This window comes from Myotis myotis, unplaced genomic scaffold (assembly GCF_014108235.1).
Source record: "Myotis myotis isolate mMyoMyo1 unplaced genomic scaffold, mMyoMyo1.p scaffold_m19_p_2, whole genome shotgun sequence".
In the NCBI taxonomy this organism is placed as follows: domain Eukaryota; kingdom Metazoa; phylum Chordata; class Mammalia; order Chiroptera; family Vespertilionidae; genus Myotis; species Myotis myotis.
In genome coordinates this window covers 150,377,661-150,449,749 of record NW_023416324.1, presented here as the reverse complement: position 1 = coordinate 150,449,749, position 72,089 = coordinate 150,377,661, and the positions used below count along the sequence as shown (strand labels likewise).

Genomic DNA, 72,089 nt, shown 5'->3' with positions numbered 1-72,089 from the left:
GAAGGTGCTGTTGCTATCTATAAAATAACTGGCAACAGGCTTTTTTTCTTTTTAATTTGGCTTTTACTGGAAGAAAGTATAAAAATGGCAGAATTTATAAACTAGGTTTATAAGGTTTTCTTTTGTAAATGGAAATAAAAGAAACATGGTCACTACTGAATTTACTGTACTATTCTAAACTTAAGATTCATTTCTTAATGCTTGGGATTTTGATGTCTCAAAACCAAACCAATGGAAGTGTTGTATTTGCGTTAGAAAACCTAAAAATACTTAATCTGCACTTTTCGGTATAAGTCTTACTCTGTCTAAATTCATAAACATATTCATAATGTCCAAACCATATTTTATTTATACAATCCTGTTGAAGAATATAATGTGGTTTTTTTTTTTTTTTTTTTTTTATTTTTAAAAAGTCTGTATCTTTCATCTCTGTCGAAGCTGTGTAAACCTTTTAGAGTGCAATTTTCAAAAATTTTGTTTTTCCAAACAAAATCCTCCCAAACAAAACACTATTTTCAGTGGTGGTGAATGATGTTATTGTGTAGTCATGTATTCCCTATATCTAAATACTTATTGATGACACACACACACACACACACACACACACCCTAGAACTCATGTTCAAATGAAGTCTGTTCTTGATTAAAAAAAAGGAATGGCCTTGAACTTTTCAAGAGGAACAGCAAATAGGAGAAGATAATGGAGAGCCAAGATAATGAGCCAAGATGGGCCATTTATAAGGAAAATCCATTGGAAACAGCTTGAGTGAGGCAGAAAGTTGGGGGAGGGGGTGGGAGACACAGGGCTTCAGGGAAATACCAAGGCTAACAGTGTGAGCTAGATTATTGAGTCTCAGATGTGGCATCCATGTGCTGGCTTTGTGGTGGGAATGCTTATCAAAGCAGCAATGGCCTCTGCCAGCACTTCTGTCTGGAATAAAGCTTCCCCCCAGCTCTTGCCCTGATGCTGGACAATTCAGTTCCTCCCCGTATGTCTCTGGTGGCTTTCAAACTGCTATGCCAGCGCTGGAGCTCAGAGGGAGGGAGTGAAAGTAAGTCCTTAAGTGGACCCTTAAGAGGATCTGCCTGGGGCTCCAGACACCCTCTGTCTACCTCAGTTTCAAACCCTGCTGGTTTTTGCAGCAAGAAATTACGAGGACTTCTCTTCCTGGCACTGAAACCCTGGGCTGGAGGACCTGGTGTGGGGCTGGGAGTCCTCGCTCCTCAGGGGGGACCACTGTAGCTGAGATATTCCTTCCAATTTTTATCTGCTACATGTAGGTGTGGGACCAGTCTGTTTTCCTACCAGTCTCTATGTGTCCTCTTCTTTATATCCTTAGTTATATGACTTCCATTCAGCCAGGTTACAGGCAGTTCTGAATGATGGTTGTCCTGTAGTTTAGTTGTAATTTTGATGTGGTTGTGGAAGGAGGTGAGTACCGCATTTACCTACACTGTCATCTTGACCAGAAGTCCCTGAATACTTGTAATGATGGTAATAGACAAGGATAAGTAAACAAACTTATAAAGTATGATAAATAGATAACTGGAAATAAGATGGATAAAATAAGGCCTACTACCACAGCAATACAGTAAGTGTAAATAGTTTAAACTAACAACTGACAGGTTTCTTATATTGGTAAAAAACAAAACCAAATGAAACAAGGAAGGGGCAAAGTTAAAATCCAGCAGATAATTCTATATTCTGTCTTTGAGACAAAGTTTAAAATAAAAATATATAACTCTTTAACTTCTTCTTGTAAACTGTTTATTGCAAGCAAGAGGCAGCTGAGGGAATAAATATCCAGAATTTAAGGAAATTTCATATATTACTTAAAAATAAAATTAACCCAAATAGAAAGAGAAAAGGCTAGGCAAAGTATATGAATGGCCAATTTACTGAGGAAGAAATGGAATTTTGTAGAAAAATGAAAAGGACTTATGGCATAATTATATAATGACTAATGAATCCAAACCAAATGCACCATCAAGAGAACACCCACAATTATGTAATAGTAATTACATTTGGCCACCTTTAATATTTTGCCAACATTTGGTCTTATACAATCCTACATTTACATCAAAAATCTTTTTTTTTTGTTTTTGTTTTGAAGTTATATTTGTTAAGGTAGGAGGATAAAAGATATTTTACTTTGTTATCTTGTTAACTTTAAAATATTTAGATATATTCCATCTACACTCTCACCTTGGCCACGGAAATATTAGAGGACAGCCTGATAAAGGTGGAAGAATAATAAAAGAATATCACAGCTGGCCTTTGTACATACTTGGAAGACTCTACATGTGCAGCAATGGTTAAATGGTATATTAATTTCTGTTGCTGTTGTAACAAAGTAACACAAACTTAGTGGCTTCATAACAGCACAAGTTTACTGTCTTATAGTTCTGGAGGTCAGAAGTCCAAAATAGCTTTAACTGGGCTAAAAAATCAAGGTGTTGGAAAAGCTGTGCTCCTTCTGGAAGCTCGAGCAGGGGTGGGCAAACTTTTTGACTCGAGGGCCGGAACAAAAGCATGGATGGAATGTTTGTGTGAACTAATATAAATTCAAAGTAAACATCATTACATAAAAGGGTACGGTCTTTTTTTTCAATAGTTTTATTCATTTCAAATGGGCCGGATCCGGCCCTCGGGCCGTAGTTTGCCCACGGCTGGTCTAGAGGATTAGTGTCTTCCTGGCCTTTCCCAGTGCCTGGAGGCAGCCTGTATCCCTTAGTTCATGGCCTCTTCCTTTATCTTCAGAGCCAGAGGTGAAGCATCTGTCAGCTCTCTCTCTGACTCTGACTCTCTTCCCTCCCTCTTTCCTTTACGAGGACCCTTGTGATTGTATTGGGCCCACTCAGATGATTCAAAATAATCTCCCCATTTCAAGCTCACTGACGTAGTCCAATTTGCAGTCCCTTTTGCCATATAAAGTAACATTGTCACATGTTCTAAGGGTTAGGATATGGACATCTTTGGTGGGGGATATTATTCTGTCTATCACAAATGAAGTGTGGGAATGGAAAGGCAGGTAGAAAGCAGAGCACTTAGGAAAAGGTTTTCACCTTTAAAAAATATCATTTTTTGCTACCGTTTAAACTTTTTGCCAGGGGGATAGTACTTTTATAACAGCTATTTACAAATATATTTTGATCCCTCAGTCATTTTTAAATTTATTTTTTTTGGAAGGCAAATTTTACATTATGCATCTCTTTGCCTTGTAGAAGTATTATTTTGATAGCCTTTTAAAATCATTTGTTTAAATAATCCCATTTAATAGAGATAAAAATTGGTATATGTAGAGCATAATTGTGTTGCCTAATATTTGTACTTGAATAAAGGGAAATCTTTTGGAAGTATAACAGTGGAATAAATGACTGAAAATAAGGCAAAACAAAATAAAACAAAAAAATAAAGCAAAAAAAGCAAACAAACAAAACTTGGGAAGTATTTCATCATGTCTCTTCCAAAAAACTAGATCCAATCTGGGCCTTGAGTCTTATTAATATTGATATCCCAGGGGCCAAGGAGTTAAGTTGTTATTAGCTTCCAAATGGACCTAAGACAAATATTGAGTTAAATACCTGATGAAATATTCCTAGGAGAACTTAACTCTATTGGCCAGTAGTAATAGTTTATTTTTCCCTCTTTTCCTGATCCTCTTGTATCAGCAAACCAAATTTTAGCAGTCATAAAACACATCACTTTAAACAGAAATTATCTAATACATGTCCAACAGACAAAGATAAAAGCAGCCTACTTGCACATAGCTGCCCACATCCCTGCTCCTAAAAGTATCTCCCAAGAAATTCTAACGGTCGGGATGTCCTCCCTTTGGGTGGAGGTGCCCTTATAGTGAGTTACTTTTGTTTGTTTGAGGATTTCTTTCTTATTTATTTATTTATTTATTTATTTATATCTTTATTTTTGAAAGTATTACATATGTTCCTTTTTTCCCCCATTGACCTCTCCCCCCCCAGTCCCGCCCCCCACCTCTGGCTTTCACCACCCTATTGTCTGTGTCTATGGGTTATGCTAGTGATCCCACTTCTAGGAACAAATACCAAGAAATCAGAGACACTCATCAGAAAGGATATATGCACCCCTATGTTCATAGCAGTGCAATTTACAATAGCTGAGATTTGGAAACAGCCTAAGTGCCCATTAACAGACGAGTGGATTAAGGAACGGTGGCATATCTATACAATGGAAATACTACCTGGCTGTAAGAAAGAAGTAACTCTTACCATTTGCAACAGTATGGGTGGACCTGGAGAGCATTATGCTAAGCGAGATAAGACAGTCAGAGAAAGATAAGTATCACGTGATCTCACTCATTTGTGGAATCTAATGAACAACATAAACTGATGAACAAAAACAGACCAGAGACACAGAAGCATTGAACAGATTGATAGTGCTTTACGGTTGAAGATAGAGGCACGGCTGCTCATATTCCCACTGCCGTTGGTTCTGGGGTTCTCCTGCTGAAGAACTGGGGTTTACCGATTAACTTGTGGTGCAAGCTCATTCCTGGTTCATTCTCCCCACTGTTGCTGCATCGCCAGCAGGAACTCAGTCATAACTGTTTTTTCCTTCTGTAGGAAAAATTTGTTAGAAGCAGGGCACCACTTCTTATAGGTTTGGTTGCTTTATCATGTTCAGCCAAGTAAAATATAGAAACACTAAATCAAGAAAAAGAGATCTTATCTACTTCCTTTTCTCGATACGGAGCATTGATCATGTAAACATTTTCAAAAGTCTTATAACCCTTTTTCTTTTCCAAAGGTGAAATAATCATAACAGTATTCTTTAAAAAATTCCCCTAGACATACTTTCAAATTATATGAAACCACTCCGAAATCATTAGTAGCATATTAAAAAAATAAGCAGAATTAAAGCATATAAGAAAGAAAGATCGCTAATAGGAAAATAGTTACAAAAACATACTTTAGGTAGATATTAATGCAGCATGAACTACCTTAAGGAAGAATATATTAATGTAAGACTTCTAACTTTTAAAGTTCTTAAATTTAATGTATAGAATATGTGAGCTTTTATGTGGCATTAACATAATCAGTGTTATAAGTGACCAAAATAAACAAGGATTTCAATAGAACAGATGGAAGAAAGTTGTTACAAAAGGGAGCAGCTACCAAATGCAAGGGTTCTTCAGCTTCTAGTATCTGTTTATCTTTTTGCTGCTTCCCACAAATTAAGTGACATAGTGATTTATTTTAAAACCATCCTTTGAAATAATAACTTTATTTTTTTCCCTAACTCAGTACAGTGGAGATTACTGAAATGATCAGGTTATAAAGTATTTTAAAGGAGAAACCAAAAAGATTTGTTGATGGATTGTGAGTGAAAAGGAAAAGTGAAGAATCAAAGGATGGAACTTCTATATCAGATAGACATTTAGAACAACTCTCCCAGACAAGTAGAAAAGCTAAAATAAATAAATAAACAGACAAAAAAATAAATAAATCTATATAATAAAAGCCTAAGTGACCTTTAAGGCAGAACAACCAGAACAACCGATCGCTATGATGCGCACTGACCACCAGGGGACACATGCTCAACACAGGAGTTGCCCCCTGGTGGTCAGTGCGCTCCCACAAGGGGAGTTCTGCTTAGCCAGAAGCTCAGCTCACGGTTGATGAGAGCAGCGAGCCAACCGGTAAGGAACAGCGAGCAGGCAGGTGGTAAGAAGCGAGGGGTCCCAGACTGGGAGAGGGATGTCTGCTTGCAGGCTTAGGCCCACTCCCTGCAGGAGTCTGAGGGGTGCTGGACTGCAAGAAGGTGCAGGCCGGGCTGAGGGGATACCCCCCGACCCCCCAGTGCACAACTTTCGTGCACCAGACCTTTAGTAAATAAATAAAATATGCTGGAAGGTATCAGGAAATTCTCAAAATAATGAAGAATTACCTGGTCTCAAATTATTTCTATTATTTGGAAAAACAAAACACAATGCCTAGGACAGGAGAAAACCAGACTTCACAAGCCACTTTAAATATTGGAATCAGAAACTATTTATTTATTTATTTATTTATTTATTTATTCATTCTTTATTGTTGAAAGTATTACATATGTCTCCCGTTGGAATTAGAGACCTTAAAGTATTCTCTTTATGTTAAAGAAGACAAAAGACAAAGGGAAATATTTTGATGGAACAATAGAAATTATAAAAATGACATCAGATTTGAAAAAAGAATCAAATAGATATTCTAAAAGAAACGCAAGATATACAGTAACCAAAAATAGGTGGCAGAACTGAAATTTTAACCCAGGAAATTCAACTTTAGGGGCCATAGTCTTAACAGCTACTTTCAAAACTAGGAAAAAATTATGACATTCTTAAACTTCCAAATTTAACTAGAGTTCAACCAACTTAAACAACTGTCTAGTTATTTATTAAAAACATACATCATCTTATAAAAGACACCATGGTCAAATACATAATTTGGGAACAAAATTTTTAAGCGATTGATATAATAAAATCATAATAAAATGTCCACTGAATATTGAATGAAATTGCAGACAGATAATTTCTATGATTGACATAATTTTTATGTTTCATATTCTTTTACTAGAAAGTTGCACAAAAACCATTTTATTAATTTAATACTGTCTGAAACACTTAAGGTGATTCTATTTGGCTATTTCTTTTTAAAATTTCCTTCTTGACTCTAGTAATTAGGGCATTTTGGAGATCAGATGATACCGGTCTTTTTTCAGAATACTTTGCCTGAATGTTAGTTTCTAGCCAAGGTACATGACTTGGCTTTTTATTCTTTTCAATTCATTTCTGTAATTTTTTGGACTTCCCCTTTCCAGTTGTCACTCAGAGATGAAAACAATATAACTGCCTCTAAAGTTTTTTTTTTTCTGTCTCTGAGAGAGAGAGAGAGAGAGAGAGAGAGAGAGAGAGAGAGAGAGAGAGAAAGAATTGCCATTTATTACTGAAGTTGCCAAATCACCACCAAAGACTCATGGGTTTGAGGGGTGTCTATAAGTAATGAAGAGGCCCAAACATAAGTTTGGAGGGAGAGGAAATGGAGAAATGGATGGTGGGACTCCCAGTTGCTCTTTCCTTTCTTCTTCTTCTTCTTCTTTTTTTTTTTTATCCTCACCCAAGGTCATGTTTATAGAGAGGAAGAGAGAGAGAGAGAGAGAGAGAGAGAGAGAGAGAGAGAGAGAGAACTCAACCAACGGAGCCACTCTGGCCAGGCTGTCATTCCGCTTTCTAATGCCACAGGAAGAAGGTTCTTTTCTGGCCAGCACACTTCCCCCTCTCCATGTCCAGTTTCTCTTTGGGGGTAAGGTGGGGTAGGAGGATGTTGGAAGAGGATGTAGTGTGGGTGGGCCCCAGGAGGGGGATGGGTGCTGGAGTGGAAGCAAGGGTTTCCAGGTTCTCATGCATCTTAATGCAGAGCTCCTCCAAAGTAAAATTTACAACAAGATTTCTACTTATTAATTTGGTCTTGGGAATGAAAGGTAATTGGTTGACTGGGATACCACTGTACTCGAGACCAGAATTAGAGTGGCCCATTTTCCGGTGTTTATCCACATTGTGAGGTACCACCCGACACCCTTCAAGAAGGACTTTGTTCCAGGGTGGATAGTATTGCAGGCAGTTCAGAAAGACTTCTATGGATTGCCTCACCCAAGATCATGCCCCTTTCCTGAGCTATATGTAATAAGTGATAGATTCAGGAGTATTGAGATATGGCCATTTCAGCTCAACAGAGGACATCTCTAAAGGGTAGTTCAAACTCCAGATCTCCCCAGGGGTTAGCTGAGCCTGTTATGGGCCTACCTTATAGTTTGACTTCTCCCTCTGCCCACTCTAGTTTATGTTTCTTTAGTTCTATAAGAAACAATTTAAGATTACTCCTTAATAACCACCCTTCACACTAAACTCCATTTCAGGGTTTGCTTCACAGGGTACACAGCTTATGACAATCTTCTTCAAATTTATCTGAATCAAGGCATCGAATCTATCTTCCATTCATTAATCTATCCATCTATCCACCCACCCATCTATCTCTTTACTATTTTTATTAAACCATCCTGGCATTTAAGAAGACTCATTCTTCTTCTTATTCAATAATATTTCTTCAAGTTATAATATAATATCCACACTACTGGTATTTATCAGGTAGCCAGTTGTTTAACTAGTTTCCAAAAGATATAAATAAATGTGCAAAGTTTAGCATGTTAGCATACTTTGTGATCAAATTCTCAAAGTGCAGCTGTAAACATTAGCTTTGGCTTCACCAAATTATCTGCAGGGGGCAGCAGAGAATGCTCTTAAGGCAAATACAATTAGAGAAATGCAGTTTCTTTTTCTTCTTCTTTCTGTCTTTCTCTTCAAAACAAACAATGAAGTTGTAAGAGTGCTCAACTAGAAGAAAAAGTGAGTGAATAGATGAACAGATTTAGGAGGGGTGAAGAGTGTGGAACATGCATCGGAGAAAAGACAGTTAAAAAAATACTTGGTAAAGTAATTAGCCACGTAACTAAGAAACAAACTTTGGAGTGAGATTTCTTGGGCTTGAGTCCTGTCTCCACCACTTATTAGCTATATGATTGGACAATTTATTTAACCTCTCTAGCTTCAGTTTCTTCAGGTTTAAAAATTTTAAAATATATTTTTATTGATTTCAGAGAGGAAGGGAGAAAGAAAGATGGAAACATTAATGATGAGAGAGAATCGTTAATCGACTGCCTCCTGCACACCCTCCTCCTGGGGACTGAGCCCACAACCCAGGCTTGTGCCCTTACTGGGAGTCGAACTGTGACCTGCTTCTTCAGAGGTCGATGCTCAACCAGTGAGGCACACTGGTCAGGTAGTTTCTTCAACTTTAAAATGGTGACAACAGTTATGTTTATTTCATAGATTTGTTGAGAGGATTAAATGAGGCCATATTTATAAAGTGCTTAGAACAGGGCCTGGGTGTTAAGCTAAGGGATTGATTATTTAATATCGATATGACCACTGAGGTCTAAAATTGATATTAGGTAAAATATAAACTGTGGTTAATAATTTCTTTTCTCCGGTTTTGCTTTTAATTTGTTATGCACACATTTTTATTTTTAAGCATCTATTTCTAATTTGTTCTTTTTATACAATCTGTGAATTAGTACTGAAAAATATGATTAACCTTCATCTGATATATATTTTGTCTAACTTTCAAAGGAGAATTATGGAGGTGATTTGGCATCAACTGTATATTGAAAGTGGAAAATTTCAAGGTAAATATCAAAGATACAGTAGAATACAAAAATAGATATATACATTTTTGTGAGGCTTGTTTAGGTTACTCGTTAGTACAATTAGTGATTGTGTAGGAGATCCAGGATTTCAGATATGTCTTCGGAGCGTGGGTCTATGAAGACTGTAGAGAAGTGAATTGGAGAACAGGAAACTAGGACCTGGCCAGGAGAGCGGCCGTTTTATGCAGTCATTAAATTATATGCCTCTTGGGCAAATCATTAGTTTCATATCTCTAATCGTTGTGCTACGAGGGCAGGGAGGAAAGCAAACTAGAGTGGAGTGTTGTAAAGTGTGAGCTCCTTGAAATTCTTCACATTGTTAGGCATTGTTCTTTCACTTCTTTGAAAATGTTACATTAGTACTTGGGCAGCATAAGGACAGGGTAGATTGAGGGACTTGGGACAAGTTTGCAGTAGTGTGTGTGAATATGCATGTGTGTGCATGCTATGAGAGGCTGTCAGGCCACACACCTAAGAGAGTTCACAGAAAGTAAAAATGACAAGGCAAGTAAGTATTGCCCCATATTTTTGCAAAGGCATTAACCCAGAAAATTTAGCTAAGGTATCAGAGGCAGGCGAGTATTTGGGTTCTAGGCAGTCAAGACTCAAATTCAGGAGTTAAAAGAGCAGGCAATGAAGAACAAGAAGTCAGGAATAAAAGGCTATTAGTGTCTGAGCAGTAAGGATTCAAGATCCATGTAAAGCTTCTACATAAAGGGGAGGTATACCAATGGCAAGATAGCAATGTCTTCTTCTTCTTTTTTTTTTTTTTTTACAATTTTTAAATATTTTATTTTTTGTTTTATTGTTTAAAGTATTACAAATAGTAGTACATATGTCTCATTTTTTCCCCCATTGACTTCTCCCCGGATTCCCCTACCCCCCCCCCCCCCCCCCCCGGCACATGCCCTCAGCCCCCACCTCCCATTGTCTTGTGTCCATTGGTTATGCTTATATGCATACATACAAGTCCTTCGGTTGATCTCTTTTGTGGAATATAAAGAACATTATAAACTGATGAACAAAAATAGATACAGAGGCAAAGAATCATCGAACAGACTGTCAAACTACAGCGTGAAGGCAGGGGAGCGTGGGGGGGGGGCAGTTTAGAGATCAACCGAAGGACTTGTATACATGCATATAAGCAATGTCTTCTAACTGGTTTAAGGTTGCGGCTAAGTCTGAATCTGACATTGGAGACAGATATACATCTGACTGAGAAAAATTTACTTCAAAAGCTTTAAGCCAACTTGTGAGTAAGTCAAATGTGCAAATTTGGGGGCATTATGTTTTAAAGCAGCTCTAAATTACTAAAGCTGACCAAGCCCTTTTGTTTTGGCCACCACAACATTAACCAGCAATAACACTGTTTCTTTAGTCTTTTCTGTGTCCTCACTCGTAATTGGTAGTATTAGAGAGGAGTTAGAAGATTGGTGGAGCAAAAATTTTCGATTTCTGGTTTGAGCTGCATCTTTCTTTTGATCTTGTCTTGCTCTTCTGCTCTTCATTTTGGGTTCCGGTGCCCAAGGGGCACATCTAAGGAGAACCTGGGCCCTTCAGAGTATTCATAGACGTGCATTAACTAGAAAAGCACTTTTTTCTCTTATTATATTGACTCTCATGGTATATCTTTGGTGGATGGTTATGCTAACCAACACTTGGTCCCTTTATTGTTCTTCCAAACACCTGCTGTCCTTAAGAGGTGAAGGTGGGGGTTGAGAATTAGGGTGAAGGGGATAAAGGGTTGGGGGAGGAAGTCTCATCCTGCCAAATCTACTTCTAGAATTCTATAGTTTTTGACACCATTCATTTGATTCTTAAACTGCTGATGGTAGATTGTGGTCTGACCTGAGATAAGTGCATGGGAGAATGTCTATAAAAGTTGTTGCCTGAAATTTCAAACCAGAGGAGCTGAGTGGGAAAAACACAAGGCTAGCAAACGAGCAACGTGAGTTTTACTCCTCGCTGTGTCACCAAGTCATTCTGAGACATTAAGCAGGCTACATGGCCCTTTTGTGCTTTGGTTTTGGCTGACATTGCACAGGCATTAAAATAAATGGTCACCAAGAAGTTCTGATGGCATAAGAAAACACTCATGTAAGTATAATATAAATGGAAAAACAAAACAAAACAGGCTACTGATTTGATTAAGAAACTTGCCCAGTATCATCTGACTAATAATTGCCCAGCAGAGACTCAATGTTTGGTCTATATGATATCAAAACTCATGGTTGTAACTACTATGAACTTTAACACCAGTGTGATGGAAACCAGAATGCTATATTTGAACTGACATTTCATCACTGATTTTCTGACAGATGGTACAATTTTAGACATCAGGAAGTTGTTTTTGCTATAGTCCACATTGTCACATAGCCCATATCTTTAAGTATTCCATGCCCTCAAGCACCTGGTCTCACTGTGTATTATTGGTTCACTGAAAGGAAAGCTGGAGAAGAGGAAGGGGGAGAATATATATAGTTTACTGTTTGGCAAGAGGAAAGATGAAACTGCTAACTTACAGGAAAAATATTGCATGTTGTTTCGTCTTTTTCCTGTTTGCAATGTTTTCTTCCCCTTCCTGGAGAGTTTTGCCTTAGAGTAGGAAATTCTTGGCACATAGAGAATTTCTTTCTTCCAAACAATCCAAATGCACATGAACTAGCACTTTAAGGCAGAGGTTTTTTGTTGTTGGTTTTGTTTTTTTTGTAATTCTCAATTACAGCTCTGTGACAACTAAAGATGAGTGCTTATTTGTAATTTGGTTCAAATGACCAGGCTAGTTCTTCAAAAATGAAAAAGAATGGAAATAAGTATGAAATTGTGATAGAGTAATGTCCTCCTCCCCAATCTGTGACCTAAATTCTGAAACTTGTAAGTAGGTTAATTTATATGTGAAAAGGGAATTTGCAGATATGCTTAAATTAAGGATTTTGAGGTGGTGAGATTATCCTGGATTATCTGGGTGGTCCAATATAATCACAAGGGTTTTTATAGGAGGGAAGTAGGAGGGTTACAGTAAGAGAATGTGACATTGGAACAGGGGTTGGGAATAATGCAGGTACAAGCCAAGAAATGCTCGTGGCCTCTAGAAGCTGAGAAAGTCAGTGAATAGATTCTCTCACCTTGTCCAGAAAGAACATGGCCCTGCCGGCACTTTGATTTTAGCCCCACAAGGTCCATTGTGAACTAGACTCATTTGTGTTATTTTAAGTCACTCGGTTTGTGGTAAATTGTTACAGTAGTGATAGGAAAGTAATATACTTACGATGCATCTAGAGTTGGAAATATTGCAGACAGCAATTTTATGCAAAATTTTTCAAGGGAAATATTTTATTACAAACTTCATTACTGAGACTGTCCACCCCTTCAATTTGGAGAGAGCTTCTGAAAGTTATCATGATTGGGAAGTTTAATGGGATGGGCCCAAAATAGATAAATACTCTGTTTTGCTTTTTAATCCACGTTTAGACAAGTCCGTTTATCTTGGGCACGGTCAATGCCTTACTGTAAAGTTTATCTCTGTACAGCAGAAGTGAGAGGAGAACCAATGAGCTGAAAGATAACTCAATGAATCTGCTTCCTCCGTCTTTGCTTCAGTGCTTCATACAGGAAATCTATTGCTGTGTCAAGTTCCAGAGAAGAGTTTCATCTGTTCCAAGTTACTAATCAGTCAAAAACACATAGAGTTGAAGGAAGGGGCCAGGAGGGAAGGCGTGTCGGCTGCTGATGGACTAAGAGGATTCAGCACGGAGAAGTCAGCCAGAGAGAGCCTCACCATGCCCACAGCTCCTTTTTCACCTATGTGGAGGAGAAGGGCTGAGTGAAGGGCGGAAAAGAAGAGAACAGAAATGCCCTGCTCTTGGAGAACTTCTGACCTGCAGTTACTACTGATGTTGACTGTCTTCTTAGTGGCTGGTAAGTCTGAATTGTCTTTGGAAGAGTGACAAGAGAATGACTGGTGAAAAACCTGGTCTCAGATTTTCCGCAGCTTTCTTTGCTTTTCTTATGGTGCAGTACAAGATAAATACACTCACAGATATGGGGCATAGGGTTGCTCCCAGATTTATTTCACTTTATTATCCTTATTTTCTTCATTGTTGTACTTATTTTACTTTGTATCCTACTACAGTGTACTCATTTCTATGATTTACCTCATTGCCCGTTTTCTTATTTTCCCCTCCCTTTTTTTTTGAATGAATACATTAAATACTTTCTAGTAGCAATCCAAGTCATCTGGGTCCTCTTTATCTTCTCTTTTTTTTTAAAAAAAAATTAAAATAATAATTTAAACCCATTTAAACCCATATTGTTAATGTAAATTAGGAAATTTTATTGCTTTCTAGCACTTTCTATGACCAGGTGCTTTTTAAGACATAATATACTCAGAGTTTGATGGTGCATCTGCAATGTATGTCTGTGCTTAGCATTAAGATGTGCAGGCTGTAAAAGACACTTTCTGTGCTAGAGGACATGCTCTTCAATGTGTAGGTTGCTGTAGGGGTTGTAGAGGACTTGGGACTATTGTGGGGGTGTCCTGGTTTCACTATAGCGGGTTGGTAGAAGTTGATGTGGGAGGGAGCTTTTAGGTTTCGCTTTTAGTAAAGGGAGTAGTGGCAAGGAAACAGTGTAGTTAATTTAAAATTTTGTAATTTGATAATTGAAAGAAGAAAAGGTTTTTTTATTTTTTTCTCATATGAGTGACTTCAAAGTATTGCCCATCTTCCAGCAAAAACCTCTGTTTTCCACATGATAATCTTACTGGTGAACACACACAAAAAAACCATACTGTACTACTGTACCTTCCTGTGCAGAATTTTCACATACTTTTTCTCCTTTGATCTGCAAAGGAACTCAGCGAAACAGGTATGAAAAGCATTTCTCCATTTTACAAAGATAGAAACTGAAGCTTAGAGAGGTGAAATGATTTGTCCAACACTAATAGTATGTGGCAGAGTCACACCATATACTATTAGTGGGTGCAACTATAAGCATCACTAAACATTTGACTAGGCAATTTTCCTCAATATTTAGCCATATACTTTTCACACCACTATAGCACCACTGGAAAAAAAAAGTTAAGCCAATATTGGTTGTAAATTTAGTGGGATATTTACTTATAAAAAAATTCAGTGATCTGAATCTTTCAATAATTGAGATCTTGTTGGAGTAAGCCAGTACAAAAACCTGTGCAGAACCCAACTTGTCAGAGAAGCCATTTGCATGATGACAGATGATTACTACATTTAGTATAGTGAACACATTATAGGATACATAAATGCCAAATCACTATGTGGTACACCTGAAACTTGTATGATATTGTATGTCAACTATACATGAAGTAATAAACATTTCATTCCCCTTAAAAGATTAAAACATAATTGATAATTTTGAATTTTAATAGTAAAGGTTTGAGTTTTAAAACTATTTCTAAGCACAACTAGGGATACTACATATATCAAATACTTGAAGTCTGTGCTTCAATAATTATAAACTTATCAAAATGTTTAGAATCAAGATATGGAAAGCAAGTTCTGTGCAGTGATTTGGCATAATAGATTCACCATGAAATAATTCAGAATAATGAGAAGCAAACCCCCTGGAGCATGAATTTGCCTTTATTTCTGGTACTACTTTAATAGCTTTGTGTGTTCTAACAAAACTCACATAAGGGTCACAATCAGTTAATCATTTCCAGGAAGAAACAATATTGTTCACTCATGAACATTGCACAAACAGATTTGAAGGTATTTTTAGGTAGAGTTTATATGCCTTCTCTGTTCAAAAAACCTAGAAATACTGCCAAACATAAATAACTCACTTTAATATACAACATAAATTCAGCTAATGACTTCAATGTAAAACATAGCACTTAAAAAATCTATTTACTTTCATCTTTACTAATTTGCTTATAAATTCAAGCAACATGGCAGTGGGTAGACAAAGTTTATTCAGAAAATACCTGAGGGGAAAGATTAAAACATCGTAAATGGTCCAAACCTGCAACTTTGTCTGGTCTCCTTTCTTTGTATTCCCTTCACCCCACACCACTTCTTCCTCCTTATTTTAGCAAGTTATCTTCTAGTTTTTTTCTTGTGTTCAAATTATATTTTGCTATTCCAATTAATACAATTCGACCTTTTATAAAAGTCACCGATGCTGAGATTATGTGTGAATTACTGAAAAGAAATTTTCCCCTTTTCTTACTTGGGCTAAGTTTGACCATTTATTATTATGTTCCACTAGGGGGCAGGCAGTAACAAGAAAAAGAGTTATGATCAAGACAGGACTGATAGCTTCAGCAGGTTTGCAAAAATGGAACAAGCGATTAAAAGCAATTGTGAAATCATATACTACTTAAAAAAAAAGCAATTGTGAAAAAGAAAGGTTTTTTTCTCTCATTAATTTCAGTTCTATCTTCCTTTCTTGGCTTGTGATAGTTGCAAATTTACATATTTTTAGGTGTTTTCTCTAAACATCCATGCTTAAACAATTAATAAATTAATCAAAAGCCATTGTTAAGAAAACTGAGTGTGTATGGAGGGTGTGTGTTATCTGTGAATAGTGCCTAAAAGTTATTAGCAGACTAAATTAGAGAAATCAAGCTAAGATGACATTTTAAGAGAACTTTTTAAAAAAATCTTTATTGTTGAGAGTATTACAGATGTCCCCTTTCCCCACCCCGCCCCTCATTACCTCCCTCCTCCTGCTTCCCGCCCTGGTCTAGGCCTCCACCACCCTATTTTCTGTGTCCATAGGTAATGCATAGATGCATATACCTTCTTTGGTTAATCTCTTCCTGTCCTCCTTTTCTGCCTTCTGTGTTTATTTTTATTATTTCTTAAATTTTATTGATTTCTAGAAAGAGACAGACAAAAGGAGAGGGAGAAATATTAATTTGTTGTTTCATTTATTTATGCATTCATTGGTTGATTCTTGTATGTGCCCTGATTGGGGCTCAAACCCACAGCCTTGGCATAATGGGATGCTGTTCTAACCAACTGAGCTACCTGGGCAGGGCAAGAAATTGTCCATGAATCTAGTAAAACATGAGAGCGATTACAGTGGGATGGAGTTGTCAAAGACTTTGTGGAGGAGATGAGTCTTGAGTTGGACCTTGAATGGGTCGATGTGGAAAGGTAGAGATAGAAATAAGGAGGAGCAGATGTGCAGTATGAAAAAAAAAGCAAGTTGTTTTGGGAAGAGAAAGAACTCTTGCCTGATGGAATGGAGATTGTGTGTGAAATGATCAGAGACAATAAGGCTGAATTTCAGGAGTCTTTGATAACTAAACAGAGGAACTTGGATACTATGCAGTAAGTATTGAGGAGCCATCTGTTGTTTTGTGAACAGGAAAATAATATAATAAAGCGATAGTTTTAGAGAATAATGTGGCAGCAGTGTCCCCTTCAGTGGGAGTGGCTTTTGGTAAAAGACTAATTTTGCAGAAGGAGTCAAGAGCTCCTATTCTTGGGTTTTAATTTTAGAAAGTCCTGTGTTTCTGCTGTGAGACATTGGTGGCTGAGAAGAGAAGTTTCTTTGCAGAAGAAGATGTTAAATTCAATGCAGGGAGAGAGGAGAACTAGGAGGAAAATTCATGTATGTACCTGGAAATATAACACAATCTAGGATTTGTGAATCATTCATGGAGTAGAGGATCTCACAAAGGGAGTCTTCATAGAGATAAAAGTGGTAGGATAGGCACTATATTTTTTTGTATATGGGTCCTAGGAGCAATAATTATTTCTTTCCTCTCAACATCAGAGAGCAAGATCTGAGAAGAGAAGGCAAGACAATTTTTAACCTTAAATAAGAAGAGGAAAACTTTTTTTTTTTTAAATCCTTACTTGAGAATATTTTTCCATTGATTTTTAGAGAGAGTGGAAGAAAGAGGGAAAGACAGAGAGAAATATGGATGTGAGAGAAGCACATTGATTGGTTGCCTCCTGCATACCTGATCAGGATGATCAGGGCCTGGCCTGGAATAGAACCCAGGACCCTTCAGTCCACAGGCCAGCGCTCTATCCACTGAGCAAAACCAGCTAGGGCAGAAAACTCTTGAAATTGAGGAGTTAGATGAGAAGATAAATATAGAGATTCTAATAAGTTGAGAATAGAAATAAGGAGATGAGACAGTTCCACAGTCTCACAGTAGATAAGTGCCTCCAAATAACTCATGAGTATTTCAGTTAATGTTGCTAGTCAATAAAATAACTCAGTTGTCATTTGGTTTTATGTTTTATATAAAAAATCAGATTGCACAGTGACTAAAATTCAGTAATCATTGATATACTTTTCCTCCTTGTTTTCAGTGACACACATTTGGTAACTTCTGATTAGGATTAGGGAGATCTGTGGTTATGAAATAGCTTTGTATGTTCTAACAAAACTCACCTAAGGGTCACAATCAGTTAACTGTTTTCAGGAAGAAACAACATTGTTCATGCATGAACATTGAGCAAACAATTTAGAAGTTTTGTTTTTTTTTTTGTTTTTTTTTTGCTAGAGTTCATATGCCTTGTCTGTTCAAAAAGCCTTGAAACAATCTGAACAACACAATCCTATGTGTGTTCATGGAAAGCAGTCTAGAAAAGTACTAGACACTAAGCTGAAAGGGTTTAGAAGCAAATAATTTTCTTTAAAAATAGCTGCTCCTTTGAGTTGTTGCTGCTGTTGCAGGCTCTCTACGAATCAAACTCTGAGATAGAGTTTTGAGTAGAGAATGTTTATTAGGGAGGACAGTTGGAAGAAACACCTGGAAGGGCAAGTTTGCAGAGGGAGAAGTCCATTTTCAATCTCAATCCTTGACACCTTATCTGATCCCCACCCATGGGAAACTGTTGAGTTAGAATGGTCTTAGAGAGGCCCTCCATTTCATCAACGTGGCTGGGCCTTTATATCTTCATCTCAGTCAGTCATTAAATGTGGGGTACCCTGAGAAGGGTCTGACTTGGGCAGAATAATTGAGTTGATCTCTGAAGATGCTGATAACTGAAGGCTGTCTGCTGATAGTGCTGCCAGCAGTAACAGCAAAGAGTCATTCCTTCAAGATTCTGAGTGCATACACTATGTCCACCAGAGCTGCTATTTCCATGTTCTTCATTGCTTCCTGAGTTTCTGAGTTTGTCTGGTATTATTTCTCTTCAGCCTAAGTAATTTCTTTTATCATTATTAGTAGTGTAGGCTTGCTTGTGAGGAATTCTTTTAGTTTCCTTTTGTCTAAATAGGCCTCATTCTTGAAGCATATTTTTGCTGGATATAGAATTCTGGCTTGACTTTTATTTTTCAACATCTTAAAAATGTTCTTTCACCATTTCTGATAAGAAGTCAGCAGACATTCAAATTATTGTTTCCCTGGCTATAATCTGTCATTTTTCTCTGGCTGCTTTCTACATTTTCTCTTTATTGTTGTTTTTAATACATGTTATATATCTATATATGGTTATTTTCATATTTATCCTGCTTGGAGATTACTGAGATATTTGAATCTGTATATTTATGCTTTTCGGCACATTTTGCAAAATTTTCAATTGCTATTGTTTCAAATAAATTTTCTGCCAACTATGTCTCTTTTGTTCTTCTAGAACTCAAATTGCACATATGTTCAAAGAACTTTTGCTATTTCATCACTGGTCTCTGTGGCTCCTATGTTTTTTAATCTCCCTTTTCCCTCTTTTATTCAGATTGGATAATTTTTATTGATATATTTCAAGTTTGCCAACGATTTTCTGTCTCATCTCCATTCATCTGCTAGGCCCATTCAGGAAATATTTTATTTTAGATATTGTATTTTCAATTTTAGAATTTCCATTTATTTTTTTAACTAGTTTATTTTTTCCTGTTGTGATTTTTCTGTGTTTTCATTCATTGTGAGTATATTTTCCTTTACATCACTGAGCATAGTTTACTAACTGATTTAAAGTCCTTGTTTGATTAATCCCAACATCTGGATCACCTTAAGTTTGGTTTCCCTTTAATGTTTTTATCTCCCAAGAAAGAATGAGCCACATTTCCCTAGTTCTCTGTATATTGAGCAATTTTATTTGGATATTGAATATTGCATCTTAGAAACTCTGGATTTTGTCATATTGCTTTGTTGACCCCACCCCCTCTTCCAGAAAACATTTAACTTGGTTGGACTCAAATGGCTAAGTCTTCCTCTTGGACAGTGCTTTTACCTTTAGCTAGTTGGCTTCAGGTGTTTCCTGCCATGTGTGGCTTAGAGTCAGCAACAGAGATGTTGGTAGAGTTTGGAACTCTTTTACACAGAATTTGGAACTCTTTCTTTCTCTCTCTGCTTCTCTCAATTTCCAGAGACCAAGGTTGCTCCAAAATTTGTTCTTTTATTCTTCAGAAAACTGTGGGTTTTCTATTAGAGCTTTAAAAAGTTCAATGTGGTTCAAATTGCAGCCTTTTTTGAGACTAAAAGTGGTAAAAATGGGAAAAAATGGGAACCCACACCCTCAACCCTGAACCACTTCCTTCTTCCAATAATTGACATTCTTCAAGAATCTTCTTGCTTTTTCCACTCTCCAGTAGCTTTAGATAGTTGTTTTTATATTTTTCCAGAACTTATACTTACACGTGAGAGCTTATTTTGCTATAAAAGAAGTGCAACTTTCTTCAAATTCATGTATTTTTAAAATCATTGTGCTTTTAAAAAAATATTTTTATTGATTTCAGAGAGGAAGGGAGAAGGAGAGAGATAGAAACATAAATGATGAGAGGGAATCATTGATTGGCTGCCTTCTGCACATCCCTGACTGGGGATTGAGCTCACAACACAGGCATGGGCCCTTGATCTGGAATCAAACCTCTGACCCTTCAGTCTGTAGGCTGACACTCTATTCACTGAGCCAAAGCAGCTAGGGCTAATATCATTGTGCTTTTGTCAACTGATATTGATTTGGCTGGTTATACTGTTTTTGGACATTGAGATCGAATGTGTTATATTATTAAATGCCCTTTTGCTTTTAAATTTCATTCATATATTGAATATCTTGATATTTTTCACTTCCTCAACAAAATCTCACTCCTCTTTCCCCCAATTTCTAGATTCTTATATATGTTTTTGTTGGCTTTAAAAGTATGTCATGAGATATAGTTGTGTCATCTTTAACAAATTGCTTACTCTCTTTAGACAGTAATATCCTCATTTGTGAAATGAAGGAAATGTGTGAAACTATTGAGAAGTATAGAGCTTTCATAAAAGAAGAAGTTTAGAAACCTTCAAATTAATCCTTTCATTTTATACATAGACAAATAAAGCCTGAGAGTGTTCAAGGAATTATTAAAGATATTACCAAACTTTTATTGGATGAGCTGAGCTTGAAACTGCTTCATAGAACCAAAAAATAGCAAGGAAAAGACACGTGGCAAGTACATGTGGGAAAATCTATGACTTTTAGATCTGATGCAACTAAAATGGCAGAAGGCATTGGAATAGAAAAAAAGAGACAAATGTACTACTCTTTGTAATATTTTAAACAATGAAAAAAATAATAATAATAAAAAGAAAGGACAGCTACAGAGTTGAGATTCCTGTTTAGGAAAATCAAGTCAAAGTTAAAATTTGGGTCAGTTGTTCTGTTAGTCAATGAGTAAGGGAGTGTCTGTCATGTGTCAGACACTGCTTCATGCTAGGATACTTGAACAAGACAGACACAGGTCCTGCTCTCATGGAGCGTAGAATCTTCTAGGAAAGATACAAAATCAATCATTGCAAATAATTAAATTATACATACTGTGCAAAGAGAAGTAGAGGGTGACACAGAAATACATAACTGGTATATCTAATCTGCTCTGAGGACTAAAGAAGACTTACCCGTGGAAGTGCTGTTTAAGATGAAGATGAACAGAAACAGACAGCAAGAAGAGTTGGGGAGATGAACATTCCAGACAGGTTAAACAGTCTGTGTGAAGGACAGAAAGAGTTAAATTGTGATTAAAGTGGTAAAACAAGGAGAAATCAACTGTGTAGAGGCCCAGGTGAAGTTCTGGGGGTGGGTAGAATAATGGAATACAGAATAATGAGAAAGAAGAGCAGGTGAGATTTTGGGGAAATACTACACTGAGATGCCTGAGGAAACAGGCAGGCTTGCAGAGGAGGCAAACAGGGAAAAGGATAGGGTAGTGGTGGTCATGAAGGAAGGGGTTTTAGGAGAGGAAAGTGGTTAATAGCATCTGAATGTGCCAAGGAATCCAGGAGCACAAGCACTGAAGAAAGACAAAGTGTGACGCTATCCCTTCAAAGTTGTGGTTTGAATTGGAAGGGTGTGGGAGCCACAAGATTGCTGGTATCAAGGAGAGAGTGGGTGGGGAGGAAATCGAGGCTGTGGGCACAGACCATTCATTCTAGAAGCCTGGAAGCAAAGAATGGATTAAGGGTAGCTAGAAGGAGAAAGCAACATCTAATCCCCACCCCCCTCACCCTCAAATCAACATAGGAGAAACCTGAATGTGTTGTGTTCAAAGAGTATCATTTGAAAACATTCAGCGATTCGGTAGAAGTGTTTTTCCAAACTGGGTGTGTACATATGTAGCTTTAAATTGCTTAGTGATTTCTTTTTGTCCTTTCCATTTTGTTAATTTACCATGAAATACTATCTTTTCCCAAAGCTTTATCTACTACATAATATAAGAATATCTAAATATATGATGCATTTTGTAGTACTGACAAATATTTGAAAAAATATCCAAGTAGTACAACTTGGTAGATTCAAAATAATGAAATATAGTTATTTTTATTCTCCAGAAAAATAATTCTGTCTTATTCTTTATTAACTCCCTCCCCAAAGGTTGTTTTAAACCAGTAATTTAAAGCAGGTTGACAGACAGAGTTGCCTGTAGAGCAGCCGTGGGCAAACTACGGCCCGCGGGCCGGATCTGGCCCGTTTGAAATGAATAAAACTAAAAAAAAAGACCGTACCCTTTTATGTAATGATGTTTACTTTGAATTTATATTAGTTCACACAAACACTCCATCCATGCTTTTGTTCTGGCCCTCCGGTCCAGTTTAAGAACCCATTGTGGTCCTTGAGTCAAAAAGTTTGCCCACCCCTGCTGTAGAGCCTAAAATATTATACTGTGGTGCCTGCTCAAGACTATTTAATTGGACTTTTCAGAGTATAGATTCTGGGCATCTTTGCAGATGATTCTAATGGAGCCAGGATTAAGAACACTGTCCTACGTCTTTCTTTATCACCCAAACTGTCACTGTTGTTCCTTATACTCAGCACATGGCTGCTCACCTTCTGGTTTATCCATCATCCAGTGTAGGCATCTTTACCTCCCGCAGACAACACGATTTCTTAGGGCAGAGATCTTGCCTACCATTCCCAAAGCTACCTGATGCTGAGTAGGTATACTTAGAAAATGTTTGTCAACCTAAACTTCTTCAAAATGTCTGTTGCGTCTCTAACCACTGTTTCCCTTCCTGCGCCTCTCTCAGAGACCGAGTATCAGTCTTTCCAAAAGCTAACATCCATTTTGCCCCCAGCACCTCTAGGATCCTGCTTTACCATTTAGCCTCCTTCATTTTTGTAATGCAGCGCACCCTTTCAATCTCCTGTGTTCTCTATTCTCAAATAACCCTCTCAGTCTTCATAGTTCCAGCTTTATCCCCTCTCTTTCCGGTTTGACATGAAAGGAAAAAAAAAACACACATCGAATCATTCTCCAATACTTTCTAGGTTAAAATTCCTGAAAGAAAAAGCCCACATTTGCTGACAATTGCTTTTGCTTGGGCCCTCGCAGCCTGGTTCTGCGCCTCTCTCTGTACTGACTCCACTCTTTCACGGCTCCGAAAGGTCTCTGACCACCTTCTTGTTAGCAAATCATAAAGCCTCCTAGTCCTTATTTTAAGACTTTATTTACATAATAATTCCTGTCCTAAAATTTCCTCTTTCCTGGTGTAAGGAACTGCATTTACTTTCTATGTTTTTCATCGTTTTTTGCTAACTTCATTTCCTCCAAAAGATTCCTAATTTTAAATGTTTTCAAGACTGGCTTTGTTTCCTCCCCCCTCTAATTTCCACATCAGAGAGCGCAATTTGGCAGCCCCTGGGCTAGATCTGGCTTGCAGACACTTTTAGTTGGCTCATGTAATATTTTTAAAAATTTGAACTAGTTTCTAATTTTTTTTAAATTGGGAGATTTTACCCCAAAGCCTTGATTTAGTGTCTAGGATTGCTGTGAGGATTGGGTTAAATGATGTATATAAAACACTTAGCACTGTGTTTTAATTTTATAAACATTCAAAAAATGGTACCTTAATTATCATTTTGTGGTTTTCAAAGCACTTGCATAGATATTATTTCATAATATTTAATTAGCCCCTACAGATGGACTTTTTGGTTGTTTACATTTTTTGGAATGAAAAACTATGCTGGAATTAATATCCTGTACATATATCTTCGCATGTTTGATATGCATATATATTCACCATATATTCATTTAACACCTTGACCCTTGTTACCACTAATATATGTTTGTACAAAAAAAAAAAAACCTGTCTCCAACAATTAGTTTTGGGCTATGTGATAGTAATTCCCCAAAGAAACCCTTCAAAAAACAACAAAAGAAAACCCCACCAGAAAACAAAAAAGCAAAACATCTAGCTCAACAATATGGCTTTTATTAGCTCTGTGCCCTAACCAACTGATACAGACTCTGTGATTATTCTCAGGGGAAAAAATGAGGCCCAGCAATATGGTTTTTACCAGCCCCGTGTTCTAACCAGCTGATACAGACTCTGTGATTCTATTGCTTCGGAAGAGATCAAATTTGTTACTTATCATAATTCTTTCGATTTCAAAATTTTATCCATTGATCATTATTGAATGCTTGTGTTTTAGAACTTATTACTTTTCTTAAACGTTTCTCCTTTTCAAAAACTAGCTGGGTGTTTTATTTCTCCTATGTTGTATCTGAAGAGTATAATTATAGAAACTAGCTAAGTCACACTTCAACATATATATAAAATATTTTGTCAGCCTTCCATATCTTTGGCCAATATTTTCAATTAGGTTGTCCCTCTCTTTTTTTAAAAAAATAATTTATAGGTTTTCTGTATATTTTTTGGAGTAAAGAAGCTTTTTGTTTATCATAACTGTTGTGAATATTCCACAGTTTTGCTTGTCAACATTATGTTATGCATGTCTTTGCCTACAAAAATTTGAAATTCTTTGTAGAGTTAAATTTCTCAATATTTTTCTTTATAATTTCTATGTTTTGTGCCAGGATTGCAAAAGTTTCTTCACTTAAGATGACAACTGTTCCAGTTTTCCTAGGGCTTTCCTGCTCCTATGTCTCAAGAAACCTCTCAGTCCCAGACAAACCGGAATTCTATCACCTTATCTAGTGTTTAACATAAAAAACTACCTATATTTCTTCCAGCACTTGTTCACTTATTTACTTATATTGAAATCTTTGATTTATTTGTTATATCTTTATGTGAGAAATGACACAGAAATTTGGTTTTATTTTATCTTATTTTTCCAAATGGTTAGCTAGTTCCCCCTAATATCTCCTATCAATGATATAATCATCCTTCCTTCCCCTTACAAACTTGAATGACCACTTTAATCAGATACTAAATTTCTACATGTGTAGATGAAGTAACTGAGGTTCAGAAAGTAATCTATGCAAGATTATAGAGGTAATAAATGGAAAAGCCAAAAGGTCAATTTTCTTACTCTAAAAATATTGGTGTTTTTTTTCTATTTTTGTCTCTGCTGAAATGGGGTTTCCAACCATTACTTTGTTTACTGAACAAAGGTGTTGTATTCTACTAGATGAATGTCTTTCAAAATGTAAATCACTTTCATAAATTAAAGTGTTACAACATGAAATCTATGCTGTGATACCAGGATCAATTGCTGACACTGTTTAAAAAATAGGTGTTAATTGTACTTTTTGTGTTTCTTGGTATTTATTATTTTAAGTTTTTTATATTAACATAAATAACATATTGCAGAGTATATGATATTCATACATTTCAAAGAATGATTATACAGTGAATATCCGTGTAAATTAAAAAATAAACTATTGACAGTTCTTCTCCAATTATACCCTCACCCTTTGGTCTAAAGGTAGCCATTATCTGATGAGACAATCATTTTCTTTGGGGGATAATTAATTCCTGTTTTTATTTACATTTTACCATGTATGTAATAATATTTTTTTTGACTTTTTTTGTATTGTACATAGATGAAATCATAGTGTCTATATTACTTTATAACGGCTTTTATTTACTCAGTATTATGTTTGAGATTTGCCCATGTTTAAGTTTGTAGTTGTAGTTCATTAATATAAATAATTTTTATCCTAGAATTTCAGATGTTTGCAAAACAGTGTTTTTCCCTGGGAAAATTCTGGCTCAGAAAGAACAAACATGATTTAAAATTCTCTAATATATGTGATAGATCTTTTACTCAAGTGCCATATGAATGAAAAGCACTAGTTGGGAGGCTGATCATCATCTAAGGCAGAAAACAAAACACTTCCTTTACTTCCAATATTTATCATTAAATTAATGCAGTAATCTTCAAGTAGGTTTTGTAGAGAAAAAGATCATGTGTCTCATTCAAATTGAAATTCCTATTTGCTATTTAAAAAATAACAGAATTTGAGAAAAATTGGTGATGCTTTCAGTTATTCATTCCTACAGGATACTGCTTTTTACTTATATAAGAGAAATAAAATGATAAATTAGGCCCACTTTCCCAAAAGTTACAAAGTTCATGGATATTCTGGCTATCATAGATTTCTACTAATTCCCACATCACTATGTGAAAACCACTACAGTAGAGGTAGAAATATAGTTAGCCTATCTAAATTACAATTCATCTTATTTTCAGGAACTCTGAAAAAAGTAGACAATTTATTTCCACAACTTTAACTGGGAAATAATACTTTTATGTTACCCTACACCTACAATATGCTGTTTTAGAAAATGTAGTACAAATACTCACTAATAAAATGCTAAGGCTGATATTTTTAGCTTTCTGGAGCCAGAAATTTAAAGTTCTCTGCAATGTATTGGCTTTTACCACACTGGTGACTAGAAAAAGTCATGTGCTCAGTGTAACTAAATAAAAGTTGTTTTGGCAATGTAGTTTGAATTTCTAGGTCTTTGTGTGATTAAGATCTCAGCCACAAAGTTCTATTCATTTTTAAGTAAAACCTTGAATCTTTAGGAGAGGTGTACTGCCTCATTTTTACGGTTTTAAAACCTCAGTTTGTAATGTTTTGAATACCTTTCACAAGTTATTCCTTAATTGTTAAATGAGAATGATAGTCTGTGTTTTGTAAAGGGCAGAACTGGACTGTGTAAATTCGTTTGATTACCTAAAATGATTCTGTAAAGAAGCAGCAGAACAAGAAGTAAAACTCATATCCCTCATATTTTCCTGCTATTACTTAATCCATAATGGTCCAGATCTGTATTTTTTATTATAATTCACATAGTTTTAAAGTTTGAAAGCTTGTAACACCAAATGAAGAGTGAAATAATTCTATCGTGTGGTTTTCCTTATGTAAAATATCAAGATATTTCCACAGATTTCAATGTGTTGAAATGTATTTTAATGTAGTCTGTGTTGTTTTTTAAAGTAATATGTTCATTAAAAATTAAATAACAATAAAGATGACAGATAAGGATGTGAAGACTGTAATAAGCAATACAGTAAGAATGACTTCTAATTAGTTCAATACTAGCACAGAGGCCTCAAGTCCTGGAGAGAACCACATTAAAAAAAGTGTTCTACATTATTGTCTTTCACAGCTATATGGTCACCTTATTAGAGCATAATCAAATACTTCATGCTACAGTTTTGTTCTAATTTAATGGTTACTTTACCTTAGAATTCTAACTCTTGACTGCTTTATTTTCTCTCCCCCAAACATGAACGAAAGGGCAGAAAACCTTTAATATTTTTCTTTCCCATTTCTATGCATTAGAAATAATAAATAAATCTAAGCAGGTATATTAACTTTTAAAGTATGGCATAATCTATGTTCTAGTTTGGTTAAACACAGTTACTGAATCAGGAGCTATTGGGAATGGTGAAATAGCAGAAATGCCTATCTCTAACTATTTTAGCCAGAAAAGCACAGCAGAGCACAGGATTTTACAACAGATAAAAACTGTTTAACATCACAAGAAAAGCATGTGCTGTTTCCGAGAGCCTTTTCCCTTCTTAATGGAGGGAGCCTGGGGAGTATGGGTTTGCACAGTCATCCCAGACCATGTCTGCTGCGTGGGTGGCATATGCTTGCTCAGGCATATGACAGTGATGACTTGGGAAAGGAAACTTCTGGTGCTCGGAGTGAGTAAGAGGTTTCATTAGTGGTAAAATCACAAACCATCCTTACTTCTGATGATGATTTTGACTTGGATGGGAAAGGGTTTTTTCCGGAGTTAAGTGTTCCTGGGTTTGTATTTTGTTTTGTGTTTATCTGTGTGGATGCAGGTTCACCAGCTCTTTCAATTTCTGTTAATTTGGATAGAGTGTTTATCCTGGTGTACTTCTTAGGATCCATACCTTGGTCTCTACTCACTGCAGTGAGACCTACTTGCGTGAGAATAATTGGGCAATTTGTCCTTGGCCAAATTGTTTCATCACTGAGTCTACATTTCTTTATCTGTAAAATAAAGATGATAATACCTGTAGGATGGAGAGACTGAAATAAAAAAAACATGAAATTACCAAAAATCTGTTCCTAGTTTAAGTGCTCAAAAATTATTATTTTAAAAGAACTTTTTATTAAAGAAAATGGGCAACCAGAGACCTGGAGAGTATTATGCTTAACAAAATAAACCAGTCAGAGAAGGACAAGTATCACATGATCTCACTCATATGTGGAAACTAATTAGCAAAATAAACTGATGAACGAAATAGATCCAGAGACATAGAAGCATAGAACAGACTGATAACTCTCAGAGGTGGAGGTGGGGGTGAGGTGGGGGTGGTAGAGGGGTTCGGGGTGAGAAGAGATTAATCAAAGAATTTATATGCATCTATTCATACACCCAATGGGTGCAGGCAATAGTGCGGTGAAGGCCTGTGGGGGCGGTGGAGGGGTTAAGGGGTGGAGGGGGGGAAGGAGGAGTTCAATGCAGGAATAAAAAGGGGACAGCTGTAATACTTTCAGCAATAAAGATAAATTAAAAAATAAAATAAATCTATAAACAAAAAAGAAAATGGCAACCAAGAGCAACCACTATATTCAAAATTTATCCATAAATACACTGTGCATTAAAATTTACCCTAAAATGTTTCCCATTGCTTGTCAGAAATACTCACTGTAGATGCCCTAGAAGTATGTTGCTTCATTGTGAACATTTTCTAGGAGTTTTCACAGTTAAAGCCTGCCATACGCAGTCTGAACTCAAATCCCACACCCAAGTTTTCTCAATTTATGGCAATAATGAACTGTCTGTAGTTCTTGTAAATCTCATGTGACCTTATGCTTTCTTGTAAATGCCATTCTTTCTGTGTGCAATTTTCTTTTTCCTTCTCTCTTCCTGGAAAACTACTCATTTAAGATCCAGCTCCAATATTATTTAGTATTGTAGAAGGTCTTACCTAATCTCTCACTCTTGCTCTCTTAGATGAAACCTCTCTTCTTTTTAACTTCTGAACATCATACATACTTCTATCATTACACTGAAAACTTTACATTATAATTTTTTATATGGCAGCTTCCTTGCCTGGACCTTAATCTCTTGGGGAAGAAAGGTATTGTTTACTAGGGTGTTTTTATGTCTAGCAAGCACGTTGCCAGTAGTTGCTGCTCAAAATATGTTAATAGCAATTCTCACTTAGAGTTTGCCTTATAAAATTTGAAGTTGATAGATACTTGTTCACATAATGTGACTTCAATAATATTTAGGAAAATCATTTTTTGTTCCATACCAGCATATAATCAACTACTAAACTTTTTCTTACTAGTCAATGGTTCCTAAAGAGTCTGTATAGATAGTAAAACCCTTCTTCCACAGAAATAGACTAAATGCATATAAGCCTGGGAGAAGAAATACTCTGATTTGAATATCAAGACAGGAAGTAGTGAGAAGCATTCTGGGCCTAAAGTAGGAGTATAACAAACAGGCAGGAAGATCTGGTCACAAGTTCATACTGGGGTACATTTTTTGAGACTTTTGTTTGTCTTTCATAATTTGTGTTTTCATTGGCAACTGCAATCCAAAGATGGCTTCAAGAATGTGAAAAAAATGTGGTTTTAATTAGGAGTTAAATGCTAATATATATATTTCTCTCTTCACCCTATTTCAGAGTGCATAAGTGCATCAAGCAACTCAACACAGCAACTGGGTAAGAACAATTGCAGTTTGGGTAATGCTAGTTTTTTAATGATAATTCTAATAGAAGAGTACTTGATGCTTGTATAGATTTTACATTTTAGAATTTTGAATTGTTGTATATGCATTAATAGACTGCATTGTCTAACTTAATAGTGCTTTTTAAATTTTTTTATTGATTAAGTTATAACATATGTGTCCTATGCCTACGATACCCCCCATCTCCCCCGACTCATGCCCTCACCCCCTGTTGTCTGTGTCCATTGGTTAGGCCTATATGCTTTTATATAAGTCCTTTAGTTGATAAAATAATAGTGCTTTTTTTTGTCCTGGCTGGGTAGTTCACTTGGTTGGAGCATCATCCTGTACACCAAAAGATTGAGGGTTTGATTCCTGTCAGATCACAGTCTAGGGTGCGGTTCGATCTCGTCGGGTGTGTACGGTAGGCAATCAATTGATGTGTCTCTCTCACATTGATGTTTCTCTTTTTCTCCCTTCCTTTCTCTCTAGTAAAGTATAAAAATACATATTCTCCAGTAAGGATTAAAAGAATACTGCTTATGTTTAAGATTGTTGGTAAATTTTTCATTCTGAAATTATTTCTGTGCTTATTTAGTACTCTTTCAAGAATGTGATCACTAAACAAAACAATTTCCAAAGTATTTTTCATTCAAGTTTTTTTTACTTTCATAAAGGTACTGTATACTTTATTTATTTCTTTTTCTTTATTGTTGAAAGTATTACATAGGCCCTCCTTTTTCCGCTATTAACCTTTTCCAGCCTGCTCCCATTGTTCCTCCCTCCTCAGCACCCCCCCCCCCTCAGGCCCTCAGGACTCCATTGTCTGTGTCCAAGGGTTATTCATATATGCATACAAGTTCTTCCCATTCACCCTCCCCTGCCTTCCCTCTGAGGTTCAACAATCTGTTCATGCTTCTATAACTCTGGGTCTATTTTTGATCATCAGTTTATTTGGTTCATTAGATTCCACAAATGAGTGAAATCACGTGATACTTATCTTTCTCTGACTGCTTATTTTGCTTAGCATAATACTCTCCAGATTCATCCATGCTGTTGCAAATGGTAAGAGTTCTTACTTTTTTACAGCAGTGGAATATTCCATTGTGTAGATGTACAAGTTTTTTAATCCACTCATCTGTTGATGGGCACTTAGGCTGTTTCCAAATCTTAGCTATTATAAATTGTGTTGCTATGAACATAGGGGTGCGTATATCCTTTATGATTGGTGTTTCTGATTTCTTGGGATATATTCCTAGAAGTGAGATTACTGAGTCAAATGGGTGTTCCATTTTTAACATTTTGAGGAAACTCCATACTGTCTTCCACAGTGGCTGCACCAGTCTGCATTCCCACCAGCAGTGTACCAGTGTTCCCTTTTCTCCACAACCTTTCCAACACTTGTCAGTTGGTTGATTTGTTGATGATAGTCATTCTGACAGGTGTGAGATGGTACCTCATTATCATGTTGATTTGCATCTCTCGGATGATTATTGACTTTGAGCATGTTTTCATATGTTGCTTTGCCTTCTGTATGTCCACTTTGATGAAGTATCTATTTAGGTCCTTTGCCCATTTTTTGATTGGATTGTTTGTCTTCTTTTTGTTAAGTTGTATGAGTTCCCTATATATTTTGGAGATTAACCTTTTATCAAATGTATTGTTGACAAATATGTTCTCCCAGGTAGTGGGGTCTCTTTTTATTTTGATGATGGTTCTTTTGCTGTGCAGAAGCTTTTTATTTTCATATAGTCCCATTTGTTTATTTTCTCCTTAATTTCCATTGTCCTAGGAGATGTATCAGTAAATATATTGCTATGAGAGATGTCTGAGATATTGGTGCCTATGGTTTCTTCCAGGGCTTTTATGGTTTCACGTCTTATGTTTATGTCTTTTATCCATTTTTGAGTTTATTCTTGTGTATGGTGTAAGTTGGTGGTCTAGTTTCATTTTCTTGCATGTACCTGTCTAATTTTCCCAACACCATTTATTGACTCCATAAAAAACTACTACATTTAATAAATGAATTCAGAAATGTAGCAGGATACAAAATTAACACCCCCAAATACATAGCGTTATTATACACCAATAGTGAACTCTCAGAAAGAGAAACTAAAAAAAATACCATTTACCATTGCAACAAAAAATTAAGATACTTAAGAATAAACTTAACCAAAGAGGTAAAAGACCTGTACTGTATAAACGATAACATGTTGAAAAAAGAGATAGAAGAAAACATAAACAAATGGAAGAATATACCATGTTCATGGATTGGTAGAATCAACATCATTAAAATGTCCATACTACCCAAAGCAATCTATAGATTCAATGCAAGCCCTATTAAAATACCAATGGCATATTTCATAGACCTAGAATAAACACTCCAAAAATTTATATGGAACCAAAAAAGACCCTGAATAGCTGCAGCAATCTTGAGAATGAAGTTGTAGGAATCACAATATTAGATATCAAGTCATACTACAAAACCACTGTACTCAAACAGCCTGGTACTGGCATAAGAACAGACATATAGATCAATGGAACAGATCAGAGAACCCAGAAATTGACCCAACCTACTATGCTCAATTAAAATATTTGACAAAGGAGGCAAGATCATTCAGTTTTTAACACATAAGTTATTACTATAAGAAACTTAAAAAATAGGTCTTAGTAGATGTTAGTAATTTGTTTTTTGTACCTTCTATCCAGCCCTAAGGATCTCCCAAACTTTTATTTGCTATTATAGTTAACTTTTTTCTTATATTTTGAACTGTTACTTTTGTGATATGTTATATTAAGCATTTCATGGAAAAATGACTCCAATGATTTCAAAATACATCATTGGATTTAAATATCCTTTTAAATTATACTCAATTTTTCACTATCTAGAAAAATTACAGAATAAAATATATTTACAGTCAACTACAGAATAAAATAAATAAAATAACTACATAACCTATAAATCTTGGGGGTGGGGATAATGCATGAGTGTAGTGGGTTGAATGGTGGCCCCCAAAAGATATGTCCATCTGAAACTTGTGAATGTCCTTATATTTGTTAAAAGAATCTTTTGAAGAAGTAATTAGGTTAAGGCTCTTGAGATGTGATCATCCTGAATTACAGTGGGCCCTAAATTTAATGGTCAGTGTCCTTAGAAGAGAAGACACAGGTAAGAAGGTCATGTGAAATGGAGGTAGAAACTGAAATAATATCTCTACAAGCTGAGGAGCATGAAAGATTTTTCTCAGTGACCAAAACCTGAAAGAAGCAAGGAAGGATTCCTTGATGTCAGATTTCTGGCTTCCAGAAATATGAGAGAATACATTTCTGTTGTTTTAAGTGATCAAATTTGCATATATATATATATATATATATATATATATATATATATCTCCAATCTAATAAAAGAGAAACATGGTAATTGGCGTACGACCGCTACTTTTCCCATTGACAAATCAGGGAGATATGCAAATTAATTGCCAGCCAAGATGGCCGCCGGCAGCCAGGCAGCTTGAAACTAACATGAGGCTTGCTTGCTTCAGTGACGGAGGACTCCAACGTTCCCCACCTGCTGCTGCAGGCCTCTGAGCTGGCAGTTTGAAACATAGTTACAAAAATAGAAGCTAAACAAAACCCCAGAAACCAGCTATCAGCTAGCCGGGATCTCAGACCTGGAGTTGATACAGAGTTTTGATTGTAGAACCTAAACAAACCAGATACCTGCTTTCAGGAGAGGAGGCCTAAGAGCTAGAGACTCAGAACTAAAGCTGGCTCAGAAAAAAAGAAAAAAAGAAAAAAAGGAGCAGTTGGGAGCTTCAGTCCCAGCCTGAAAACATCCCTCAGCCCCTCACCCAGACTGGCCAGGCACCCCAGTGGGGACCCCCACCCTGAAGGGTGTGTGACCAGCTGCAAACAGCCATAATCTCCTCACCCAGGGTGGCCAGGCACCCCAGTGAGGACCCCCACCCTGATCCTGGAAACCCTTCAGGGCAAACCAGCCAGCCCCCACCCATGCACCAGGCCTCTATTCTATATAGTAAAAGGGTAATATGACTCCCAGCACCGGGATCAGCAGAGCCGCGAGGTCTCCCGGCACTGGGATCAGCATGACAGGGGGCAGCGCCCAAACCCCCTGATCGCCCTGTGGCTCTGTGTGTGACAGGGGGCAGGGCCACAACCTCCCTATCGGCCCTGCTCTGTTCCTGATGGGGGGAACTCCCCAAACTCCTGATTGACCTGCAGCTCTGTGTGTGACAGGGTGCAGCGCCCCTACCCCCCAACCCCACGGGCCCTGCTCTGTGTGTGACGGGGTAGCGCCATAACCTCCCCATCAGCCCTGCCCTGAGTGTGCAAGTGGCGGCGCTCCAACCCCCTGATTGGCCCTGCTCTGTGGGTGATAGAGGGTGGCGCCCCAACCACCTGATCCGCCGTACTCTGTGTGTGACAGGGGGGAGCTCCCCAATCCCCTGATGGGCCCTGCTCTGTGCATGACAGGGGGTGGTGCTGCAACCTCCCCATCAACCCTGCCTTGAGTGTGAAGGGGGCGGTGCCCCAACCCCCCAATCGGCCCTACCTTGATCATGACTGAGGGTGGCATTGCAACCTACCAATCCGCCCTGCTCTGTGCATGACAGGAAGCAGCGCCCCAATTCCCTAATTGGCCCTGCTCTGAGCCCGACCAGGGGCTGCACCTAGGGATTAGGGCTGACCTCTGCCACCTGGGAGCAGGCCTAAGCCAGGAGTCGTTATCTCCCGAGGGGTCCCAGACTGCGAGAGGGCACAGGCCGGGCTGAGGGATCCCTCCTCCCCCCCGATTGAACAAATTTTTGTGCACGGGACCTCTAGTATATATATATATATATACATATATATGTATATGTATATGTGTGTGTATATATATATATATATATGTATATATATATATATATATATATACGTATACACACACACACACACACACACACACACACACACATATATCCTATCTAATAAAAGAGAAACATGGTAATTAGTGTCACTCCGCTACCCTCCCATTGGCTAATCATGACGATATGCAAATTAACTGCCAGCCAAGATGGCAGTTAACCGCCAGCAAAGATGGCGGCTAATTTGCATACTGCAGGCAGGATGGGACAGTGCCATTCTGCCTGCCCCACCGCCATCCAGGCCTGCTATCTGTGACCTGGATGGCGGGTGACCCCTGTGCGACCTGACCCAGGGCTGGCGGGCATGACCCTGGAGGTCCGCCAGCTGTCACGCCCCCAACTGGCCCTCCTGCCGGGAGATCCAGGATGGCGTGGTGACTGCTGTCTGTCAGCCATCAGTCACGCCTCCCGCAGCAGTCGCCAGTCCAGCCCGGATCTCCCGTGGGAGATCCAGCACTGGTGGGGCGACTGCTGCCCGTCAGCCATCAGTCACGCCCCCAACCGACTCTTCCACAGGGAGATCCGAGGTGGCGGTCACAGCAGTCACCCCGCCAGCCTGGATGTCCTGCAGCAGTAGCCTTGCCAGCCTGGATCTCCCGGGGAGATCCGGCATTGGCGGGGCGACTGCTGCCCGTCAGCCATCAGTCATGCCCCCAACTGGCCCTCCTGCCAGGAGATCCGGGCTGGCGGGGAGACTGCGACCACTAGCAGTCTCCCCGCCAGCCCAGATCTCCCGCAACAGTCGCCCCACCAGACCGGATCTCTTGCAGCAGTCACCCCTCCAGCCCGGATCTCCCACGGGAGATCCGGCACTGGTGGGGTGACTGCTGCCTGTCAGCCATCAGTCACGCCCCCAACAGGCCCTTCCGCTGGGAGATCAGTCTCCCTGCCAGCCCGGATCTCCCGCAACAGTCGCCCCTCCAGCCTGGATCTCCCGTGGGAGATCCCGCATTGGCGGGATGACTTCTGCCTGTCAGCCATCAGTCACACCTCCCGATGGGAGATCCGGGCTGGCGGGTCTACTGCGACCGCCAGCAGTCTCCCCACCAGCCCGGATCTCCCGCAGGAGATCCGGCCCTGCTGGGGCGACCACTGCCTATCAGTCACCAGTAACGCCCCTAACCAGCCCTTAATGTGGTATACAGGGAGATATTAGAATAAGTTTAATCACTTTATCAGTCATTATTTGCATCAGTGTTGTTTTTACATCATGAGTTTTTTGTTATATCATTTTATTATTGTTTATTTATTAATAAAATTATGTATTATTTTCATATACATTGTACTCATTTCCTTTTATCTCTCACACTTTTGTTATAGAGTAAGGGCAAATAGCAACATTAAAATATTTCCTCTAATTAATTCCCTTTCAATGTGCATGAATTTCGTGCACCAGGCCACTAGTGTATATATATATATACACACACACACATACATACTAGAGGCCTGGTGCATGAATTTCGTGCACCGGGGGGTGAGGCTCTCTCAGCCCAGCCTGCCCCTCTCACAGTCCGGGAGCCCTCAGTGGATGTCCTACTGATAGCCACAGTCTGGCAGCAGAGGCTCGGAGCAGGCGTCCCGTGTGTGTGTGTGTGTGTGTCTTCTGGGGGCCTGCCCCCAGCCACACCATGGAGGCTTGGAGCAGGAGCCCCTCTGTGTTGATCTCTCAGGCTCCTGGCCTCCACTGCATGTTGTACTCTCCCTTGAGCTATGGCCAGGATGGGGGTGCTGCTTGCAAGCCTGGCTTTCCTGCTCCCGGTAGCCATGATCGCCATGGCGATCGGGGAGCAGGCCCAGCTGGGGGCTGCCCACAGTCTGGGCTTTCCCACTCCCAGGTCTCCATGGCAACTGGGAGCAGGCCTAGCTTGGAGCTGCCTGCAGGCGGGGCTTTCCCACTCCCAGATCCCCATGGCGACCGGGGAGCAGGCCCAGCTGGGGGCTGCCCGCAGGCCAGGCTTGCTTTCCTGCTCCCAGATCACCATGGTGACCGGGGAGCAGGTAAAGTTTGGGGCTGCCCACAGGCCAGGCTTGCTTTCCTGCTCCTGGATCCTCATGGCAACCGGGGAGAAGGCGCAGCTGGGGGCTGCCTGCAGGCCGGGCTTGGTTTCCTGCTCCTGGATCACCATGGCAACTGGGGAGCAGGCAAAGTTTGGGGCTGCCCGCAGGCTGGGCTTGCTTTCCTGCTCCCCAATCAGGCGCAGCTTGGGGCTGCCTACAGGCCGCACTTTTCTACTTACCAATGGCCGGATCACCACAGCAACCCAGGGCCCAGCGGCACTTTCCTGCTCTCCAATAGTCATAGGGTCCCAGCTGGGGGCGGGGCTTAGCAGTGTGGGGCTTAGGCAGCACGGGGGTCCAGGCTGGGGGCTCAGGTGGCATACAGGGGTCCCGGCTGGGGGCAGGGCTTATGCCCCGCTGCCCAGAGCTGCACATGGGGCCCGGATGGAAGCTCGCGCTGTCCCACCCTGCCTGTAGTATAGGATAGAGGCCTGGTGCACGGGTGGGGGCCGGCTGGTTTGCCCTGAAGGGTGTCCTGGATCAGGGTGGGGGTCCCGCTTGGGTGCCTGGCCAGCCTGGATGATGGGCTGATGGCTGTTTGCAGCTGGTCACACCCCCTTCAGGGTCGGGGTCCCCACTGGGGTGCCTGGCCAGTCTGGGTGAGGGCCTGAGAGCCGTTTTCAGGCTGGAGGGCAACTTAAGTTCTCAGCCTCTCCTGTTTTTATTTTATTTTTTATTCTGGGATTTATTTACCTTCTATAGCTGTCACTGGAGCTGAGAGCTGGCTCCAGCTCTGAGGGCTGAAAGCAGATTTCTGGGTCTGTTTGGCTTCTATAATTGAAACTCTGTTGCCATCACTGCAGCTCTAAGCTCTGAGGCCGAAGCTGGCTGAAAGCAGGTCTCTGGAGCTTGTTTAGCTTCTATAATTGCAACATAGTTGCTTAGAGTGTGGCTCAGAGGCTGGCAGCCGCAGGCGAGAACATTGGCTTCCTCCGTCACTGGAGCAAGCAAGCCTCCTATTTGCTTCAGCTGCGTGGCTGCTGGACGCCATCTTGGTTGGAAGTTAATTTGCATATCCTGCTGATTAGCCAATGGGAAGGGTGTCGGGGTTATGGTCAATTGCATGTTTCTCTTTTATTAGATAGGATATATATATATATATATATATATACTTATATATATATATCTTAAGGCAGCGAAATAAATGAATATTAGGAGTAATTAAGTTACTTTTCTACTATAAGTATGTTTTATTATTATTTTTAAAAATTTACCTTTATTATTGAAAGTATTACAGGTGTCACCTTTACTTTTTTTCCCCATCGACCCTTTCCATCCTGTACTCACCCCTCCCAGGCCTTCACCACACTATTGTCTGTGACCATGAGCTATGTATATCCTATATAATAAAGAGGTAATATGAAAATTAACCCTCGTGCACTCACAAGATGGCTGCCTACGACCAGGCCAGCAGGGGGGTTAGTGAGGGACGACCAAACGACTGAACAAGCAGGCTGCATAGGGCAACCAGGCCTGCAGGGGGGTTAGTGAGGGACGACCAAATGACTGAGCAGAAGGCTGCGTGGAGTGACCAGGCCAGTGGGGGGGGAGCCATGAGGGGAAACCAGGCTGGCAGGGGGGCAGTTAGGGGTGACCAGGCCAGTAGGGGGAGCAGTTAGGGGCAACCAGGCTAGCAGGGGGGCAGGTAGGGGAGACCAGGTCTGCAGAGGGGTGCAGTTGGGGCGGACCAGGCTGGCAGGGGGCCAGTTGGGGGCAATTAGGCTGGTGGGGGGGGGCAGTGAGGAGTGACTGGGCTGGCGGGGGGGGGGGTAAGTTGGGGGCAATCAGGCCAGCAGGGGAGGCAGTTAGGGGTGACCAGACCGGCACCCAGAGGGAGTTAGGGGCGATCAGGCTGGCGAGGTGGGGGGTCGTCAGTTAGGCACGACCAGGCAGGTAGGCAGGTGAGTGATTAGGAGCCAGGGGTCCAGGATTGTGAGAGGGATGTCTGACTGCCGGTTTAGGCCCGATCCCGAGGATGCACAAATTTTGTGCAATGGGCCTCTAGTATGCATATAAGTTCCCTGGTTAATCTCCCCCCCACAACCCTCTATAAATATGTTTTAAAAAATACAATTCACATTTGTTTTAGTCTATATATAGGTACATGGTGAAAGAGTTCATTAGACTTCTGATATTAATAATATAAATTATAATATTTCTAAATTTAAAAGAAAATTTAGTTTCATATGAAGAAATGAAAGAAACAATACAGGAGCACTGATCTGAAACTTTGAATGTTTGTTGTACTCTTTGGTACTGTATTCAAAGCTTCAAACAAGACTGAACAAGAAGAACACTTTCTATTTTCAATGAAATCATGAAACTTGATATGAAATTGGTATCTATAGCCACTAGATGCCAACGGAGACAACAAAAATAAAGGACTCATATATTAACAACTAATTAAGTTTAAAAAGCATATCCACTATTATAAAAATGATCAGAGGAATATTTGTGAAAATAAGCATGATTTTTTTTTCTCTTCTAAAAACAATCATTTTTGAACACTTAAGAGTACATTTTAACTTGTGAATTTTATCTCTGTTATGAGAAGTTGCAAGGATAATTATTGATTTTCCTTCTCAGGGTATTCTTTGGAAGATGGTGGATTTTGCTTGATTGTCAGAGGATTTGGTATCTGGGTTGAGAGGCAGATTTCTCCATGGGTCTCCACTCACTGGAAAACCTTTATTAAGCAGAAGGTTTTGCCCACATTCCATCCCCCTGGGAGATCATTGAAACTCAAAATGTTTGAAGACTTACTTCAAGTCAATCATGAAGACACCACTTAATGCAAGACCAGGCTCTTGTAACAGACTCCTATTAGTTTCCAGACACATATTAGGCACATCTGCTAATGTGCCCAAATTTCCAACATTCCAAGACAAGTTTGCTAAAATGAGAATCCATTACAGTGCCAACAACCTACCAGTTTAGAGCAACGGTTCTCAACCTGTGGGTCGCAACCCCTTTGGGGGTCGAACGACCCTTTCACAGGAGTCACCTAAGACCATCAGAAAGCACATATATAATTATATATTGTTTTTGTGATTAATCACTATGCTTTAATTATGTTCAATTTGTAACAATGAAAATACATCCTGCATATCAGATATTTACATTATGATTCATAACAGTAGCAAAATTACAGTTACGAAGTAGCAACGAAAATAATTTTATGGTTGGGAGTCACCACAACATGAGGAACTGTATTAAAGGGTCACAGCATTAGGAAGGTTGAGAACCACTGGTTTATAGGATGAAGGATATTTGCTTTGTCACTAAAATAACAATTTCTATGGGGCATATGAAGTAAAATCCAAAGGATAGAAGAAAAACATTTAAATATCCCTTTTAAGGCATTAATTAAGGCAGAGTTTTTGAACGTTCTATTGACAAGAGCCTATGCCTTTAAAATAGACAGAAGTTCTCAGGGCTGTAGAGTCCAAATGCCACAAGAGAAAACCCTCATCTACTACAGTAACCTTTGTCTATCAGGGCTGCCATCTCTTGCTCGCCAGACAGCTACCCTAGCTGGGCATGGAGCAGGGCACATTGTAGTTTTCTCTTCATGGGAACCCTACTAGGTGCTCTCCATCCTGGGCACACTTCACGTAGGGTACGGGAAGGATGGCAGGAGGGGAGGGGGGAAGTTGCTAGTTATGGCAAAAACAGAATGGGAAATTTATTTAATTTGACGAAGAATTTGTTAGTAGAGATTTACAGTGGTGCCTTGACTTACAAGTTTAATTCGTTCCGTGACGGAGTTCGTAACTCAAATTACTCGTATGTCAAATCAATGTTCACTATTACAATGAATTGAAATGCCATTATTCCATTCTGGACACCCAAAAAACATGCAATTGTTTTGTTAAATGTTTTTAAATAAGAAAAATATATTTAAAAATAACGAATATTGTATAAAAACACAATACTGAACAATAGAATGTAGTGCAATAAACTTGTTTTATTAAGTTTAATGTACAGCATTTACCTTGGAGATCAAACGACTTAAAGATGCTGATGGAGTTGGAGGAGAAAGGCTGAACTGAATAGCTGAATAACTGAATCTTATTTGCTGATTTTTGCCCTTTTCACCACGCTTTCACCACTTTCATCTACAGGAGTTTCGATAAAAACCTGTCCATTGATATCTGTTTCATCCTCCCTTTCAGAATATTTCTGACATGAGTTAGGCAAGTGTCATTAAATAGCTCCATCGCACGCCCAGTTGCAATTTTTTCTGGGTGTTTCTTTTGAATAAAGTCTGAAAGTTTCTTCCACATTCCCAACATTTCCTTTATCTCACCATGTCTGACAATGGAGTGAATGCCAGTCATCTTTTTAAAATTTTTGAACCAGCCCCGACTGGCTTTAAACGGCTCGCCCGATGCCTCATCCATTAAAGTTCCTGGGGTCTGCTGCAGCAAATCAGCGTAAATAGCTCGTGCCTTCTCGCAGATTATAGCCTTCGTCACCGTATCTCCTGCGAGCTGCTTCTCCGTTAACCACACCATTAGCAGCTTCTCCATATTTTCATGGATAGATGTCCGCTGTTTAGAAATTATTTTAACGCCCTTGGCTGGAGTTGTAGCCTGTATCGACTCCTGCTTCAGTATGGTGCAGATCATAGAAGTGCTACACTTGTACTGCTTCGCCAAGTCGATTACATGCACACTTTGGTCATGTTTTTCGATAATTTCTTTCTTTAATTCAACGCACATCATCTGCTTCTTCTTCTCAGCACTGTCCTTCGCACTTACTTTCTTCAGATCCATGATTGAAAAAACGAAGTTTTGCAAAATAACTGCAAGCACAAATGCGAGCACAACACTGATGCTTCAACTAAGAGCTAACCGCTTAAAGTGAATGAATGAGACACGTGATGCTGGGCTGGTGTTGTGGCATTCACTGTGACTTTCGCTGTGCCAACTAGCGGTGGTGTTTCTGAAGCTGGCTCGTAACCCGAATTTTAGCTCACAACTCAAAGCAAAAAATCGGCCGAGAGACCACTCGTATCTCGAAAAACTCATTAGTTGGGACACTCGTAAGTCAAGGCAACACTGTAGTTTATTTTTAAAAGGCAAAGTAAGCAGAAGAAAATAGAATGTTCAATAGGTGTTTATTGTTTTAAATTGTGGTAAATGCAAGAAATTAGAACAAACAAAACACCATACTTTAAATCAAAAGTCAGCAAACTATGTCCCATAGGCAAAATCCATTCAGCCACAAAGTGTGGCGAAAAGGGGGACACTTGCAATTATGCCAACATTAAAGATTTTTAATTAAAAAAATAAGAATTTAGCTCATCTAGTATCATTCAGTGTTTAAGTATTGACACATGAACCAGGAAGTCACTGTTTCAATTCCTGGTCAGGGCACTGCCTGAGTTGCAGGCTGGACGCCCAGTAAGGGGCATGCAGGAGGCAGCTGATCAATGTTTCTCTCTCTTTAATGTTTCTATCTCTCTATCCCTCTCTCTTCCTCTTTCGCTCTCTAAAAAAAATTAATAAAAACATCCTATCTAATAAAAGAGAAACATGGTAATTGGTGTACAGCTGCTACCCTTCCCATTAGCTAATCAGCGAGATATGCAAATTAACTGCCAGCCAAGATGGCAGCCGGCAGCCAGGCAGCTTGAAACTAACATGAGGCTTGCTTGCTTCAGTGACGGAGGACTCCAACGTTCCCCGCCTGCCGCTGCAGGCCTCTGAGCTGGCAGTTTGAAACATAGTTACAAAAATAGAAGCTAAACAAAATCCCAGAAACCAGCTTTCAGCTAGCCAGGATCTCAGACCTGGAGTTGATACAGAGTTTTGATTATAGAACCTAAACAAACCAGATACCTGCTTTCAGGAGAGGAGGCCTAAGAGCTGGAGCCTCAGAGCTAAAGCTGGCTCAGAATAAAAAAAAAAAAAAAGAAAAAAAGGAGCAGTTGGGAGCTTCAGTCCCAGCCTGAAAACAGCCCTCAGCCCCTCACCCAGACTGGCCAGGCACCCCAGTGGGGACCCCCACCCTGATCTGGGACACCCTTCAGAGCAAACCAGCCAGCCCCCACCCATGCACCAGGCCTCTATTCTATATAGTAAAAGGGTAATATGCCTCCCCGTACCGGGATCAGCAGAGACACGAGGTCTCCTGGCACCGGGATCAACATGACAAGGGGCCCAAACCCCCTGATTGCCCTGTGGCTCTGTGTGTGACAGGGGGCCACAACCTCCCTATCGGACCTGCTCTGTTCCTGACAGGGGAAGGCGCCCCAACCCCCTGATTAGCCCTGCTCTGTGCCTGATAGGAGGGAGCTCCCCAACCTCCTGATCCTCCCTGCTGCTCTGTGTGTCACAGGGTGCGGTGCCCCAACCCACCACCCCATGGGCCCTGCTCTGTGTGTGACCGGGTAGAGCCATAACCTCCCCATTGGCCCTGCCCTGAGTGTGTGATAGGGGGCAGTGCGCCAACTCCCCTATCGGCCCTACTCTGTGAGTGACAGGGGGGAGCTCCCCAACCCCCTGATGGGCCCTGCTCTGTGCGTGACAGGGGGTGGCGCCACAACCACCCCATCGACTCTGCCTTGAGTGTGACAGGGAGCGGTGCCCCAACCCCCCAATCGGCCCTACCCTGAGTGTGACTGAGGGTGGCATCGCAACCTCCCAATCTGCCCTGCTCTGTGCATGACAGGGGGCAGTGCCCCAACTCCCCAATAGGCCCTGCTATGAGCCCGACCAGGGGCTGCACCTAGGGATTAGGCCTGCCCTCTGCCACCCAGGAGCAGGCCTAAGCCAGGAGGTCGTTATCTCCCGAGGGGTTCCAGACTGCGAGAGGGCACAGGCTGGGCTGAGGGACCTCCCTCTTCCCACCAAGTGCACAAATTTTTGTGCACCGGGCCTCTAGTATATATATATAAAAGAAATTTATCACCAACAAAACAATGTAAATGAAACTTTATGTAACAAGGCCACACCTATTTGTTTAAGTGTTATATGTGGCTGCTTTCATGAGGCAACAGTAGAGATGAATACTTACAACAGAGACCATAAGGACTGCAAAGGCTCAAATGCTTACTTTATGACCCTCTATGGAAATGTTGCAGATCCTGATTTTTCTCTTCCAGGACTCTTACCCCACCTTCCTTATACCCCTTATTCCTAATAAAACTTTAAAATTTCCTCTTGATGCTTCCAAATGGCAACTCTAACTATACCATCATCAAAAGTACCCACATCCTAATTTTCTTCCGTTACAAACACACAGCCTCGGTTGGTGGTGAATTCGAAAATGGAAGATCCCAGAACCCTTGCAAGCTGGGTGTGGTGGGATGGGAGAGGTCTGGGAGGCTAAGCTATATTGTGTGCTATGGATTTTAGAGCTTTAGCATCTAGACTATCTAAGTCATAGCTTGATCTGGGTAAGCCCTCTGAGGTCAGCTCTGACCTCTTATCTGTTTCTGGAACAGATTCTTGAGCCTAATATAAACTAAATATAATAGAATCTCAATAATAGCCTGCCTTCATCCCAAGCCAATTACAGTTGCCTAGAAAAAGCCAAATTATTTCAGAGGCCTGTTGCTGCTAATTTCTAAGCTCTTTACCGAATTTCTTTGTTTATTTTAAAATGTGGTAGAACTGGGTACAAAATTAGAATGGGGAGCAAGAGTATATTTTTATAAGCAAAGGACTGGTAAATGCTTATTGAGTGGTTAAACGCACAGGAAGAACTTTTTTTTAGGCCCTTAAATAATAAGAAATACTTTAAAAAATCTTTGCTACAAAACACAAGGTTTACAGAATCAAATTTGAACTAGATTAGGACTACTTTGATTGTTGGATATTGTAAAACACAAAGGAAAATATGCATAGGGATCTTGGAACTATGGAATTAGAAATTTTATCTGGGGAGTTTTACCAAACATTCAAGGAAGAACTAAAACCTATCCTCCTCAGACTACTACAAAAAATCCAAGAGGAAGGAACACTTCCAAGCTCATTCTATGAAGCCAGCATCACCCTAATACCAAAACCAGGTAAAGACAACACAATGAAAGAGAATTACAGGCCAATATCCCTCATGAACATAGATGCCAAAATCCTCAACAAAATCTTAGCAATTCGGATCCAGCAGTACATCAGAAAGATCATACACCACGACCAAGTAGGATTTATCCCAGGGATGCAAGGATGGTATAATATCTGCAAATCAATAAACATGATACATCACATAAACAAATTGAAAGAAAAAAACCACATAGTCATATAAATTGATGCAGAAAAAGCATTTGACAAAATTCAACACCCATTTTTGATAAAAACTCTCAGCAAGGTGGGAATTGAAGGATCATACCTCAACATAATAAAAGCCATATATGACAAACCCACAGCCAACATCATACTCAATGGACAAAAACTAACACCATTTCCCCTAAGAACAGGAACAAGACAGGGATGCCCACTCTCACCACTCCTGTTCGACATAGTACTGGAAGTATTAGCCATTGCAATTAGACAAGAAGAAGAAATAAAAGGCATCCAAATTGGAAAAGAAGAAGTAAAACTGTCCTTATTTGCAGATGACATGATATTATACTTAAAAAACCCTAAAGACTCCATCAATAAACTATTAGACTTAATAAAAGAATTCGGCAATGTAGCAGGATACAAAATTAATGCCAAGAAATCTATGGCATTTCTATACACCAATAGTGAATGTGCAGAAAGAGAGACTAAAAAAGCAATCCCATTTACCATCGCACCAAAAAAATGAAGCTACCTAGGAATAAACTTAACTAAAGAGGTAAAAGACCTCTTCTCAGAAAACTACAGGACGTTGAAAAAAGAGATAGAGGAAGACATAAAGAGATGGAAGAACATACCATGTTCTTGGATTGGTAGAATCAACATTATTAAAATGTCCATACTGCCCAAAGCAAACTATAAATTCAACGCACTTCCCATTAAAATACCAATGGCATATTTCACAGACCTAGAACATACTCTCCCAAAATTCATCTGGAATAAAAAAAGACCCCGAATAGCTGCAGCGATCCTGAGAAAGAACAAAGTAGGTGGGATCTCATTACCAGATATCAAGCTGTATTACAAAGCCACTGTTCTCAGAACTGCCTGGTACTGGCACAAGAACAGACATATAGATCAATGGAATAGAATAGAGAGCCCAGAAATCAGCCCCAACCAATACGCTCAATTAATATTTGACAAAGGAGGCAAGAACATACAATGGAGTCAAGATAGTCTCTTCAATAAATGGTGTTGGGAAAATTGGACAGATACATGCAAGAAAATGAAACTGGACCACCAACTTACACCATACACAAAAATAAACTCAAAATGGATAAAGTACTTAAATATACGACGGGAAACCATACAAATACTAGAAGAATCCAAAGGCAACAAAATCTCAGACATATGCCGAAGCAATTTCTTCACCGATACAGCTCCTAGGGCATTGGAAACTAAAGAGAAAATGAACAAATGGGACTACATCAAAATAAAAAGCTTCTGCACAGCAAAAGAAACCATCAACAAAACAACGAGAAAACCCACTGTGTGGGAAAACATATTTGCCAATGTCATATCTGATAAGGGCCTAATCTCCAAAATTTATAGGGAACTCAAACAACTTAACAAAAGGAAGATAAACAATCCAATAAAAAAATGGGCAAAGGATCTAAATAGACACCTTTCAAAAGAGGACATTCAGAAAGCCAAGAGACATATGAAAACATGCTCAAAGTCACTAATCATCTGAGAGATGCAAATCAAAACAACAATGAGGTACCATCTCACACCTGTCAGACTGGCTATCGTCAACAAATCAACAAACAACAAGTGCTGGAGAGGATGTGGAGAAAAAGGAACACTTGTGCACTGCTGGTGGGAATGCAGACTGATGCAGCCACTATGGAAGATAGTATGGAGTTTCCTCAAAAAACTGAAAATGGAACTCCCATTTGACCCTGTGATCCCACTTCTAGGAATATATCCCAGGAAACCAGAAACATCAATCAGAAAGGATATATGCACCCCTATGTTCATAGCAGCACAATTCACCATAGCTAAGATCTGGAAACCGCCTAAGTGCCCATCTGTAGATGAATGGATTAGAAAACTGTGGTACATCTACACGATGGAATACTATGCTGCTATAAAAAAGAAGGAACTCTTACCATTTGCAACAGCATGGATGTAACTGGAGAGCATTATGCTAAGTGAAATAAGCCAGTCAATGAAGGAAAAATACTACATGATGTCACTCATTTCAGGATAATAAAGACCATTATAAACTTATGAACAAAAATAGATACAGAGGCAGAGCTGCCTCGAACAGACTGTCAAACTTCAGCAGGAAGGCCGGGGAGGGTGGGAGGGCAGGAGGGGGGTGGGTAAGAGTTCAACCAAAGGACTTGTATGCATGCATATAAGCATAACCAATGGACATAAGACACTGGGGGGTAGGGGAGGCCAGGGGATTGTCAAGGGTGGGGGGGAAAAAGGAGACATATGTAATACTTTTTGTAATACTTTAAGCAATAAAAAAATAAAAAAATAAATAAATAAATTACAGTTTACAATTAAAAAAAAAAAAGAAATTTTATCTAGGTAAAGACTGTCATCTCTCTCTCTCTCTCCCTCTCTCTCTCTCTCTCTTTCCTACTTGTCCCTCCTCTGCTTCTATTTTCCTCTTGCCAAAGTAGACATATTAGTCACGGTTTCTCAGAGAAACAGAACAACAGGATTGTATGTGTGTTTATGTGTGTGTGCATGTGGAGGGAGAGAGAAAGATTTATTTTAAGGAATTGACTCATTTGATGATAGAAGCTTGGCAAGTCCAAAATCTGCAGGGTGGGCCAGAAGCCTAGAGGCCCAGGAAAGAGTTTCAGTTCAAGTCTGAAGGCAGTCTGCTGGCCGAACTCCCTTTCCCAGGTCAGTCTTTTTTTAAGTCCTTCAACTGGTTGGATGAGGCCTACACACATTATGGAGACTAATTTGCTTTACTCAATGTTTACTGAGTAAAGTGTTAATCTCATCTAAAAGTGTCTTCACAGAAACATCTAGAATAATGTTTGACTCAATATCTGTGAACCATGGCCTAGCCAGGTTGACATTAAATTAACCATCAGAGTAGAAAAAATGGGGAGTGAAGAATGAACCATTCTTCTTAGTTCTGGCCCAAAATTCTTGAGGAGGCACTCTAATTTGTTCAGGTAGGTGAGGTGCCCACCACTGGGCCAAACAATTTTAATCAGGAGTGGTGTTTGGAGAAAGGATTGCTCATTTGAGGTGCCCCTGATTGGCATCTATTGTGCTAGGGAAGGGGTGGAGGCAGGTTTACCTCATACAAAAAATAGTAGTCAAGTACAAAAGAAGGTGTTTCATAAGTGGAAAATCATTGATTAATAGCTTGTGAATGTAACTTTAAGATGCTAACATATTTTTTTTTTCATTTAATGATGGAACAACTCATTTGTTTTGCAATGCTTTTTAAAAAAGATTATGTATTTATTTTTAAAATCCCCACCTGAGGATATGTTCCCATTGATTTTAGAGAGGAGGAAGAGGGAGGGAGAAACATCAACCAGTTGCTCCCTGTATGTGCCTGGATGGGGAAACTAACCCAGAATCTAGGAATGTGTCCTGAACAGGAGTCAAACCCACAACATTTGGTGTATGGGATGATACTCCAACCAACAGCCACCCAGCCAAGGCTGTTTTGCAAGGCTTTTAATGTAAGTTAGTTATAGTTAACTTATATTCTATCATGTTGCACATAAATTTTAGTGGAGAAACAATGGCTTCCTTCATTTAAGTACCTAAAATTTATTTCATTTACCTTTCTCTGAATATTTTTCTAGCTTTGTCTGGAAACCTGAACTCTTCACAATCTCCTACAGAAGGTAATATATGTTTTTCTTGTGTGTGTGTTTGTATTTTTCCCCCTAGAGACCTGTTCTAAAGGGATGGAGTATTGAACTTTCTTATAAACATAGTTGATGGTCTGATCTGAGGGCCAGCCTTGTGCCTAGCTGAAGAATATGCTGATCTGAATGCTGTGGGGTGAGGGATCCTGAATGAACCTGCCCCTTCATCCCCAAAGCAGTTGAATTCCATTTGAAAATCATGGAGCTTGCTCTATCAGGCACTGTTCTAGGCTCTTCAGAGAACACAAAGATGAGCAAGATGAGTAAGACTGTGAGAGAGCCCCCAGGGAGCTCAGTTTTATGGGGCTCACAGAAATGGGCACAGCTGTCATATCAAGTGTGCCAGGAGTCTAGAGGAGGGAGCTGTTAGCACCAAGCTCAGAGAAGGCTTCACAGGGGATGTATCATGGGAACTGGGTCTTAAAGGAAGAGGATTATTATAATAAAAAATTAAAAATATTTATACATTCTGAAGAGAAAGACCAGAGTAAGGAGTATTATAATAGACAAAGAACATCCTGTTGGGCATGCCAGACCACAGGAACATATTAGGATAGACACAGAAATGCAATTGTGCTTGGTGTTTTCTTTCTGAAGTGCGGGAGCAATGTAGGGAGTGATTGATTGGAAAGTGAGTCATTTTGAAAAAGAGGGATTTCAAGCTACACAAAGACACTTAAATGTTTTCTTCAGGCTGTGAGAGATGCCTGGAGGGTCTCAGGGTTGAGTGTATCACATCTGTGTTATAGAATGATGTACCTAGTTGCAATGTAAGGTATGAACTGAAGACAGGAGATTTTTGAGACAGAGATAGAGTTAGGAGGCTTTTGCGGTATCTGGATGAATGGTGTTAGGGACTTAAACTAGGGGATGGTAGCTGGGTGAGACTGGGAGATATTTATGGACAAAGTATTCAGAAAAGAAGATATATGACTGCTGGTTCTGGAATAAAGACTCTCTCTCCTCAATGAGGTAGGAGGTGAAATCACCCTAGCTGATCACAGGAGTGAATGGAGAACAGTAGTGTCAGACAGGTGCCAAACCCACTGAGTGTGAGGGAGTGACTGGCTATTGTAAATTATCACTACAGGCATTGAAAAGGAAAAGGAGGGAGGAGAAAGCATAAAATGATAGCAACATAAAATGATAGCAATTCCATTAGAACTATCATTATAAAGGAGGAGGCTGATTGACTGAAAGTTATATAATGGAGGAAAGTGAAAGAACATAGAATATTCTCCGTGCTTAGATTCCTTACCATTGGAGTTAATGCTTTGGATACTTGACCCTGTTAAAATTCACATGTTTATATGATTACCTAGTACTTCCTTTGAAAAAATAGAGTCATATCTTGAGGCTAAATATTAGGAAAAAACATTAAGCCTTATAGTGTTTAAAAACTAAAGTTCAAACTTCCGAGAAATTAAGAGAGCCTTCAAACTTGCCTTCTCACCAGTCTCTTTTATTTTTAGTTTTATCTTCAGCATTTTTCCCTTGTGCACATGTAGCTTATTCACATCTAACTCTAGTGGTTCCCAACAAGCCAAGTGTTAGGTAATAAACATTATACATTGTGTCGTTTCAGATAACCAGATTTGGAACTGAAAGAAACGTCTTCTTAAATTCCATATTTAACTGCCTCTCAGATCTGCTTTAAAGTCCCCCCTCTTCCTCATCTAGTTAAATGATCTTTATTTGGTTGTGAAATTCAAAGGCTTGAGTACTTCACAGAAAAGGCAGGTGACACCAACAGAGGAGAGAGATAAATGCAGAGTTTAGCACAAGCAAGCTTCATTCACATAAAAAATTTGCCCTGCCACACAGCTCTTGTTAAAGTGATGAAATTTCAAACATTTCTGTTATAGGTGAGCTGTAACAGGTACACCAAATCACCTCTCAGCAAACCCCTACCAGTCATGGACACATTATGTCAATTTATGGGAAAAATGTGAGTTCCTTGTTAGAAAATACTTGTAGGTTTCAGCACTTAATTTTTACTTTAAAAAATGAACAAAAGGAGTCAATTTCTATATTTAATCCTCATAATTAGAGTGATTATATGGCAACAAAATCTGTGAAAAAAGCTTATAGTTGATCTCTTTGGGAGTGTGTGCAATTAGAAGGAAGGATGGAAGAAAGGAAAGAAGGAAGGAAAGAAGGAAGGCAAGAGGGAAGGAAGGAAGGAAAGAATGAAGGAAGGAAGGGAGGGAGGGTGGAAGGAAGGAAGGAAGGAAGAAAGGAAGGAAGGAAGGAAGGAAGAAAGGGTCTTTTGAATTTGCTGACTTTCTGATTCTTAAAAAAAAACTTCAAATTTCTAACTTGCTCAACTTGAATGTCATCTTAGTTATTTTTTTATAACACTTTTCATATTTATTTTTGGCTGAAGTGTCACCTTTGGGGATAGGCATTTATATTTAATATTACTGATTTATTCTCTCTCATCAAAACTTAGAAGGACACAACCACATCACTAATTATTCCATTTTCTACCCCAAGGAGCATGAGGTATAAAATAAATATGATAGTCTTTGACCAAATGATTCATTGTCTTTGTTTTTTAGTTGAGAATTACATTTTCTTGTTTTTTTATAGATATTGAAACTCCTAAATTAATTTCAAAATACTTAAAAATTTTCTCACACTACATGTAATACAAACTGTTTACCTAATAACATAATATAGAAGAAAATCAGTTAATCTTTTAATAAGGTTTAACATGTTATATACATCTTGTGAATGTTTAATCTTTAAGTCTCATATTTTTAGAATAAGACCACCAGCAAAGTAATGTGCTAGTACAACTTTATGTAATACTAGAGGCCCAGTGCACAGAATTCGTGCACTGGGGGGGCGGTGTCCCTCAGCCCAGCCTGCACCCTCTCCAATCTGGGACATCCCTCTCACAATCCAGGACTGCTGGCTCCCAACCACTCACCTGCCTGCCTACCTGATTACCCCTAACCACTTCTACCTGCCAGACTAATCACCCCTAACCACTCCCCTGCCAGCCTGATCGATGCCTAACTGTTCCCCTGCTGGCCTGATTGCCCCCAACTGCCCTCCCCTGCCGGCCCGATTGCTACCAATGGCCCTCCTCTGCAGGCCTGGTCACCCCCAATGGCCCTCCCCTGCCAGCCCGGATGCCCCCAACTTCCCTCCCCATGCAAGCCTGGTCCCCCACAATGGCTCTCCCTGCAGGCCTGGTCTCCCCAACTGCCCTCCCCTGCCAGCCATCTTGTGTGTTGGAGTGATGGTCAATTTGCATACTGGTCATGACTAATAAGCTTATCTGGGTTAATTAGCATATCCCTCTCTTATATAGGACTAGAGGCCCGGTGCACAAAAATTTGTGCACTGGCGGGCGGGGGGGGGGAGTGTCCCTCAGCCCCACTTGTGCCCTCTCACAGTCTGGGACCACTTGGGAGATAACGACCTGCTGGCTTAGGCCTGCTTCCGGGTGGCAGAGGGCAGGCTCAATCCCTAGGTGCAGCCCCTGGTCAGGCTCAGAGCAGGGCTGATTGGGGAGTTGGGGTGCTACCCCCTGTCATGCACAGAGCACGGCGGATCGGGAGGTTGCAATGCCACCCTCAGTCACGCTCAGGATAGGGCCGATTGGGAGGTTGCGGCGCCACCCCCTGTCACGCACAGAGCAGGGCCCATCAGGAGGATTGGGGCTTCGTACCCTGCCATGCACAAAGCTAGGCCAATTAGTTGGTTGGGGAGCTCTCCCCTGTCACGCACAGAGCAGGGCTGATCAGGGGGTTGGGGCACTGCCACTGTCACACTCAGGGCAGGGCCGATGGGGAGGTTGCGGCTCCACATCATCACATGCAGAGCAGGGCCAATCAGGGGGTTGGGGAGCTCCCCCCTATCAGGCACAGAGCAGGGCCGATCAGGGGGTTGGGGTGCCTTCCCCTGTCATGAACAGAGCAGGGCGGATAGGGAGGTTGTGGCCCCGCCCCCTGTCACACACAGAGCCACAGGGTGATCAGGGGTTTTGGGCACTGCCCCCTGTCATGCTGCTCCAGGGGCCAGGAGGCCTCCCGGCTCCGCTGATCCCGGAGCTGGGAGGCATATTACCCTTTTGCTATATAGGATAGAGGCCTGGTGCACAGGTGGGGGCCGGCTGGTTTGCCCTGAAAGATGTCCCGGATCAGGGTGGGGGTCCCGCTTGGGTGCCTGGCCAGCCTGGATGAGGTGATGATGGCTGTTTGCAGCTGGTCACACACCCTTCAGGGTGGGGGTCCCCACTGGGGTGCCTGGCCAGTCTGGGTGAGGGGCTGAGGGCCGTTTTCAGGCTGGTGGGTGACTGAAGCTCCCAACCTCTCCTATTTTCTTTCTTTTTTTTTTTTTTTATCCTGGGATTTATTTACCTTCTATGGCTGTCACTGGAACTGAGAGCTGGCTTTAGCTCTGAGGCTCGGCTCCAGCTCTGAGACCTCAGCTGCTGAAAGCAGGTATCTGCGTTTGTTTGGGTTCTATAATTGTAACACTGTTTCAGCTCCAGCTCCAAGGCCGGCCGGCTGAAAGCAGGTTTCTGGGGATTGTTTAGCTTCTATATTTGCAACATTGTTTCTTATACTGCAGCTCAGAGCCCAGCAGCGGCAGGCGGGGAACCTTGGCTTCCTCCATCACTGGAGCAAGCAAGCCTCCTGTTCGCTTCAGCTGCCTGGCAGCTTGCCGCCACCTTGGTTGGCAGTTAATTTGCATATCGCCCTGATTAGCCAATGGGAAGGGTAGCGAAGTTACGGTTAATTACCGTGTTTCTCTATTATTAGATAGGATGTTGTGGAAAATATAACATGTGAATTTCTTACCAAGTTTTTCTTTTTTATTCTCTGTGTGTGTGTGTGTATGTCCAGTTAATATTTCCCTGACTGTACTGGTGGATACAAAGACTGTGCTCTCTTGCCCTTCTATCCTGTTGAGAAATGTGGTCATAACAACATGGGAAATATTCCTCAGAGACAAGCCTCCCTGCATCAGAGCTTACAGGAGAGACACAAATGAGACCACAGAAACAAACTGCACTGACAAGAGAATGACCTGGCCCGACAGACCTGACCAGATTCCTGCCCTTCAGATTGACCCAGTGGCCATCACTCATGAAGGGCATTACAGGTGTACAGTGGCAACACCTGATGGGAATTTCCAACATGTATATCAACTCCAAGTGTTAGGTAAGGAACATTATGCATTGTGGTATTTCAGAAAACCAGATTTTGGACTTAAAGGAACATCTCTCTAAATACCATGTCTAATGTGTTAGGACTAAAACATTTTCTTCTTCATCCCTACAGTGGCCCCTGAAGTGACTCTGTTTCAAAGTGAGAATAGAAGTGTGGTGTGCAAGGCAGTTGCAGGGAGGCCAGCTGCTCGGATCTCCTGGATGCCAGCGGGAGATTGTGTCTCTGATTATGAATATTGGGGCAATGACACAGTGACTGTCCAGAGCACGTGCCACTGGGCAGATGGCAATGTGTGTATTGTGTCCTGCTCTGTCTTCCATGAGACTGGCAACTGGAGTCGGTACATAGAGCTGAATCCAGGTAAGTAATTCTAGTTTTGTGTTTGATTTTCCGTTCTTTCAGAGGAGTTGTGGTAAGAAGGAAAAGGAGTTTGTAGAGAATTCCTCTCAAGGACGTTCTCTCCACCTTCTGTGTTATCTCCTCTTACACCAAGTAAGAGGGATATCTAGAAGAATAATACAGAAATTTGTTGCAAGAAGCCATATTTTAAAAGAATGAGGTATATTCTTTAATAATTAAAAGAAAAAAGAATTTAATGTTCACTTCTATCTAGTAATAAATTGGCTTGAGTAGTGTACTTTTAAATGAATATCTATGGTTATAGTAGAGGGGTAAATTATAATCTTAAACAAAAACTTATACTTTTACTAGAATGATAAAGTCACCCATAACTTTTCTTCACAAAATTTTAGTGTGGTAGAATTTTCTTCTCTAGGCTCTTTCTAAAATTTCTTAATTATATTCTTGCAACAACTATGTATATGTGCTGCCGAAGCGAGCACATATTATTGCAACATCTATGACTCTCCACCTTTACCTCTCTATTCTCACTCAATTACATAGGAGCAAATACATTCAAATCTTTAGGTGTTTTGTTTTTGTGGTAATTAACTTCGTTTTTCTAAATAATGTGCCCCTACTGATACTTCTTAAAATATCAGGTTTAGACATTATGTGACCACTTTCTTTTATGAGGATTTCACTTTACCTTCCTTCCTCGTCTTTTATAACATTAATATATTGCAATTTTGGTTAAATAGCCATAGTTTACATTATTTTGAATATATAACTTTGTTAAGTGCTAAGTCAAGAAATAAGCTCATACTTTAGTTTTTTGATTTATTAGGTAGTCCACTAGTCCCATTTTTTCTTGAGACATCCCTTCTTGAGGCTTTACATGCTGTTGTTCTAATTGGGCCTGATTGGCCGCTAGACCTGCTGCACAGCTATTCTCCTGGACGTTCTCTTCCCTGGATCCTCAACTGGATCCGTGTCTATTTAACCTGAGTTCCTTCTCCCTTCCAGACATTTGCTAGTTTTAATCTCTTTCTTTCACACGTGAGGCATTCCTTAACTCTTTGGTAATCCTTCACTGTCCATTCATTTCAAAGCGTGCATTCAAAAGTGAGCTGATTGGAAGCTCTGCTCTCTGTGGCTGAGCTTGTCAAATAGTTCATTTCCATAGGGTGGAAGGCGGTAAATTAATTTGTTTTTAAAAGAATTAGGGATTCCTTAGTTATCTTTTCTCTGAGGATGTTCAACTTCTGCAGAAAATAACTCCAGTCTCTTGTTTTAGAGCAGTGGTTCTTAACCTTCCTAATGCCACGACCATTTAATACAGTTCCTCATGTTGTGGTGACCCCCAACCATAAAATTATTTTCGTTGCTACTTCATAACTATAATTTTGCTACTGTTATGAATTGTAATGTAAATATCTGATATGCAGGATATATTTTCATTGTTACAAATTGAACATAATTAAAGCATAGTGATTAATCACAAAAACAATATGTGTTTTCTGATGGCCTTAGGCGACCCCTGTGAAAGGATCCTTTGACTCCCAAAGGGGTCACGACCCACAGGTTGAGAACCACTGTTTTAGAGGGATAACCTTGCTATCAGTGTTCTGGGAGCAGGGAAGAAGAGGTGTGTGTGTCTGTGTTTGTGTGTGTGTGTGTGTGTGTGTGTGTGTGTGTGTGTGTGTGTGAGACTTCCCTTTAATACCTCTCCGCAGTCTGGCACCTCATCTCCACCCTCCATTATGTCTGGATCCTTGACTCTGGATTCTCCCCAGTTCATCTCTGGGTAAAACTTCTGTTCTTTGCTGATTGGGGAAGGTGTAGTGACCTGCTGCACAGGGTGGGAGGAGACTTGATAGCTACCTGTTCTCAATGCAAACTTTCAAAGAAGCCTTCATCTTTTAGCCCACATTTCCCCAGTCCTTTTCTCTATTTTTCCTGAAGTTTCATGGGCACATTGTTACTTATTTTACTCTGAATTATTTGCCATTTTTCTGTTTACTTTTTAAAAATCTAAGAACAATTTGAAATTTTTCATCTGCTCTTGACTTCATCCATGTTTTCTTTTGTCTTTGCAATGTATATTTTAAAAAATTTCTTTACTGATATTTTAATAAGTTTTAAGAAGAGAGAAGTGACAAACGCTTGTGTTTGAACTGCCACTTCTGAATATCCAATCTTAAAGTGCGATTTGTTTTTTATTTTAAGGAGTTTAGCAGTATTTACTGAGAAGAGTAATTGCATCCTGTTTATGAATGATGTCCAACCATCCACTAGTACAATATGATGTCGTATTTATAGAATCTCTGAATTGAAGGGAACAGCGAGGCCACTCCCACACTGTGCAGGCATCTCCTGCGTCTTCCCTGCTGGGGACCTTCAGCCTCTTCTGGTACACTTCCAGTGAAAGACAGCGCAGTGAAAACAGAGGGTTTCAAAACAATGTCATTTTAAACTGTAAAACCAAATGTTTCTTTTTTCTAATGAAATACCGAGAAATCCAGTGTTTAAAAACAAACAGATCTTGTAACATAGAACTCCACACATGAAACCTATATGTTCATGTTGACCAATGTCACCCCAATCAATTTAATAAATAAAATTAAAAAATCTGACAAACTGTTAAAGAAAGGTAGAGGGACTGGACACCAGCCTGCTCAGCCCCCACTTCACCTCCCTCTGCTGCCCCCAGCCCATTCACCCAACACCAGGAGCACAGTCTGAAAACCACTGCCTGGCAATTCCTTTGTTGACTTGTCCTCTGTCAGACTGAGCAGTGCATTGCTGCCAACAGTTAATACGTAATTTAAAGTTGCTGCCCTACGTTCATTTTAGCTTCAATGCCCTAGTAGAAAGGTGACTTCAAAATTAGGGTTATTTTTCCAACTACCTCCATTACAACTTCCTGCTTATTTCTGAATCCTGGAGATGAGAAACACTGCTGTTATTATTACACAGAGATCAACATTTTACCTTTCTGCTATAGCAATTCACCATTCACAAATCCTTAGGGCAACAAGATCCTGACATAAGATCATGTCTTACTAGAAATACTAAAGTCTTAATTGATAAAACAACTTTATTATAACAATTATTAATGATTAATGGGTCAGAAGTGTTTAAAATAAAAAAACAGAAATGAATTTTATGTACAGTGCAACATTCTTGAAAGATATATATATATATATATTAGTATAGGAACTTTGTTTTAATAGATTTTTATTTTTTAGAGTAGTTTTAGGTTCATAGCAAAATTAAGTAGAAAGTTCTGAGTTCCTATATACCTCCTGCCCCAACACATGCACAGCATGCCCCCTATCTACATTCACACACTGCAGTGGTACATTTGTTATAAAAGATGAAACTACATAACACATCATTGTCATCCAAAGCCTGTAGTTTACATTAGGGTTTAGTCTAGGTATACATTCGATGAGTCTTAACAAATGTATGAATGACATGTATTCACCATTAGAGTACAAAGCAGTACTATACAAAGTACTATACAAAGCAGTTTCACTGTCCCAACAATCCTCTATGCTCCACCTATTCAGTTCCCTCTGCACCCTAACCTCTAGCAACCCCTGATCTTTTTACTGTCTCCGTAGTTTTGTCTTTTCCAGATATGGTCGGAATCATATCAGAATGGCCTTTTCAGGTGGGCTTCTTGCACTTAGGAATATGCAGTTAAGATTCCCTCATGTCTTTTCATGCCTTAATAGCTCATTTTTAAAATGCTGAATAATATTATAGCATGTATTTTTGTGTCTGTATATACAGGTGCCAAAACATCAAAAACCTTAATTATTCTATATAGCATCCTTCCTGTTATTATCGTGGTTATCGTGGGATTCGTTTGGCTTTTGAAAATCATTGGCTGCAGGTATTGACTGATGTTTTTTCTTCTTCAGTTTTTTTGGGCTAATAGGGGGTCAGGAATAGAATAAAATTCAGATGTTAACATCATTTCTCCCATATTATGAACGTGTTAGACTTGGACTATTCTGAATGATGAGAGAGATTTGTTGGTTTACCTAGGCATGCAAGTATAGTGAATTAGGCCTTTTGGGGCAGGATTTTGGGAGAGATTGTGCATGCTAATATACTACTTGGGGAAAGAATTACCATAATTCATTTCATGTACCAAAGAGGAGATGTCACATATATTTTATTACAGCATACTCTTGTTGCATAATTTCACTCCCTTTCGCTAAATCCAGAATTATCTTGTTTGGGTGTATTTACTACAAGCAGTATTATTCTTCACTCATTTCTGAATGTTCATTTCTGATTTAGTATGGCTTCTATCAAAATGAACCATAATTGTCAATAGTATACTATTTTGTGTTTTCATTTTCAATCTAAATGACAATATTTATTGCAATTTACTCCAACTTGTTTTTACAGAAAATATAAATTGAAAAAAACAGAACCTACTCCAGGTGTTGAGGAGGTAAGATAAGATCTAATAGAATATTTGCAAATTTTAAGCCTTGTAGTTTAAAAATCTATTCACATAATTTGTAATTTGCATCAATATTAGTGTTTTAGTTGAAAAGCAAAAATTCTGATTTTATAATGCTAATAGTGAAGTGTACTTATTTTGTTAATTATTTACCAATTACTATTTATATACAACCCTAAATCCATATTTTCATTTCATGAATTGAATCTTACAAAACACATAATGTTTGCTTCATTCAGACTGTAATCTGTGGAGAAACTGAATTGGCGTTTCCTTCCAGTGAAACCATCTCTAATTCTTGTCTTCCCTTTTTTACTACCATCATCATTTCACTCTAGCCCAAGCTTAAAATCTATCCTACTTCTTAATCTCTTTTTGTTTGTTTGTTTGTTTTTTAATACTCACCTGAGGATATTTTTCCATTGATTTTTTTAGGGAGAGTGAAAGAGAGAGGGAAAGACACAGAGAAACATCGATGTGAGAGAAACACATCAATTGGTTGCCTCCTGCAGGAGCCTGACCAGGGCCTGGGGTGGGGAGAAGCCTGCAACCAAGGTACAAGCCCTTGACTGGGATCAAACCTGCGATCCTTTGGTCCACAGGCCGATACTCTATCCATTGAGCCAAACTGGCTAGGGTTCCTTAATCTCTTATAACCAGTAGTTTACTAAGTCTTTGATGCTCTGCTATGAAATACTTCTCATATCACTTCTGTTTTCTCCATTCCTACTTTCATTCAACCTTTATCATCTGACACCAAGATTTATGTAATAAATAAATATTTTTAATAAAAAATTTTAAAAAGTCTTGTTCTATGTTCATATAAGCCCAGAGACACAAATATAAATCCTATTGGTTGATACTAAAGCTATGGGCACCAATTACAAAAACATAGGTCGTTATGATTTTTGGCTTTTTTGAATTGATTTTGATTTTAATATTTTCTTAGGATGAAATGCAGCCTTATGCCAGCTATACAGAGAAGAGCAATCCACTCTATGATACTACAAACAGGGTGAAGACATCTCAGTTGTTACAAAGTGAAGTTGATGGGATGAATCTCCATACTTTATAAATTACTGGAATCTAGGACCAGGAGAAATGAATCGAGATACAATGCAGTCACTGTTTTGATTTTCTTAGAGTTGTAGAAAGGAAGACCTGTTTCGAAATTAGATTTTCAAATATTCTTAGAAGATAGAGATGTTCTAAAGGATTTGCATTCATATCCTTATGCAATTGAAATTTTAGAATCTTAGCTGCTAATAGCTAGTTCTCTGAAGAACTGACATTATTACAAAGAAATCACATGTTCATGATTAAATATTCAAATTGTTCAGTACATTAGGTAATAAAAACTGGTTTCCTCAATAAATAATTCTGCAGAAGGAACATCCATGAAGAGGTTTTATGCATTCTTTCAGAAAATTTCTGTGTGCTTATGATATATTTATATACCCATGATATATGTGAATATTATATGTCTATTTACATATACATATATATATCCTTGATGATGCACAAATGAGAAAATGCTACAATGCTGTTCTGTACTTATAGAAAGCTAATAATATAATATGTCTTGGTAAATCTTTTATCTTTTATCCACACAAGCAGAGCTACCTCATTCGTCTTAATGTAAGATAACATTTCATTGTATGGTTGTATTGTAATTTAACTAACCACAACTCTTGTGATGGACAGTTAGATTGTTTTAAGTTTTGTTTATTTGTTTGTTTTGCTATGATAAACAATACCATACAGAATGTTTCCTCTGGATATGTCTTTGTAGTTGAGTATATTTATAGAGTAATTTCCTTGAGTGGAATTTACAGGTCAAAGGGTTTGTGCATTCTTAATATTGATTGATATGTCAAATTGTATCTATTTACATTCCCTCTAACTGTATTTGAATGTGCCTTTCCCCATACTTTTATTTTAATATCTACAAATTCACACTTTTTATTGTTAATCAACCAGTTAGCTAATCTGATGAAAAATTATAATAAGAACTAGAGGCCCGGTGCACAAAAATTTGTGCACTTGCGGGGGGGGGGGGGTCCCTCAGCCCGGGTGGTGCTCTCTCGCAGTCAGGGACCCCTTGGGGGATGACCACCTGTTGGCTTAGGCCCGCTCCCCAGAGGATTTGGCCTAAGCTGGCAGTCAGACATCCCTCTGGCAGCCCGGGAGCCCCCAGGGGATGTCCACTTGCCAGCAGGGAGCAGGCCTAAGCTGCAGTTGGACATTCTTAGCGCTGCTGAGGAGGCAGGAGAGGCTCCCACCACCCCCGCTGTACTGGCAGCCATCAGCCTGACTTGTGGCTGAGCAGAGCTCCTCCCATGTGAGAGAGCCCTGACCACCAGAGGGCAGCTCCTGCATTGAGGGTCTGCCCCCTGGTGGTCAGTATATGTCATAGCGACCAGTCATTCCCAGTTGTTCTGCTGTTAGGGTCAGTTTGCATATTACCCTTTTATTATATAAAATAGAGGAGGCCTGGTGCATGGGTGGGGGCCAGCTGGTTTGCCCTAAAGGATGTCCTGGATCAGGGTGGGGGTCCAGCTAGGGTACCTGGCCAGCCTGGGTGAGGGGCTGAGGGTCATTTTTAGACTGGCCACACCCCCTTCAGGGTGGAGGTCCCCGCTGGAGTGCCTGGCCAACCTAAGTGAGGGGCTGATGGCTGTTTGCAAGCTGGCCAAGCCCCCCAGCGGGGACCCTCACCCCATGAGGGTGTAGCCATCCTGGGTGAGGGGGTGATGGCTGTTTGCAGACTGGCCACAGCCCCCAGCCACCCAAGCTCTGAGTGGAGGCTGGCTGGAAGCAGGTATCTGGGATTTATTTAACTTCTATAATTGAAAATTTGTTGCCTTGGTCCCGCTCAAAGCCTGGGTTGCCCCTGGCAACCCATGTTCCCAGCCCCTCCTTGAGCAGAGGCCACAGCGGCCTGAAGCAGGTATCTGGGATTTATTTATCTTCTATAATTGAAACTTTGTAGCCTTGAGTGGAGGCCACAGCTGGCCAGGGCAGGCAGGAAGCTTGGCTTCCTCCATCGCCAGGGCAATCTAGACTCCTGCTTGCTCCAGCTCTGTGGCTGCCAGCCACCATCTTGGTTGGGTTAATTTGCATATAGTAGCTCTGATTGGCTGGTGGGTGCAGCTTGGGGCATAGCCAAGGTGCAGTCAATTTGCATGTTTCTCTTTTATTAGATTATATTATCCTATATAATAAAAGAGAAACATGGTAATTGGCGTACAGCTGCTACCCTTCCCATTGGCTAATCAGGGCGATATGCAAATTAACTGCCAGCCAAGATGGCGGCCAGCAGCCAGAGTGCTTGAAACTAACATGAGGCTTGCTTGCTTCAGTGACGGAGGAAACCAGCGTTCCCTGCCTGCCTTGCTGGCCTCTGAGCCTGCAGTTTGAAACATTGTAACAAATACAGAAGCTAAACAAAACCCCAGAAACCTGCTTTCAGAGAGCTGGGATCTCAGAGCTGGAGTTATACATTGTTTCGATCATAGAACCAAAACAAACCAGATACCTGCTTTCAGCAGCAGACACCTCAGAGCTGGAGCCAGAGCTAAAGCTGGCCCAGAAGAAAAAAAAAATGAAAAAAAGGAGCAGTTGGGAGCTTCAGCCCTCAGCCCCTCACCCAGACTGGCCAGGTACCCCAGTGGGGACCACCACCCTGAAGGGTGTGTGACCAGCTGCAAACAACCATCATCCCCTCACCCAGGCTGGCCAGGCACCCCAGTGGGGATGCCCACCCTGATCCAGGACACCCTTCAGGGCAAACCAGCCAGTCCCACCCATGCACCAGGCCTCTATCCTATATAGTGAAAGGGTAATATGCCTCCCAGCACCGGGATCAGCAGAGCTGCGAGGCCTCCCAGCACCGGGACCAGAGGAGCTGAGAGGCCTCCTGGCACCAGGATCAGCGTGAAAAGGGGTAGCGCCCAAAGCCCCTGATCGCCCTGCGGCTCTGTGTGTGACAGGGCGCGGGGTTACAACCTCCCTATTTGTCCTGCTCTGTTCGTGACAGGGGAAGGCGCCTCAACCCCCTGATCAGCCCTGCTCTGTGCCTGATAGGGGAGAGCTCCCCAACCCCCTGATCGCCCCGTGGCTCTGTGTGTGACAGGGTGCGGCGCCCCAACCCCCTGATCGGCCCTGCTCTGTGTGTGATGGGGTAGAGCCATAACCTCCCCATCGGCCCTGCCCTGAGTGTGAGAGTGGCGGCGCCCCAACCCCCTGATCGGCTCTGCTCTGTGGGTGATAGAGGGTGGCGCCCCAACCCCCTGATCCACCCTGCTCTGTGTGTGACAGGGGGCGGTGCCCCAACTCTCCTATCGGCCCTACTCTGTGAGTGACAGGGGGGAGCTCCCCCACCCCCTGATCGACCCTGCTCTGTGCATGACAGGGGGTGGCGCCACAACCTCCCCATCGACCCTGCCTTGAGTGTGACAGGGGGCGGTGCCCCAACCGCCCAATTGGCCCTACCCTGAGTGTGACTGAGGGTGGCATGCAACCTCCCAATCTGCCCTGCTCTGTGCATGACAGGGGGCGTTGCCCCAACTCCCCAATCAGCCCTGCTCTGAGCCCGACCAGGGGCTGCACCTAGGGATTGGGCCTGCCCTCTGCCACCCGGGAGCAGGCCTAAGCCAGCAGGGCGTTATCTCCCGAGGGGTCCCAGACTGTAAGAGGGCACAGGCCAGGCTGAGGGACCCCCCTTTCCCCCCGAGTGCACAAATTTTTGTGCACCAGGCCTCTAGTCCTATATAATAAAAGGGTAATATGCAAATAGACCAAATAGCAGAACAATTGAACAACCAATCAAAGCATTATATATATATATAAATATATATTTAAAAGAAGTAATATATAAATGAGGTCAGGACTCCATAATGGTTACGACCAGCTCAGGAGGAGGGGCCAGGTGCAGCCCCAAGCCTGAGGGAATAATACATAGGAGAGGCCCAGAGCCTGAGAGATCAACATAGAGGGGGCGCCTGCTCTGAGCCTCCATGGCGCAGCTGGGGGAAGGCCCCAGCGGACACACACATACACACACACACACACACACACACACACGGGGAACCTGCTCCGAGCCTCCCATGGGGAGCAGGCCTAAGCTGTCAGTAGGACCTCCCCTGAGGGCTCCCGGACTGTAGAGGGGGCATGGGGGCATGTTGGACTGAGGGCCTCCCCCCCCCCCCCAGTGCATGAATTTCATGCACCAGGCCTCTAGTATTATTTCATAAACCAGATTTATATCTATCATGTTTATGCGAGAGAGAGAGAGAGAGAGAGAGAGAGAGAGAGAGAGAGAGAGAGAATGAGAACATGTATGAGGATTTTGACTCATTATATCTCTATGGAGATATTGATGTCTAATATCTAGTGCTTAAGAGTCTTTCAGATAAACTGGCAATGTGTACTTTATAACATATGTTCTATTGTGATGTATTTATCAAATAGCAAATGTTTATTGACTATGTAAGTGGCTAAATATGCATACGGAGGACTTGGAAATCTATAAAATAAGTTCTATGTGCTAAGAGAATGGCCCTGGGGTGATATGACCCTCCCCTCTATTTTCTGTGGAATAAAATGCTAGGACTATGTATACTAATCATTTTTTAATATTATTAAAATATATTTTATTTATGAAAAACTAAGTCTGTTTCTCCACAGCAGTAAAAACATTAGAATTTTTCAGCATGGTAGACATGAAAACAAAATCCATTCATTCTTCAATTGTGCATTTGAAACATTTTGTTATTTTGTCTTATAAACATGCTTTCCTCCCTCTAGACATTTTGGTTACTCTAGGCTTTATACTTAAAAGAATTTTTAATCTATTTGTATGAAAAACTTATATAATAGCACTTGGTACATGATATTTGACCAAGCCATTTTGATACCATTTTGAGTTGGCCCAAAACCCCAATTCATTAAGTTTCCCATATACATATTACCAAGCAGTGTAAACAATAGTTACCATAACCTGGTCTTGACCTTTTCTTGATTCTTCAATAATATCTAGTTGGAAGAGAAACCAAGATGGTGGCATAGGTAAACACCGGAGATTGCTGCCTCACACAACCACTTCAAAAATACAACTAAAAGATGGAATGGACATCACCCAGAACCATGGGAAGGCTGGCTGAGTGGAAATTCTACAACTAGAAGGAAAGAGAAAAGCATACCGAGACTCAGAGGAGGTACAGTGCGGAAGTAAAATACTAAGGTGCGGAGGTGCGTGTGGAGTGGGCTGGCGGCTGAGGGCACGGTTGTCGTTTTCAATCGGGAGGGAGTCTCAGGCTCTGAGCTCCAGTTCTGGGTGAATCTCTGGGGACCCAGACTCATATGGGAGAAATGGGACTGTCTGGCAGCGGCCGGAACTTGAGGGCAGCTTTCTATCCGAGGGGCTTGCAGCGATTACCGGGACATTGAGAAGCAAAGCCTCTGAGGGCAGGACTGAGAGCAGCCATAATTGCTAGCCCCACCCTTTTGATCCCATGGGACCCGCCCTGCCCAAGCCCTGCAGGGAGACTTTTGCTGGACAGCCTCAGGCAAAGGCTAGAGTAGCACCTCCCTAGAGATACAGGAGCCAGGAAGCCCAGAGGTCAGAGTGGGACCATCCAGTTTGCAGCTCCACAGAAACATAAAGGACACACTCAAGGGGCAGACTCAGTGAGCACCAAAGCCCCATTGAAGCAAGTCTTGCCCCAGAGGGGTGTCTCCAGCACAGAAGTTCTCCCACTGCAGACACAGCTGATTCTCACAGCCAATTGGCTTGGAGGCCAATTTCTCCCAGTGATACCAAGAACAATCAAGGCTTAACTACAACAAGACTGTGCACAAAGACCACAGGGGGTGCACCAAGAGTGTCCTCCTCAGGTAATTGGGGAGGCTGAACCACTGGGCCCTAGAGGACACTTAGCACAGAAAACCACTGTATCAACACAGGGAAGCATAAAAGATGCGGAGACAAAGAAAAAGGACACAAATGACAGAAATGGAGGAAAGCAAACTACTGGATATAGAGTTCAAAACCACACTTTTAAGGTCTTTCAATAATTTTCTAGAAACTGCTGATAAACTTAATGAGATCTACAAGAAAGCTAATGAGACCCTCGATGTCATGATAAAGAACCAACTAGAAATTAGGCATACACTGACTGAAATAAAGAATATTATACAGACTCCCAACAGCAGACTAGAGGATTGCAAGAATCAAGTCAACGATTTGAAATACGAAGAAGCAAAAAACACCCAACCAGAAAAGCAAAATGAAAAAAGAATCCAAAAATACGAAGATAGCGTAAGGAGCCTCTGGGACAGCTTCAAGCATACCAACATCTGAATTATAGGGGTGCCAGAAGAAGAGAGAGAACAAGATATTGAAAACCTATTTGAAGAAATAATGACAGAAAACTTCCCCTACCTGGTGAAAGAAATGGACTTACAAGTCCAGGAAGCGCAGAGAACCCCAAACAAAAGGAATCCAAAGAGGACCACACCAAGACACATTATAATTAAAATGCCAAGAGTAAAAGACAAAGAGAGAATCTTAAAAGCAGCAAGAGAAAGAAAGTCAGTTACCTACAAAGGAGTACCCATACGAATGTCAGCTGATTTTTCAACAGAAACTTTGCAGGCCAGAAGGGAGTGGCAAGAAATATTCAAAGTGATGAATGAATGCCAAGAACCTACAACCAAGATTACTTTATCCAGCAAAGCTATCATTCAGAATTGAAGGCCAGATAAAGTGCTTCACAGATAAGAAAAAGCTAAAGGAGTTCATCACCACCAAACCAATATTATATGAAATGCTGAAAGATATCCTTTAAGAAGAGGAAGAAGAAGAAAAAGGTAAAGATACAAATTTTGAACAACAAATACACATCTATCAACAAGTGAATCTGAAAATCAAGTGAATAATCAGATGAACAGAATGAACTGGTGATTATAATAGAATCAGGGGCATAGAAAGGGAGTGGACTGACTATTCTTGGGGGGGAAAGGGGTGTGGGGGATGCGGAAAGAGACTGGACAAAAATCGTGCATCTATGGATGAGGACAGTGGGTGGGGTGTGAGGGAGGAAGGTAGGGTGGGAACTGGGTGGAGGGGAGTTATTGGGGGAAAAAAGAGGAACAGCTGTAATAATCTAAACAATAAAGATTTAATAAAAAAAATAATCTCTAGTTGGAATGAGGCTCATAGCTAGTTAGGTTCAAAAAATATCTGTTTAAATATTACTGAAAAACAAAACAAAACAAAACTGTGTTTACATCTTAACTTTATAATGTCGGAACAGCCATGTCAAATGACACTATAGAAAAGACTTCAAGGTTTTTAAATATTTTTTTAATTCTTTATTGATTAAGGTATTACATATGTGTCCTTATTCCCCATTGCCCTATCACCCCCCTAGTGTCTGTGTTCATTGGTTATGCTTATATGCATGCATAAAAGTTCTTTGGTTGATTTCTCCCCCTCCCCCCGTGACCTTCCCCTGCCTTCCCTCTGCGGTTTGATGGTCTGATCAATGCTTCTCTGACTCTGGATCTGTTTTTGTTCATCAGTTTATGTTGTTCATTATATTCCACAAATAAGTGAGATCATCCGATATTTATCTTTCTCTGACTGCCTTATTTTGCTAAGCATAATGCTCTCCAGGTCTATCCATGCTGTTGCAAATGGTAGGAGTTCCTTCCTTTTTGCAGCAGCATAGTATTCCATTGTGTAGATGTACCACAGTTTTTTAATCCACTCATCTGCTGATAGGCACTTAGGCTATTTCCAAATCTTAGCTGTTGTAAATTGTGCTGCTTTGAACATAGGGGTGCATATATCCTTTCTGATTGGGGTTTCTAGTTTCTTGGGATATATTCTAAATTATATAGCACAGGAAAAAATGTATTAAAATCTTCCACTATAGGGCTGCTAAGTGTAGTTGAACATCAGAGTAATGTGGGGGGAAAAATTACAGTAATCTCCTTTATCCATGGGGACATGTCCTAAGACTCCCAGTAGATCCCTGAAACTTCAGATAGTACTGAATCCCAGATATACTATGTTTTTCCTCTATGTACATGCATTTTCATGTAAAAGAAGCACTTTATGGCTTCTCTTTGGCATCTCTAAATTTGGAGCATTACTACTCTTGTGCTTTGGGCCCATTATTCAGTAAATTAAGGGTTACTTGAACAAAAGCACTGTGATACAAAGGCAGTTGATCTGAAAACCAAGATGGTTATTAAGTGACTAACAGGGTGGTAGCCTATACAGCCTGGATACACTGGAAGAAGGGATATCTCAGGAGGAATGGAGCAATACAGTTCAAAATTTTATCACTACTCAGAAGAGTGTGCAATTTAAAACTTATGAATTGTTTATTTCTGGACTTTCCTATTTAACATTTTTGAACCACAATTGATCATGGGTAACTGAAACAGAGGAAAGCAAAACCTTGGATAAGGGGGACTACTATGTATAAATTCCACAAATCCACGTTAGACCAGCTGAATCAGAAAAATCTACAGATTGGACCAGGTGTGTGAGTTAGATCCTCAGTCAGCAGAGGCTAAACTGAGTTAGGAGTGATAAAGATTAAATGTGGGAGAGAGGTTACATTTGTTAGAGATTAAAGGGGCAGAATGTAGGCTATGGGTGGGAAAGCCTCGACCATGAAGCTGATCTGAATGACACCTCTAAAGGGAAAGAGGGGAGGAAGCAGGATAGAAGAAGGAGAGCTTAAGATCACTATATAGACTGTCAAAGTCTTGGCCAAACCAACGACAAACCCTGGAGCAAAGACTCTAAGAAGAGTCTTTCAAGAGCAGAAATGGCCAAGTCCTGATACTTCATCAAGCTTAGTCATTGGCTGGGAAGAGTTTGACCTCAACTCAAAAGCTGAAATGTATCCTGAAGGTGTTAACAACTTGATACCATCAGCTACTTACACTCCTTGCAGCTAAAGGGTTAGTTATTTTTTTCTCACCACCTTGGCTGCCAGACCATCCTTTCCCTGGTTAGTATTTGCCTGGTATGTCTTTATCTGTCTCTTTATTTCCAAATTTTATGTGACATTTTTTTTCAGGCACACCTTTGCTATAACTTTTATAAATATAGGTAGCCAATTTTTATTAGCTATTTGAGAATTTTAACTTTTAATAAAAGAATTTAAGCCATGAACATTTGTTGTGATTACTTACATATTAATTATATTTCTACAATCTTATTTTATATGTCTCATTTACTATGTTTTCTACCCCCACCATGTTTTATTGTGTTTTGCTTTGCTGGAATGGTTAATTTTTCTTTCTTTCGCCTCCAGTAGTTTACAAATTATCCATTGTAACACGCATATATTAATGGCTATGCCTCATTTATGAACACATATAAACAGCTTTGTTGTGACATAATTGATACATTTAAGATACACAACTTATTAAATTTTGCAAAAATTTAAAGTGTACAATTTGTTGTTTGACATAGTTTTACACCTGTGAAGCATCAACCCAGTCAAGACAATGAACTTAGTCATCACCCCCCAAAAGTTTTCTTATGTTTCTTTGTAATCCTACCCCCAAATGCTGGCAGAATGTGAACATGTGAGGGGGAATGTACAGGCAGGTGAGGCAGAGGCATGTGCAGAGGGGTGGTGCTAGGGTGGAGGTGCCTGAGAAATGCCAGGCCAACATTTAGATGAGGAAGAGCTAGCATGTTTTTGGTGCCTGTTCCTCTCCCCATCTGAGCAAAACAGAAGTCCAGGGCTTGTGCATTGGATGTACTTGACGGATTGAAGTAAAAATTTCCCTTTTGCTTTAATTCCTACTTTCAGACTGACCCCTAACCCCAGCCCAAGCCTACTTGGAAGGGGGTCATATGAGTGAAGAACTATCTGTATTATGGTCTTTTTGAGTGCTTTAAACTCTTAAACATTTTCTATGTTGGTGTTTTCTGTATCACAATGCATACTTCTGGAGGGAGAGATCATGTTTGGTTTCTCTCATAAACCACACAACAAATTATGAAAAAAATATACACAGACACATACACACAAAATATAATGCAAGGGAAGTGAAACTACCCATGAAAAGATTTTGGTGTCTATCCTGGTTCTACATCTCTGTTATTAACTGTCTTAGGATAAGGTACTTAACCTCTCTGACTCTCTACTTCATTATTTATAGAAATGAATGTAATTTATATGCCTCATAAGAATTGTTTTGATAGTGTCTGGCATATAGCTCAATAGATTACAATAGGATCAGAATATTGAGTCGAATGTGCATGCTTCTCTGGAGAAAAACAAATGTATAAAAGCACAAGCCAGAAAGTTCAGTCATTATCAACTTAACTCTCCAAACAGGAAATGCTTCTTCTTAAATTACTAATGACCAGAAGGAAATACAGTGCAGGAAGAGAGAAGGGGACTTCTCATCAGTGCTTATGGGAAAGCAGGAGAAGTAAAAGAGCACAGCTAGGTATACGGGCTGGTGGAAGTAAAACACAGAGGTAAAGGACAGAAAAATAAATAGAAGGGAACTCCCTTTGGAAGATGCTTTCACTCTTAAGATACATACTGTTCACATTTTTTTCCTTCCTTTCATAGCTGGTAAGTCTGTTGGGAAAGGTGGAGGGAAGAAGGGTGAAAGACATTGAGATGAAGTAAAGAAAACCATGATGAGAAAGATGCTTTAGCTAGTTTTCAACCAGAATTTCCCTTGTCTTTAAAATGCTAAATTTTATTCTCCTTTTCTAGTTCCCCTGGCTAACATTTTTAGAGCAGTCCTTGTACAGGGACCCAAGTTCTACATTTCTAACAAGCTTCCAGCTGTTGCTGGTCTGTATATCACACTTTGATCACCCCATAACAAAGAAACAGAATTTCCGGAGGATGAGGCCCAGCAATCAGGATTTTAAAAAGATTCCCAGGTGATTCTAATGTGCAGCCAATGTTGTGAACCACTGCTTTAGGAAGTCCTGTTCTTTAAGGAGAGAGACTTGTAACAATTCTTAGATTATATCTTTGTGTCATTTGCAAAAAAAAAAAAAAAGAGTCTAATGACAAATCCACACAATAATGAAAAGGTCCTTAAATGTGGGTTTAGGCTATTGAGACCACTTCAAGAGTTTTTGTTTGTTTGTTTGTTTGTTTTTTCACTGTGGAGGCAGAGTGATGTAGAAAAAACATGGTCATAAATCTTTGCTCTGTCCCTTCAGAGGCAGATTCTTGTTAATCAGCTTAACAATAACCCACAACCGTCGGACCAACTCAGAGGCAGATTCTTTATCTGTAAAATGTGGATAGCCATTTCTCCCTCCCAGAGCGTTTGTTATTATTCAGTCTAGAAGTGCTTTGCACATAGATGTTCAATTAATATTAGTTTTCATACCTCTTCCCTATATTATCTTTTGAAGAATCTGTTTATCTCTATATATAAAGAGGCAGGGGCCATCACAACCGAACGGACGATCGAACAGGCTGTGTGGGGCAACCAGGCCATCAGAGGGGGCAGTGAAGGGCAACCAAACAACCGACCAGCAGGCTGTGTGTGGTGACCAGGCCAGCAGGGGGGGCAGTGAGGGGCGACCAGGCTGGCCAGGGGGTGCAGTTGGCAGCAATCAGGCTGGCAGGGGGGGGGCAGTGAGGGGTGACCAGGATGGTGGGGGGCAGTTAGAGGTGACCAGGATGGTGGGGGCAGTTGGGGGCAACCAGGTTGGATGGGAGGCAGTTGGGGCAACAAGGCTGGCAGGCAGATGCAGTTAGGGGTGATCAGGCTGGCAGGGGGGCCAGTAGGGGTGATCAGGCAGGCAGGTGAGCAGTTAGGAGCTAGCGGTCCCGGATTGTGAGAGGGATGTCCTGAGGATCGGGCCTAAACCAATAGTTGGACATCCCCTGGGGGTCCTGATTGGAGAGGGTGCAGGCTGGGCTGAAGGGACCCCCCCCCCATGTACGAATTTCATGCACCGGGACTCTAGTGTATCTTATAATAAATACCATGTCACAAGTAATTGGCAGAAACTTTTTGCCTCCTAATGTTCCATAATTAATATGCTAAAATTAATTCATTCTTTTATTTGATGAAGCATAGTCACTAGTTTAAAATTAGGAAAGAATTGTTGCAGAATGTGAACCCAGGTGATTTGACTTAGAGCCTATGCATTTTAAATAAAGATGACTATATATACAAAGACAGAGATTCATAAAATTTATTGGAGGAAATGCCATGTGGGGAGAATGAGTGGTGACTAGAGCAGTGTATTAAGGAGCTTCAGGAGCCAGCTAAAATAGATGAGTCCCAGTGGGCTTGATGGGGAATTGTGGTTAAAGTGAGCAACACTGCACTTAAATGATGAGAGAATGTGCAAGACTAATCTAACTTTTCAGGTTCAGCTCATGATTTCCATTAGAAAATGAAGGCCCATTATTGTCAGATCTTTAAGTTTCTCAAAAGAGCTTGGCATCAGGTTGTTATGTAAACTTTTCTCATTTAAAGAAATACTGAATGAACTCAAAACAAATATAAAGAT

The 72,089-nt window shown here is 40.3% G+C and overlaps 1 protein-coding gene across 1 annotated transcript; it reads left to right on the top strand.

Annotated features, from left to right (window-relative positions):
• The first annotated feature begins 12,880 nt into the window (after window positions 1-12,880).
• LOC118677311 (cell surface glycoprotein CD200 receptor 1-like) lies at window positions 12,881-60,572 on the top strand. The gene is made up of 8 exons (XM_036352360.1): window positions 12,881-13,194; window positions 29,574-29,612; window positions 48,467-48,508; window positions 53,395-53,712; window positions 53,833-54,081; window positions 57,862-57,964; window positions 58,489-58,534; window positions 59,496-60,572. The coding sequence occupies exons 1-8, from the start codon at window positions 13,128-13,130 to the stop codon at window positions 59,619-59,621; spliced, it is 990 nt and encodes a 329-aa protein (XP_036208253.1). The 5' UTR covers window positions 12,881-13,127; the 3' UTR covers window positions 59,622-60,572.
• Window positions 60,573-72,089: the final 11,517 nt, after the last annotated feature.

Bases quoted from the DNA above. Each gene is read 5' to 3' on its own strand.
- LOC118677311 (XM_036352360.1), top strand. From the start codon at position 13,128: ATGCCCTGCTCTTGGAGAACTTCTGACCTGCAGTTACTACTGATGTTG. The intron at 29,613-48,466 runs GTAAGAACAATT...ATATTTTTCTAG, and splicing joins CAACTCAACACAGCAACTGG to CTTTGTCTGGAAACCTGAAC. The intron at 58,535-59,495 runs GTAAGATAAGAT...ATATTTTCTTAG, and splicing joins CTACTCCAGGTGTTGAGGAG to GATGAAATGCAGCCTTATGC.